Source organism: Dermochelys coriacea, chromosome 12 (genome assembly GCF_009764565.3).
Source record: "Dermochelys coriacea isolate rDerCor1 chromosome 12, rDerCor1.pri.v4, whole genome shotgun sequence".
NCBI lineage: Eukaryota > Metazoa > Chordata > Testudines > Dermochelyidae > Dermochelys > Dermochelys coriacea.
The window spans coordinates 43,579,743-43,649,828 of record NC_050079.1 but is presented as its reverse complement, the minus strand read 5'-3'; the positions used below and the strand labels follow the sequence as shown (position 1 = coordinate 43,649,828).

Here is a 70,086-nt window from a genome sequence, read left to right as displayed (position 1 = left end):
GAACCGGCCCAGCGCCCTGCCCCCCCCCAGCAACACGGACAGAACCGGCCCAGCGCCCTGCCCCCCCCCCCAGCATCACGGACAGAACCGGCCCATCGCCCTGCCCCCCCCAGCAACAGGGACAGAACCGGCCCAGCGCCCTGCCCCCCCCGCCAGCGACCCAAATGGAACCGGTCCCGCGCCCCCCCGGACAGAACCGGCCCAGCGCCCTGCCCCCCCCGCCAGCGACCCAAATGGAACCGGTCCCGCCCCCCCCCGGACAGAACCGGCCCAGCGCCCTCCCCCCCCAGCAACAGGGACAGAACCGGCCCAGCGCCCTGCCTCCCCCCCAGCAAAAGGGACAGAACCGGCCCAGCGCCCTGCCCCCCCCAGCAACAGGGACAGAACCGGCCCAGCGCTCTCCCCCCCCCAGCAACAGGGACAGAACCGGCCCAGCGCCATCCCGCCCCCCCAGCAACACGGACAGAACCGGCCGAGCGCCATCCCACCCCCCCCAGGAACAGGGACAGAACCGGTCCAGCGCCCTGCCCCCCCCCGCCAGCGACCCAAATGGAACCGGTCCCGCGCCCCCCCGGACAGAACCGGCCCATCGCCCTGCCCCCCCCAGCAACAGGGACAGAACCGGCCCAGCGCCCTGCCCCCCCCAGCAACAGGGACAGAACCGGCCCAGCGCCCTCCCCCCCCCAGCAACAGGGACAGAACCGGCCCAGCGCCATCCCGCCCCCCCCAGCAACAGGGACAGAACCGGCCCAGCGCCCTGCCCCCCCCCAGCAACAGGGACAGAACCGGCCCAGCGCCCTGCCCCCCCCCCAGCAACAGGGACAGAACCGGCCCAGCGCCCTGCCCCCCCCGCCAGCGACCCAAATGGAACCGGTCCCGCGCCCCCCCGGACAGAACCGGCCCAGCGCCCTGCGGCCCCCGGGACAGGCCCCCCAACAGCCGGGCCGGGCTCTTACCGGCTCCTCCGCTGGGCCGGGCGGGGCTGCGGACAGACAAAGGGGCCGGCCGGACAGACAGACGGAGCGAAGATGGCGGCGGCGCGGGAGCGCGCCGCTAGTGCACGGGGGTCCGGGGGCGCGCGGGGCCAAGAGCGTCAGCAGCACCCTTCCTTCCCCTCCCCTCGCCTCGCCCCCCGGGGCACCCCCACGGACCCCGCCCCTTCCCAGCCCCACCTGGGCACTCCCTGCCCCCACGGGCCCCGCCCTCCTGTACACTCACCCAGGGACTCCCCGTCCGGGTACCCCCACCCCTTCATAGCCCCCCATGTATCCCCTGCTGTCCCCCACCACTTCACCCCAACCTTACCCAGCCCTGTATCCGCCCTTCGTACCCCCACCCCTGCGCCCCCATGGACTCCCGCCCAGACCCTCCTCCCTTCATAGCCCCACCTTGGGACTCCCCGCCCATGTGCCCCCCACCCATGTAGCCTCACCCTTCATAGCCCCCCCGTATCCCCTTATGTCCCCCACCTTCTCACCCCACCACATACCCCCATCTGTGGATTCCTTGCCCATGTACCCCCCATCCCACCCATGTACCCTCCCCGCACCCCGTCATAGCCCCCCATGTATCCCTTATGTCCCCAACCTCTCATCCCACCATTTGTAGCCTCCACCCCTTCATAATCCCACCACCCATGTACCTCCCACTGCCTCACACCCAGCCCTGCCACTCCCAACGCGTCCTCACGCATTGCCGCTGCCTCATCCATCCCCATGTTCGCCATCCATCCACCAATCCAAATCCCTGCACCCCACCATCCAGGCCTCTCACATCCCTTCCTGATAACCCCTCACAACACATCACCATTCCCCCATCACCTCCACACTGCATACCCTTCTTCTCACCCTTTCCTGCCAAACCTCCCTCACCCATCCCCTATGCATCCACCATCCCCTCACCCTGATCCCCCACCCGAACCCAGCCATTCGCCCATCATCCCTTATGCTTTCTTTCACAGCCATCATCCCTTAACACCAAAACCTCCCATTCATCCACCATACTCCAAAGCACCCCTTGCTCCTATTAAGTCACATACTCACTAAACTTGACTACTCCATCATCACCCTATCACCTAAGCATTACTTCCATCCCCTCACCAACTCCCTATAGGCCTGTTCTTCAGATCCTCCCAGCCCTCTCTCTTCTTCCTCCCCATCTTCATGCTTCCAAACTACCCATCTTTACCTCACCATTATTTCCCCACCCCATCACACCTCTCAAAACCATTATCAACCATCTCAGTACACAGAAGTTTGCAGGGAGTGTCCAAGGCATAGCAGTGCAAGGACCATGAATCAGCCAAAGATAAAATATATGTGACAGTTGTCATTGAGGGCTTCACACTGAGATTGCTCAATCAGGGCAAACTGCAAAGAATGTGGCAGACAGGCAATCCCCAAAACTGGTGGTTATTCTAATAATTAGATTTACCAATCCAGTGACAAAACATCTTTTACAATACCTTCCTGGCTACCCAGAAGCCAAAACCACAGCTCCCTTAAATCAATCCAACCTTGGGCTCCCACCCAGGCAGCCAAGTCAAATATGATGAGGATTACTGAACATTTCAAGAGATCAGACACCTATCCACCAGATCAATTAATATTTCAGATCTTAACTTAATATACATTTACAGCCAATTCTTATTAACTAAACTAAAATTTATTAAAAAAGAAAAAAGAGTATTGTGGTTAAAAGATCATTATACATACAGATATGAATGGAGTTCTTAGGTCAGTTTCATAGTAGAGATGGTGAGCTGCAAAAAGTTCTTTCCAGAATCAGTTCATCAGGTTATAGTCCAAAATAGGCAGTTCGTGTCCAATATCAGGGTGATCCACACTGGAGCTGGAGACCTCAGTCTTGCTACTCAAGGTTCCCCTGACCAAGTTTAAGCAGATCTGAGATGATAGGATCAGGTCTGGAGTTCTTTTATAGATCTCTGGCAGGCTACTATAGCCTCTTGACAGCATGATAACACAACAGGCCTTCCTTGAATGAAGAATAGGTAATGCACATAGTTGCTTTGAAGTAAAATTCTCTATTTCCTATTCTAGTAGTATTAATGAACATAAGGCAATTATCCATTCAAACTATCAAGGCATTCCATTATTGCACAGACAATTTAAATGGAAGACAATGTAAGTAATATTATTTCCTGCAATATCTTACATCTTTGATCTTAAAGTTAACTGAACCATCCACAAACATGATATAATGTAATTAAGACATCAAAGTGAATTAGCATCCACAAACTAATCTGGTTGCATGGTTACATCTGACAAGATATAGGTAAACACACATACAATTAGTATTTACCTCTAATTCTCTAACAATACAAGTTTGAATTTCAAAGCTCTACTCTATCTAACATGCTTTGTTAGCTATTGATAAGGAATGGCTCTAATAATCATTTATATACTTTCCTAATATGTCTTTAAAGGTTGAATTGGGGTCACTTAGCCTGCTAGCTACTTAGCCCTTTCTGGTTCAGTGTCATACCAGTCAAACTAACTGGATCATTGGCCCTACCTGGCTCCAAGTTACACATTCTCTGCTGCAGCCTCACCGGACAAACCGGAAGCAGTTTCCTTTACAGGGCTGATGCTAATACTTGGCCTTTTAGCAATCTACCTTGAGCCAATCTCCTTCAGGGGTGATAGAGCGGCTTCGGAAATGGACAGGACTACTCCGGTGCCTCTCCCTTCGAGGGAGAGCGCCGGTGCTTAATCAACTAGTCCTGTCCATGCTCTGGTACCGGCTCAACACCCTGGTCCCAGCCCCAGGTTTCCTGGCTGACCTCCGGACATCGATTCTGGAGTTCTTTTGGTCAGGACTGCACTGGGTCCCTGCAGGGGTTCTCCATCTACGCCTGGAGGAGGGAGGGCAGAGCCTGAAATGTCTGCTTACTCAGGTCCATGTCTTCCACCTCCAGGCCCTACAGAGGCTCCTTTATGATGCAGGCAGTCCGGCGTGGAGCATACTGGCGCACGCCTTCCTGCACCGCTTCCGAGGGCTCCGATACGACTGGCAGCTCCTTTATCTCCATCCGAGAGGTCTTCCGCAAGACCTCTCCGGGCTGCCAGGCTTCTACCAGGACCTCCTCCGGACCTGGAAACTGTTTTCAATGACCAGGTCTGTGGCGGCCACCAAGGGGGCAGATCTCCTTGTGGAGCCCCTGCTACACAATCCCCAGCTCCGTGTGCAGGTGGCGGAGTCCCGCTCGGTGCGCCAGAGGTTGGTCCTGGCAGAAGTCACAAGAGTCAGAGATCTCCTGGACTATGACTGGGGAGACTGGCCGGATCCCCTGATAGTCGCTCAGCGAAAGGGGCTCTCCAGACCTCGTACTCCCCGGCGCATACTTAGAATCATAGAATCATAGAATATCAGGGTTGGAAGGGACCCCAGAAGGTCATCTAGTCCAACCCCCTGCTCAAAGCAGGACCAAGTCCCAGTTAAATCATCCTAGCCAGGGCTTTGTCAAGCCTGACCTTAAAAACCTCTAAGGAAGGAGATTCTACCACCTCCCTAGGTAACGCATTCCAGTGTTTCACCACCCTCTTAGTGAAAAAGTTTTCCTAATATCCAATCTAAACCTCCCCCATTGCAACTTGAGACCATTACTCCTCGTTCTGTCATCTGCTACCATTGAGAACAGTCTAGAGCCATCCTCTTTGAAACCCCCTTTCAGGTAGTTGAAAGCAGCTATCAAATCCCCCCTCATTCTTCTCTTCTGCAGACCTAAACAATCCCAGCTCCCTCAGCCTCTCCTCGTAAGTCATGTGCTCTAGACCCCTAATCATTTTTGTTGCCCTTCGCTGTACTCTTTCCAATTTATCCACATCCTTCTTGTAGTGTGGGGCCCAAAACTGGACACAGTACTCCAGATGAGGCCTCACCAGTGTCGAATAGAGGGGAACGATCACGTCCCTCGATCTGCTCGCTATGCCCCTACTTATACATCCCAAAATGCCATTGGCCTTCTTGGCAACAAGGGCACACTGCTGACTCATATCCAGCTTCTCGTCAACTGTCACCCCTAGGTCCTTTTCCGCAGAACTGCTGCCGAGCCATTCGGTCCCTAGTCTGTAGCGGTGCATTGGATTCTTCCATCCTAAGTGCAGGACCCTGCACTTATCCTTATTGAACCTCATTAGATTTCTTTTGGCCCAATCTTCCAATTTGTCTAGGTCCTTCTGTATCCTATCCCTCCCCTCCAGCGTATCTACCACTCCTCCCAGTTTAGTATCATCCGCAAATTTGCTGAGAGTGCAATCCACACCATCCTCCAGATCATTTATGAAGATATTGAACAAAACGGGCCCCAGGACCGACCCCTGGGGCACTCCACTTGACACCGGCTGCCAACTAGACATGGAGCCATTGATCACTACCCGTTGAGCCCGACAATCTAGCCAGCTTTCTACCCACCTTATAGTGCATTCATCCAGCCCATACTTCCTTAACTTGCTGACAAGAATGCTGTGGGAGACCGTGTCAAAAGCTTTGCTAAAGTCAAGAAACAATACATCCACTGCTTTCCCTTCATCCACAGAACCAGTAATCTCATCATAAAAGGCGATTAGATTAGTCAGGCATGACCTTCCCTTGGTGAATCCTTGCTGACTGTTCCTGATCACTTTCCTCTCCTCTAAGTGCTTCAGGATTGATTCTTTGAGGACCTGCTCCATGATTTTTCCAGGGACTGAGGTGAGGCTGACCGGCCTGTAGTTCCCAGGATCCTCCTTCTTCCCTTTTTTAAAGATGGCACTACATTAGCCTTTTTCCAGTCATCCGGGACTTCCCCCGTTCGCCACGAGTTTTCAAAGATAATGGCCAAGGGCTCTGCAATCACAGCCGCCAATTCCCTCAGCACTCTCGGATGCAATTCGTCCGGCCCCATGGACTTGTGCACGTCCAGCTTTTCTAAATAGTCCCTAACCACCTCTATCTCTACAGAGGGCTGGCCATCTCTTCCCCATTTTGTGATGCCCAGCACAGCAGTCTGGGAGCTGACCTTGTTAGTGAAAACAGAGGCAAAAAAGCATTGAGTACATTAGCTTTTTCCACATCCTCTGTCACTAGCTTGCCTCCCTCATTCAGTAAGGGGCCCACACTTTCCTTGGCTTTTTTCTTGTTGCCAACATACCTGAAGAAACCCTTCTTGTTACTCTTGACATCTCTTGCTAGCTGCAGCTCCAGGTGCGATTTGGCCCTCCTGATATCTTTCCTACATGCCCGAGCAATATTTTATACTCTTCCCTGGTCATATGTCCAACCTTCCACTTCTTGTAAGCTTCTTTTTTATGTTTAAGATCCGCTAAGATTTCACCATTAAGCCAAGCTGGTCGCCTGCCATATTACTATTCTTTCGACTCATCGGGATGGTTTGTCCCTGTAACCTCAACAGGGATTCCTTGAAATACAGCCAGCTCTCCTGGACTCCCTTCCCTTTCATGTTAGTCCCCCAGGGGATCCTGGCCATCTGTTCCCTGAGGGAGTCAAAGTCTGCTTTCCTGAAGTCCAGGGTCCGTATCATGCTGCTTACCTTTCTTCCCTGCGTCAGGATCCTGAACTCAACCAACTCATGGTCACTGCCTCCCAGATTCCCATCCACTTTTGCTTCCCCCACTAATTCTACCCGGTTTGTGAGCAGCAGGTCAAGAAAAGCGCTCCCCCTAGTTGGCTCCCCTAGCACTTGCACCAGGAAATTGTCCCCTACGCTTTCCAAAAACTTCCTGGATTGTCTATGCACCGCTGTATTGCTCTCCCAGCAGATATCAGGAAAATTAAAGTCACCCATGAGAATCAGGGCATGCGATCTAGTAGCTTCCGTGAGTTGCCGGAAGAAAGCCTCATCCACCTCATCCCCCTGGTCCGGTGGTCTATAGCAGACTCCCACCATGACATCACTCTTGTTGCACACACTTCTAAACTTAATCCAGAGGTGATTAGGAGGTGAAGGAGGTGAAGGCCGCTTTGCTGCCCGCTGCTCGGGTTTATCTCGACCGGGTCCTGCACGAGGGCGCACCCCGCCCACCCTCTACCCCAGGCCCGCCAGACCTTTTAATTGGGCCCCTACCCCGTGGACCCAACTAACCCCCTCAGCCCTTCACCGTGAGCCGGCTGCACGAGATGCAGCCGGTCTCCAAACTGCGCTAAGGAAACATCTATACACGCTCGTGCTCCACACCCTTCACGCCCTTACCCTCGTGTCCCGCCCCGATACAAAATGGCGGGACCTCCTGCCACCTTGGAGGGTGAGGAGCCCCGGTGGGCCAGCCTATGTTCCACCTTGGTCCCGAGGCCCGCCGGGGATGTCAGTTGGCTGCTCCTTCATGGAGCCGTGAGCACGGGCGTGTTCTTGGCGCGGTTCACCTCAATCCCAGACACCTGCCCCTTTTGCGGCGTGAGGGATACCCTGGCACACACGTACCTGGAGTGTGCCAGGCTGCAGCCCCTATTCCGGCTCCTCACCAATATTTTATTACGTTTTTGGTTGCACTTCTCCCCTCACCTTCTCATTTATGCACTCCCTATCCGTGGCCCCACAAAGTCACGGGATCTCCTGGTCAACCTCCTCCTGGCCCTAGCTAAAATGGCCATCTACAAAACCAGAGTGAGGAGGTTGGCCGATGGAGTCTCCTGTGACTGTGGGGCCTATTTCCGATCCTCGGTCCGTTCACGTATCCGGGCAGAGTTCCTCTGGGCGGCGTCCTCTGACTCCCTTGATGCCTTTGAGGAGCAGTGGGCGCTGTCCGGGGTTCTCTGCTCGGTGTCCCCGTCCGGTTCCCTTCGTTTGACCCTTTGACCGCACTCCTGTCCCTGTTATTTCATTACTTGTCCCCCGGAATCATTTGCTATCCAGGTCCTGTGGACCCCCCTTTTAGGCTGAGGGGGATCCTTTAGCAGTGGAGGGGCCTCGCTCGCCCACTTCCCGGATCCCAATAGGATGTTGATAGGTTCTAGACCCGCCCATGTTTCTAACGCAACCCTCCCCCCACAACTCCAGCTGCAGTACGAGGGCGGGGCCAGGGGCTGCACGGGGCTGGGGGCGGGGCCAGGGGCTGCACGGGGCTGAGGAGGGGCCAGGGGCTGCACGGGGCTGGGGGCGGGGCCAGGGGCTGCACGGGGCTGAGGAGGGGGCAGGGGCTGCACGGGGGCGGGGCCACGGGCTGCACGGGGCTGAGGAGGGGGCAGGGGCTGCACGGGGGCGGGGCCAGGGGCTGCACGGGGCTGAGGAGGGGCCAGGGGCTGCACGGGGCTGGGGGCGGGGCCAGGGGCTGCACGGGGGCGGGGCCACGGGCTGCACGGGGCTGAGGAGGGGGCAGGGGCTGCACGGGGCGGGGCCAGGGGCTGCACGGGGCTGAGGAGGGGGCAGGGGCTGCACGGGGGCGGGGCCAGGGGCTGCACGGGGCTGGGGGCGGGGCCAGGGGCTGCACGGGGCTGAGGAGGGGGCAGGGGCTGCACGGGGCTGGGGGCGGGGCCAGGGGCTGCACGGGGCTGAGGAGGGGGCAGGGGCTGCACGGGGCTGGGGGGCGGGCTGGCTGCACGGGGCTGAGGAGGGGCCAGGGGCTGCACGGGGCTGAGGAGGGGGCTGGGCTGCACGGGGGCGGGGCCAGGGGCTGCACGGGGCTGAGGAGGGGGCAGGGGCTGCACGGGGCTGGGGGCGGGGCCAGGGGCTGCACGGGGCTGAGGAGGGGGCAGGGGCTGCACGGGGGCGGGGCCAGGGGCTGCACGGGGCTGAGGAGGGGGCAGGGGCTGCACGGGGGCGGGGCCAGGGGCTGCACGGGGCTGAGGAGGGGGCAGGGGCTGCACGGGGCTGGGGGCGGGGCCAGGGGCTGCACGGGGCTGAGGAGGGGGCAGGGCTGCACGGGGCTGGGGGCGGGGCCAGGGGCTGCACGGGGCTGAGGAGGGGGCAGGGGCTGCACGGGGCTGGGGGCGGGGCCAGGGGCTGCACGGGGCTGAGGAGGGGGCTGGGGCTGCCCGGGGCGGGGGGCGGGGCCGGGGGCTGCACGGGGCTGAGGAGGGGCCAGGGGCTGCACGGGGCTGAGGAGGGGGCTGGGCTGCATGGGGGCGGGGCCAGGGGCTGCACGGGGCTGAGGAGGGGGCAGGGGCTGCACGGGGGCGGGGCCAGGGGCTGCACGGGGCTGAGGAGGGGGCAGGGGCTGCACGGGGCTGGGGGCGGGGCCAGGGGCTGCACGGGGCTGAGGAGGGGGCAGGGGCTGCACGGGCTGGGGGCGGGGCCAGGGGCTGCACGGGGCTGAGGAGGGGGCAGGGGCTGCCCGGGATGGGGGCGGGGCCAGGGGCTGCACGGGGCTGAGGAGGGGGGCTGGGCTGCACGGGGCTGAGGAGGGGGCAGGGGCTGCACGGGGCTGGGGGCGGGGCCAGGGGCTGCACGGGGCTGAGGATGGGGCAGGGGCTGCACGGGGCTGGGGGCGGGGCCAGGGCTGCACGGGGCTGAGGAGGGGCCAGGGGCTGCACGGGGCTGAGGAGGGGGCTGGGCTGCACGGGGGCGGGGCCAGGGGCTGCACGGGGCTGAGGAGGGGGCAGGGGCTGCACGGGGGCGGGGCCAGGGGCTGCACGGGGCTGAGGAGGGGGCAGGGGCTGCCGGGCTGGGGGCGGGGCCAGGGGCTGCACGGGGCTGAGGAGGGGGCAGGGCTGCACGGGGCTGGGGGCGGGGCCAGGGGCTGCACGGGGCTGAGGAGGGGGCAGGGGCTGCACGGGGCTGGGGGCGGGGCCAGGGGCTGCACGGGGCTGAGGAGGGGGCAGGGGCTGCACGGGGCTGAGGAGGGGGCAGGGGCTGCACGGGGCTGGGGGCGGGGCCAGGGGCTGCACGGGGCTGAGGAGGGGGCAGGGGCTGCACGGGGCTGGGGGCGGGGCCAGGGGCTGCACGGGGGCTGAGGAGGGGCCAGGGGCTGCACGGGGCTGAGGAGGGGGCTGGGCTGCACGGGGGCGGGGCCAGGGGCTGCACGGGGCTGAGGAGGGGGCAGGGGGCTGCACGGGGCTGGGGGCGGGGCCAGGGGCTGCACGGGGCTGAGGAGGGGGCAGGGGCTGCACGGGGCTGGGGGCGGGGCCAGGGGCTGCACGGGGCTGAGGAGGGGGCAGGGGCTTCACGGGGGCGGGGCCAGGGGCTGCACGGGGCTGAGGAGGGGGCAGGGGCTGCACGGGGCTGGGGGCGGGGCCAGGGGCTGCACGGGGCTGAGGAGGGGGCAGGGGCTGCACGGGGGCGGGGCCACGGGCTGCACGGGGCTGAGGAGGGGGCAGGGGCTGCACGGGGCTGGGGGCGGGGCCAGGGGCTGCACGGGGCTGAGGAGGGTGCAGGGGCTGCACGGGGCTGGGGGCGGGGCCAGGGGCTGCACGGGGCTGAGGAGGGGCCAGGGGCTGCACGGGGCTGAGGAGGGGGCTGGGCTGCACGGGGGCGGGGCCAGGGGCTGCACGGGGCTGATGGGGGCAGGGGCTGCACGGGGCTGGGGGAGGGGCCAGGGGCTGCACGGGGCGAGGAGGGGGCAGGGGCTGCACGGGGGCGGGGCCAGGGGCTGCACGGGGCTGAGGAGGGGGCAGGGCTGCACGGGGGCGGGGCCAGGGGCTGCACGGGGCTGAGGAGGGGGCAGGGGCTGCACGGGGCTGGGGGCGGGGCCAGGGGCTGCACGGGGCTGAGGAGGGGGCAGGGGCTGCACGGGGCTGGGGGCGGGGCCAGGGGCTGCACGGGGCTGAGGAGGGGGCAGGGGCTGCACGGGGCTGGGGGCGGGGCCAGGGGCTGCACGGGGCTGAGGAGGGGGCAGGGGCTGCACGGGGCTGGGGGCGGGGCCAGGGGCTGCACGGGGCTGAGGAGGGGCCAGGGGCTGCACGGGGCTGAGGAGGGGGCTGGGCTGCACGGGGGCGGGGCAGGGGCTGCACGGGGCTGAGGAGGGGGCATGGGCTGCACGGGGGCGGGGCCAGGGGCTGCACGGGGCTGAGGAGGGGGCAGGGGCTGCACGGGGCTGTGGGCGGGGCCAGGGGCTGCACGGGGCTGAGGAGGGGGCAGGGGCTGCACGGGCTGGGGGCGGGGCCAGGGGCTGCACGGGGCTGAGGAGGGGGCAGGGGCTGCACGGGGCTGGGCGGGGCCAGGGGCTGCACGGGGCTGAGGGGGCAGGGGCTGCACGGGGCTGGGGGCGGGGCCAGGGGCTGCACGGGGCTGAGGAGGGGGCAGGGGCGGCACGGGGCTGGGGGCGGGGCCAGGGGCTGCACGGGGCTGAGGAGGGGCCAGGGGCTGCACGGGGCTGAGGAGGGGGCTGGGGCTGCACGGGGCTGGGGGCGGGGCCAGGGGCTGCACGGGGCTGAGGAGGGGGCAGGGGCTGCACGGGGGCGGGGCCAGGGGCTGCACGGGGCTGAGGAGGGGGCAGGGGCTGCACGGGGCTGAGGAGGGGGCAGGGGGCTGCACGGGGCTGGGGGCGGGGCCAGGGGCTGCACGGGGCTGAGGAGGGGCCAGGGGCTGCACGGGGCTGAGGAGGGGGCAGGGCTCGACGGGGGCGGGGCCAGGGCTGCACGGGGCTGAGGAGGGGGCAGGGCTGCACGGGGCTGGGGGCGGGCCAGGGGCTGCACGGGGCTGAGGAGGGGGCAGGGGCTGCACGGGGCTGGGGCGGGGCCAGGGGCTGCACGGGGCTGAGGAGGGGGCAGGGGCTGCACGGGGCTGGGGCGGGGCCATGGCTGCACGGGGGAGGAGGGGCAGGGGCTGCACGGGGCTGGGGGGGCGGGCCAGGGCGCACGGGGCTGAGGGGGGGTGGGCTGCACGGGGGCGGGGCCAGGGCTGCACGGGCTGAGGGGGGGGCAGGGGCTGCACGGGGGCGGGGCCAGGGCTGCACGGGGCTGAGGAGGGGGCTGGGGCTGCCGGGGGGGGGGCGGGGCCAGGGGCTGCACGGGGCTGAGGAGGGGCAGGGGCGCACGGGGCTGGGGGCGGGGCCAGGGGCTGCACGGGGCTGAGGAGGGGGCAGGGGCTGCACGGGGCTGAGGAGGGGGCGGGGCTGCACGGGGCGGGGCCAGGGGCTGCACGGGGCTGAGGAGGGGGCAGGGGCTGCACGGGGGCGGGGCCAGGGGCTGCACGGGGCTGAGGAGGGGGCAGGGGCTGCACGGGGCTGGGGAGGGGCCAGGGGCTGCACGGGGCTGAGGAGGGGGCAGGGGCTGCACGGGGCTGGGGGCGGGGCAGGGGCTGCACGGGGCTGAGGAGGGGGCAGGGGCTGCACGGGGCTGGGGGCGGGCCAGGGGCTGCCCGGGGCTGAGGAGGGGGCAGGGGCTGCACGGGGCTGGGGGCGGGGCCAGGGGCTGCACGGGGCTGAGGAGGGGGCAGGGGCTGCACGGGGCTGGGGGCGGGGCCAGGGGCTGCACGGGGCTGAGGAGGGGGCAGGGGCTGCACGGGGCTGGGGGCGGGGCCAGGGGCTGCACGGGGCTGAGGAGGGGGCAGGGGCTGCACGGGGCTGGGGGCGGGGCCAGGGGCTGCACGGGGCTGAGGAGGGGGCTGGGCTGCACGGGGGCGGGGCCAGGGGCTGCACGGGGCTGAGGAGGGGGCAGGGGCTGCACGGGGGCGGGGCCAGGGGCTGCACGGCTGGAGAGGGGGCAGGGGCTGCACGGGCTGGGGGCGGGCCAGGGCTGCAACGGCTGAGGAGGGGGCAGGCTGCACGGGGCTGGGGGGGGCCAGGGGCTGCACTGGGGCTGAGGAGGGGCAGGGGCTGCACGGGGCTGGGGCGGGGCCAGGGGCTGCACGGGGCTGAGGAGGGGGCATGGGCTGCACGGGGCTGGGGGCGGGCCAGGGGCTGCACGGGGCTGAGGAGGGGCCAGGGGCTGCACGGGCTGAGAGGGGGCTGGGCTGCATGGGGGCGGGCCAGGGGCTGCACGGGCGAGGAGGGGGGCAGGGGCTGCACGGGGTCGGGGCCAGGGCTGCACGGGGCTGAGGAGGGGGCAGGGGCTGCACGGGCTGGGGGCGGGGCCAGGGCTGCACGGGCTGAGGAGGGGGCAGGGGCTGCACGGCTGGGGGCGTGGGCCAGGGCTGCACGGGCTAGGGGGGGCAGGGGCTGCACGGGGCTGGGGGCGGGGCCAGGGGCTGCACGGGGCTGAGGAGGGGCAGGGGCTGCACGGGGCTGAGGAGGGGCAGGGGCTGCACGGGGCTGGGGGCGGGGCCAGGGGCTGCACGGGGCTGAGGAGGGGGCAGGGGCTGCACGGGGCTGGGGGCGGGGCCGGGCTGCACGGGGCTGGGGAGGGGCCAGGGGCTGCACGGGGCTGAGGAGGGGGCTGGGCTGCACGGGGGCGGGGCCAGGGGCTGCACTGGGCTGAGGAGGGGCAGGGGCTGCACGGGGCGGGGCCAGGGGCTGCACGGGGCTGAGGAGGGGGCAGGGGCTGCACGGGGCTGGGCGGGGCCAGGGGCTGCACGGGGCTGAGGAGGGGGCAGGGGCTGCACGGGGCGGGGGGGGGCCAGGGCTGCACGGGGCTGAGGAGGGGGCAGGGGCTGCACGGGGCTGGGGGCGGGGCCAGGGGCTGCACGGGGCTGAGGAGGGGGCAGGGGCTGCACGGGGCTGAGGAGGGGGCAGGGGCTGCACGGGGCTGGGGGCGGGGCCCGGGGCTGCACGGGGCTGAGGAGGGGGCAGGGGCTGCACGGGGCTGGGGGCGGGGCAGGGGCTGCACGGGGCTGAGGAGGGGCCAGGGGCTGCACGGGGCTGAGGAGGGGGCTGGGCTGCACGGGGGCGGGGCCAGGGGCTGCACGGGGCTGAGGAGGGGGCAGGGGCTGCACGGGGCTGGGGCGGGGCCAGGGGCTGCACGGGGCTGAGGAGGGGGCAGGGCTGCACGGGCTGGGGGCGGGCCGGGGCTGCCGGGCTGAGGGGGGGGCAGGGGCTGCACGGGGGCGGGGCCAGGGGCTGCACGGGCTGAGGAGGGGGCAGGGGCTGCACGGGGCTGGGGCGGGGCCAGGGGCTGCACGGGCTGAGGAGGGGGCAGGGGCTGCACGGGGGCGGGGCCACGGGCGCACGGGGCTGAGGAGGGGGCAGGGGCTGCACGGGCTGGGGGCGGGGCCAGGGGCTGCACGGGGCTGAGGAGGGGGCAGGGGCTGCACGGGGCTGGGGCGGGGCCAGGTGCCACGGGATGAGGAGGGGCCAGGGGCTGCACGGGGCTGAGGAGGGGGCTGGGCTGCACCGGGGGCGGGGCCGGGGCTGCACGGGGCTGAGGAGGGGCAGGGGCTGCACGGGGCTGGGGGCGGGGCCAGGGCTGCACGGGGCTGAGGGAGGGGGCAGGGGCTGCACGGGGCGGGGCCAGGGGCTGCACGGGGCTGAGGAGTGGGCAGGGGCTGCACGGGGCGGGGCAGGGGCTGCACGGGGCTGAGGAGGGGGCAGGGGCTGCACGGGGCTGGGGGCGGGGCCAGGGGCTGCACGGGGCTGAGGAGGGGGCAGGGGCTGCACGGGGCGGGGGGCGGGGCAGGGGCTGCACGGGCTGAGGAGGGGCAGGGGCTGCACGGGCTGGGCGGGGCCAGGGCTGCACGGGGCTGAGGAGGGGGCAGGGGCTGCACGGGCTGGTCGTGGCCAGCAGGGGCTGCCGGGGCTGAGGAGGGGCCAGGGGCTGCACGGGGCGAGGAGGGGCTGGGCTGCACGGGGGCGGGCCGGGCTGCACGGGGCTGACGGGCTCAGGGGGCAGGGGGCTGCAACGGGGGCGGGCCCGGGCTGCACGGGGCCTGAGGAGGGGGGCAGGGGATGCACGGGGGGGGCGGGGCCAGGGCTGCACAGGCTGAGGGGGGCGGGGGCAGGGGCTGCACGGGGCTGGGGGGGGCCAGGGGCTGCACGGGGCTGAGGAGGGGGCAGGGGCTGCACGGGGCTGGGGGCGGGGCCAGGGGCTGCACGGGGCGGAGGAGGGGGCAGGGGCTGCACGGGGCTGGGGGCGGGGCCAGGGGCTGCACGGGGCTGAGGAGGGGGCAGGGGCTGCACGGGGGCTGGGGGCGGGGCCAGGGGCTGCACGGGGCTGAGGAGGGGCCAGGGGCTGCACGGGGCTGAGGAGGGGGCAGGGGCTGCACGGGGCGGGGGGCGGGCCAGGGGCTGCACGGGGCTGAGGAGGGGGCAGGGGCTGCACGGGGGCGGGGCCAGGGGCTGCACGGGGCTGAGGAGGGGGCAGGGGCTGCACGGGGCTGAGGAGGGGGCAGGGGCTGCACGGGGCTGGGGGCGGGGCCAGGGGCTGCACGGGGCTGAGGAGGGGCCAGGGGCTGCACGGGGCTGAGGAGGGGGCTGGGCTGCACGGGGGCGGGGCCAGGGGCTGCACGGGGCTGAGGAGGGGGCAGGGGCTGCACGGGGCTGGGGGCGGGGCCAGGGGCTGCACGGGGCTGAGGAGGGGGCAGGGGCTGCACGGGGCTGGGGGCGGGGCCAGGGGCTGCACGGGGCTGAGGAGGGGGGCAGGGGCTGCACGGGGCTGGGGGCGGGGCCAGGGGCTGCACGGGGCTGAGGAGGGGGCAGGGGCTGCACGGGGCTGGGGGCGGGGCCAGGGGCTGCACGGGGCTGAGGAGGGGGCTGGGCGGCACGGGGGCGGGGCCAGGGGCTGCACGGGGCTGAGGAGGGGGCAGGGGCTGCACGGGGGCGGGGCCAGGGGCTGCACGGGGCTGAGGAGGGGGCAGGGGCTGCACGGGGCTGGGGGCGGGGCCAGGGGCTGCACGGGGCTGAGGAGGGGGCAGGGGCTGCACGGGGCTGGGGGCGGGGCCAGGGGCTGCACGGGGCTGAGGAGGGGGCAGGGGCTGCACGGGGCTGAGGAGGGGGCTGGGCTGCACGGGGGCGGGGCCAGGGGCTGCACGGGGCTGAGGAGGGGGCAGGGGCTGCACGGGGGGGGGGCCAGGGGCTGCACGGGGCTGAGGAGGGGGGCAGGGGCTGCACGGGGCTGGGGGCGGGGCCAGGGGCTGCACGGGGCTGAGGAGGGGGCAGGGGCTGCACGGGGCTGGGGGCGGGGCCAGGGGCTGCACGGGGCTGAGGAGGGGGCAGGGGCTGCACGGGGCTGGGGGCGGGGCCAGGGGCTGCACGGGGCTGAGGAGGGGGCAGGGGCTGCACGGGGCTGGGGGCGGGGCCAGGGGCTGCACGGGGCTGAGGAGGGGGCAGGGGCTGCACGGGGCTGGGGGCGGGGCCAGGGGCTGCACGGGGCTGAGGAGGGGGCAGGGGCTGCACGGGGCGGGGGCGGGGCCAGGGGCTGCACGGGGCTGAGGAGGGGGCAGGGGCTGCACGGGGCTGGGCGGGGCCAGGGGCTGCACGGGGCTGAGGAGGGGGCTGGGCTGCACGGGGGCGGGGCCAGGGCTGCACGGGGCTGAGGAGGGGGCAGGGGCTGCACGGGGGCGGGGCCAGGGGCTGCACGGGGCTGAGGAGGGGGCAGGGGCTGCACGGGGCTGGGGGCGGGGCCAGGGGCTGCACGGGGCTGGGGGCGGGGCCAGGGGCTGCACGGGGCTGAGGAGGGGGCTGGGCTGCACGGGGGCGGGGCCAGGGGCTGCACGGGGCTGGGAGGGGGCAGGGGCTGCACGGGGGCGGGGCCAGGGGCTGCACGGGGCTGAGGAGGGGGCAGGGGCTGCACGGGGCTGGGGGCGGGGCCAGGGGCTGCACGGGGCTGAGGAGGGGGCAGGGGCTGCACGGGGCTGGGGGCGGGGCCAGGGGCTGCACGGGGCTGAGGAGGGGGCAGGGGCTGCACGGGGCTGGGGGCGGGGCCAGGGGCTGCACGGGGCTGAGGAGGGGGCAGGGGCTGCACGGGGGGGGGCGGGGCCAGGGGCTGCACGGGGCTGAGGAGGGGGCAGGGGCTGCACGGGGCTGGGGGCGGGGCCAGGGGCTGCACGGGGCTGAGGAGGGGGCAGGGGCTGCACGGGGCTGGGGCGGGGCCAGGGGCTGCACGGGGCTGAGGAGGGGGCTGGGCTGCACGGGGGCGGGGCCAGGGGCTGCACGGGGCTGAGGAGGGGGCAGGGGCTGCACGGGGGCGGGGCCAGGGGCTGCACGGGGCTGAGGAGGGGGCAGGGGCTGCACGGGGCTGGGGGCGGGGCCAGGGGCTGCACGGGGCTGGGGGCGGGGCCAGGGGCTGCACGGGGCTGAGGAGGGGGCTGGGCTGCACGGGGGCGGGGCCAGGGGCTGCACGGGGCTGAGGAGGGGGCAGGGGCTGCACGGGGGGGGGGCCAGGGGCTGCACGGGGCTGAGGAGGGGGCAGGGGCTGCACGGGGGCTGGGGGCGGGGCCAGGGGCTGCACGGGGCTGAGGAGGGGGCTGGGCTGCACGGGGGCGGGGCCAGGGGCTGCACGGGGCTGAGGAGGGGGCAGGGGCTGCACGGGGGCGGGGCAAGGGGCTGCACGGGGCTGAGGAGGGGGCAGGGGCTGCACGGGGCTGGGGGCGGGGCCAGGGGCTGCACGGGGCTGAGGAGGGGGCAGTCAGGCCAACCTCCCCCCAGACCCCGCCCCTCAACCTCGACGCCGGCCGGTGAAGCGGGGCTCGGGGGGCGGAGCGCCGAGGGGCGGGGCGGGCGGCGGAGTGAGTCAGAGCCGTGTGACTCCACGCACGGTCGGCCCGGGCAGCTCGGATCCCTCCCCCAGGTAAAGTAGTGCCTGAGGACCCCCCCCGCCCGGCTCACGGGTCCTGCAGCCCCAGCGCCGGCCGATGCGATAGGGCGGCGGCCGCGTCCCGCTCCTGCGGACCGCTCCGCCGCCGGCGGTGCTGAGGCGGCGCCGCCGCCATTTTGGCGGCTGGCTCCTGCCGCGGGGACCGGCGGGTGAGTGGGGGCCGCGGGCGGTTGCGCCGCCAGGGCTCGGATCGCGTCCTCCGGGTCCGTCTGACAGAGACCCCGGCTCGGCCCCCCTTTGCCGCCCCTGCCCTGCCGGCTGGGTCCGGCGCCGGTCCGGGGATGGGAAACGTGTCAAAGGCCTGCGGGCCAAGAGAGGCCGCCCGCCCGCCCCTTGGCCGAGTCCTGGCGCTGGAGGTCTGGGCCAGGGCGCTGTGTTTGTACCGCGCCTAGCACCGGGGGCCTTGGGATCGCCGCAGCAGCAAGGGCAGGGCTCCTACTGAGGGCGCACAGGCTGCGTTTGGGTCGTGGAGGTCGCCGACCTTCCCCTGCCCGCGCCCAGCCACGGGTCTGTAGTGCTCGCGCTCCGCCGAAGGTTGTCGGGCAAGAGGCTGAGCGGGGTCCGCGTTCCTCCGAGTAATGACTGTTCTGTGTGTTCCCGGCCCGAGCAGCACCACTGCTCTCTTCCCTGTTTGGCAAAAGAAAAGGAGGACTTGTGGCACCTGAGAGACTAACAAATTTATTAGAGCATAAGCTTTCGTGGGCTACAGCCCACTTCATCGGATGCATTTGGTGGAAAATACAGAGGGGAGATTGATATACACAATCTCGTATCAATCTCTTATCAATCTCCCTTCTGTATTTTTCACCAAATGCATCCGATGAAGTGAGCTGTAGCTCACGAAAGCTTATGCTCTAATAAACTTGTTAGTCTCTAAGGTGCCACCAGTCCTCCTTTTCTTTTTGCGAATACAGACTAACACGGCTGCTACTCTGTTCCCTGTTTGGCTTTCCCTGCTCTCTTACCTTCCAGCTGCTAAAGTCGGGTTCATGCATCAGATGATTTAGTTGCATAATGTTAAACTAAGCTAGTAAAACCAGAACGGTAGAATATTCTTGTACTAGTAGGGAATAATATTTCAGATTTTTTTGAGATCACTCCAAGATTGGTTAAGCAGATGACTTTACACTCTTAGCCATCTTTTCTACTTGTTTATCACTTAAAATTTTTGTTTTAATTTACATTTTAAGATATTCAAGGTAGGGTCTCATCTTCATTTGTATGTAAAGCGCATGCATACTACTTATGAAACTCTAGATAAGTCTTAAACATTTTACATATATTAACCTTCCATTGAATACATCTGCATCTGGGATGGAACATGCCTGCAGTTTTGCATCACCTACACAAGAGTTTTAAATGTGATTAATTGTTGGACACTTCATTACCAAAAGCTATTGACAGATTTGAGAGACTGTAGAGAAGAGCGTAAAAGTAAAGGAGATGAAGTGATTTGAGGAAATGCGGAATGAGCTACATGTGTGTATGTTGGCTAATTGATAAGTAAGTAGTGGGAGGGAACATGAGTCTACAAGCATGTGGCAAGGGTAAACATCAAGGAGGAAATGAAATTATTTAAAGAGGTGAAAAGGGATTCATGAGTGATGTAATGAAACTGAGAAAAAAAATTGTTGACTGTGTATTGTATTGTATTGACAATAACATTAAGATATGTTAGATTGTGGAATAGTCTAATAGGTAGAAGCCTAATTTTCCCATATTTTAATCTGAAATGGACAATTAATCCAGACTACATAAATGTAGGGACCAATCTTTAACAAATTGAGGGATGGATAAAATGACTTACAGTAACTAACCAATGCTTATTCCTAGCAATCCATAATGTCTAGAGACCCTGTCAACTGAAACACAGCATCTGTCTGAACACTTTTACTACTATTAGTGTAAGTAACATTAAAATAATATAACTCAAGGATTCCCAAACTTTAATAGCAGGAATCACCCACTCTCATTTGCAACCCTATAAAATTGTTTACATGTAAAAGTAATATTAGAAAGGTATTGTAGTCTAGCCATCTTCTAATACAGTGTAGCATCTGGAAATGAGGCATCTAGCACCATGTGACCAGCCAGCTCTCTGGGTCATCAGCAACCTCTGTTATAACTGAAAAAGATTAAAGGGGAAAAATTAATTTTACTTTGTGTGTTTAATAGTCACTTTCACTCTTGCCCTTGTTTTTGTGGGCTTTTCACATGCAGTAGGGAAGAGGAAAAATATCTTTAGGGGTAGGAAAATGTGTCTGCAAAATGACAAAATTTGGATGCCTATGACCTGAGCCTCCTTTTAACTGTTTTTTAAATTGGCTAGATTTCAATTTGATATTGTCCATGTGTCAAGGTTCCTTCTCCACTCTGAACTCTAGGGTACAGAAGTGGGGACCTGCATGAAAGACCCCCTAAGCTTATTCTTACCAGCTTAGGTTAAAAACTTCCCCAAGGTACGAACTTTGCCTTGTCCTTGAACCCTATGCTGCCCCCCCGAAGCGTGTTAAAGAACACGAAAAGAGCCCACTTGGAGACGTCTTTCCCCCAAGCCCTACACCCCCTTTCCTGGGGAAGGCTTGATAAAAATCCTCACCAATTTGTACAGGTGAACACAGACCCAAACCCTTGGGTCTTAAGAACAATGAAAAATCAATCAGGTTCTTAAAAGAAGAATTTTAATTAAAGAAAAGGTAAAAGAATCACCTCTGTAAAACCAGGATGGTAAACACCTTACAGGGTAATCAGATTCAAAACATAGAGAATCCCTCTAGGCAAAACCTTAAGTTACAAAAAGACACAAAAACAGGAATATACAGTCCATTCAGTACAGCTTATTTTACCAGCCATTAAACAAAAGGAAATCTAATGCATTTCTAGCTAGATTACTTACTAACTAACAGTCTTCAGAGTAGCAGCTGTTAGTTAAATTAACAAATAAATTTGTTAGTCTCTAAGGTGCCACAAGTACTCCTTAACTAACAGTTGTAAGGCTGCATTCCTGATCTGTTCCCAGCAAAAGCATCACACAGATGGACCCTTTGTTTCCCCCCTTCCAGCTTTGAAGTATCTTGTTTCCTCATTGGTCATTTTGGTCAGGTGTCAGCGAGGTTATCTTAGCTTCTTAACCCTTTACAGATGAAAGAGTTTTTCCTCAGGCCAGGAGGAATTTTATATCACTGTATACAGAAAGTGGTTACCTTCCCTTTATTTTTATGATACCGTGTAATAAGCCATTGCTGCTTACATAGTGTAATGTCTTACTGTGGTGACAATGGAAGAAACTGATTTAACATATTACACTGAAAAGGATCCATGGTTAAAATTGTCAAAAGTGCCTAAGAGACCGAGGAGCCAGATCAATGGCATTTAAGCACCTAAATATTGTAGTTTAGTTTTTGAAAAATTTACTCATCATTTAATCTGTCTATTTTAAGGTTTTATAGTATAGCTGGTTGTTACAGTAACTGAGCACCTTCCATATAATATAAATAGCAAAGTTCCTAGTGGACTGGTTCCTCCTCCCTATTGGAGGTAAAGCCTGCTTGCGGTGCTTTTTTTTTTTTATTTGTCTGTTAAGAGTCAGGCTTGCTATGGTGCAAAGGTTTTTTTCAAAGAGGAGATTTTGCAGCATCTCCTAAAGATGGTCAGACTGAATTGCCTAGTTCATCTAAATAATAAAACGGTTTGGGCACTTTGCTTGTAAAGCAGATGGCAGTACGTTCAACTGTAAGTTTAAAACAAGTGTAAACTTAATTTTACATTTGATATTTTTAATTTATTTTACAATATTGGTTTGTATCCATTGTGGGAGTTGCACCTAGTGGGATAATAGGCAGGTGCTAAAACAGGAGGAATTACCCTTTGAGCTGCAGAGACAGTTTATTGCCTTGTTCCTTGAAATCTGACCCATGCCGTGCTTTTAAAAAAGTTCAGAATTTGAAACTTTGGCAGTTGGGAAACTATGCAAATCTTCTAAGTATGTATACCACCTCATCACTATTGGACAAGAGGTTTCTGTTAAAATATCAGAAGCTTGAGTTCAGGTCTTAATGGAATAATCAGTGTGAGAAACTAGAAAATGTGTAAATCCCTCTACATACTTAGGGGAAAGAGCAGTAAAAGCCATGAATCCCCTTTACAGCATTATAAATGATGCAGGCCTTTAAGCTTGGCCTTGTGTGAGAAAGGAAGGAGTAAGAACAGCAAAATAAGGATAATGGACTTGAAAAAAGCAGACTTTAACAAACAAAGGGATCTGGCAGAAAAAATTCCATGGGAGGAAAATCCAAGGAGTTTAGTTTTTTTTTTTTTTTCCTCCTGCTGATAATAGCCTCTTACTCCACCTTTTCATGTTCTCTCTGTGTGTGTGTGTGTGTGTGTGTGTGTATCTTCTTACTATATGTTCCATTCTGTGCATCCAATGAAGTGGGCTGTAGCCCACGAAAGCTTATGCTCAAATAAATTTGTTAGCCTCTGAGGTGCCACAAGTACTCCTGTTCTTTTTGCGATACAGACTAACACGGCTGCTACTCTGAAATAAGGAGTTTAGGAGAGCTTTCAGTTTATCAAGAAGATCATATTAAAGGCACAACTGGAAATTATCTCGGTGCAAAAGAAAGACAGGAAGGTAGTAAGAGGCCAAATATTGCTCCATCAGGAGCTCTTTAATGACCTGAAATCAAAAAGGAATCCTACAAAAAGTGGAAATGTGAACCAAAAAGGGCTGTTGTAAAGAGAACAGTGATCCATGTCCACTGAAGGCAGGTCAAGGAGTTGTGGGCTGTGTTCCCTCTAAGCTGTGCAATCGAATGGCTGCCCAGGAGTGATTCAAGTGCTGTGCACTTGATTAGCAGAGCTGCACATATCCGGCAGCATGTGTTCAGCTGCTCTCCCCCTGCTGTTTTGCTGCAATGTTGCTCTGCCTTCTGCTTTGGAGCCCCTGGCCAGCTGCTCCTGGGACCCTCCTGCTGGCTGTGCTGAGTGGGGGGGGGAAAGGGTGTGTGGATGTCAAGGTGTCCCACTCCCCCTGCCCCGTACCCTATCTCTGTAGAGCAGGGGAGAGGGGACAGGGGCTCTGGAACAATTTTTATAGTGGAGGTGCTGAGAGCCATTGAACCAAACTCTAAACCCTGTATATAATAGAAACCATTTCAAGTCAGGGAGTGCTGCAGCACCCCCCACACCCTTAGTTCCAGCACCTATGGTCAGGGCTCAGGAGTCGAAGCAGGAGAGAGCTGCTGCAGTCTGAGGTCTGAACAAGCCTTCTGGGCAGTGAGTGAGGGCCTTAGAGACAACACACACCATATCTCTCACTGGCTCCCCCTACCCATGTACCCCGTCTCTGCAAAGCGGGGGGGGGGGGGGGACAGGGCTCAAGAGCAGGAGAACTTTCAGCGAGAGTGCCTTAAAGAGACTGTGCACGGCATCTCTCAGAAACTTCCCCAGCAGCCAGCGTGTGCGTGCGCGCTCTCTCTCTCTTTCACTAACACACACGCATACTTGTATTGTTACATCTTAGTACTTCCTGCAATGTGCGTATATTCTCTGAAATTTTAGTCTTTCAAAGTGTGTTTTAGGTTTTTTGACTGGTCTATGCATTTCTCATAGATATTAATATTATTATTATTAAGGTCAGAAGGGACCATTATGATCATCTAGTCTGATCTCCTGCACAATGGAGGCCACAGAATCTCACCCACCCACTCCTGCAATAAACCTCTCACCTATGTCTGAGCTACTGAAGTTCTCAAATCAAATTCTCTCTTACAATTACATTTAATTCTTTCAGTAGTGAGTTCTAAAATGCCTAACCTCTCCTGGCTGGAGTAATTATCCCTATGGTTACTTTTTAAAAATATATATTCTGTCTAGGTTTTTTGTTTCTACTGGTGGCGCACCTCCACACATTACCTCGGTAAACAGAACAAAATTTATTCCACACATGGATGTCATGGGCGTAATTTGCAGCGAGAGAAATATAGGAAAATCTTTCTAACAGTTGGGGTAATTAAGCTCTGGAACAGGCTTCCAAGGGAGGCTGTAGAATCCCCTTCACTGGAGGTTTTTAAGAGCAGGAGTGGCCTAGGTTTACTTGGTCCTGCCTCAGCACAGGCAGCTTCCAGCCCTACATTTCTATGATTCTGTGACCTGTTCCCTTCCTCACAAAGATGCTGTGGAGAGTGTGAGGTGCTCAGATGCTGCAGGGATGGGGGGTATATAAGATAGATAAAGATTGTTGTGGACCTGGCATCATAATGTAATACTTTCCTTAAAGAAAGGAATATCTATTTGATTGTTTGCCTATTCCTGAGGTAAGAGTGCTCTCTGCTCCCTCAAACATCTTACACTTTATAGGTGCTAGTGCTGTGAATATGAAATATATTTGTATTACAGTAGTGCTTGGTGGCCTCATTGTACTTGACACTGTACAAACATGGAGTACGAGAAGACCCTGTCCAAAGGGTTTACAACAGAAGTGGGCAAACTATGGCCTGCGGGCCACATCTGGCCCGTGGGACTGTCCTTCCCCTGCCCCTGAGCTTCTGTCCGGGAGGCTTGCCCCTGGCCCCTCCCCTACTGTTTCCCCTCCCCTGTAGCCATGCTCAGAGTGGCATGGTAAGGGGGCTACGGCGCACGTGCAGTGGTGAAGAGGTTGAGTAGGGGGTCCTAGGAGGGGGTGGTTAGGGGTGGGGAGTCCTGGGGGGGCAGGGGATGGTTGGATGGGGAGGTCAGCGGTTGGGGAACAGGGGGAGTTGGATAGGGGGTGGGGTCCTGCGGGGCCTGTCAGGGGGTGGGGGCGTGGATAGGTCTGGGCAGTCGGGACAGGGAGCAGGGGGGTTGACTGTCTCCCTTAGAACCCCCAACCCATCCAACAGGTGGGAAGGGGGTGGGGGCAGGGCTGTTTTTGGGGTACAGCCTTCCCTACCTGGCCCTCCATACAGCTTCACACCCAGATTGGCCAAAAAGTTTTCTCATCCCTGGTTTACAATCTACATAGATAAAATAAAGGGTGGAAGAGAGAAATCACTGGACGGTACCTTTGTTCTTAGGACTTCCTTATTTTTTTATTTCTTTAGCCTCGTGTGTGCAGCATTTTATAGGCAACAAGAAAGGCAAGTCCCTGGGCAGTTTACACTCTAAATTAGATGTGATATAGCAAGGGGTTGTGTTAAACCAGTGTTGAAGAATAGGATGGGAGTGCAAGGCTTGTAAGCTGTCTGGTTTGTATTGCCTTAGTCTCTGTCCCTGCTTTGGAATATGGCTAGTTGGAATCCTAGCTGAGTAGAGCACAGAGATGCTATTGTGACAGGATGGCAAGGCTTCCTGGCACTTATGCTACTTGCTGTTTATTTGACTTCCATTAAATGCAAAACCGTACGTTAAAAAAACATTGCTGCCCCTTTCTTCTCCACCCTGCATTGTTTTCAGTGATGAGGGCTCCTCCCTTCCCTACAGGAAAAGGAGCAGCAGCCCTAGTGCTGCTCTACTTCTCCTGCAAGGGAACTGGCCAGGGGTATAGGTGTAGTATGTATAAAACCAAGCTGATCCACTTGCCTGTCAAGAGTTTTCATGCCATCTGTGCTTGTACAAATCTCACCCATAATGTTGCTGTTTTTATTAAAATTTTCTGGTTTGAAAAAGCAAAATGAGTGATCAAAACCTGTTCACTGTTCATGGTTCCAATAAAGTGAGCTGTAGCTCACGAAAGCTTATGCTCAAATAAATTTGTTAGGCTCTAAGGTGCCACAAGTACTCCTTTTCTTTTTTGTTCACTCACTGACATCTTTACTTGAATGTATTTGGATAGCTGCACCCAATGTGGTTCTTACATCAGGAAGATAAATAGTGTTTGCTTTGTTCTGGACACTGTTTTTGCTTGTCAGTAAACTCATTTTGCAACCATTTTTTTCCCCTGTGTGGCAAAGCCATATTCTTCATAGCCTGAAGGGGCAGGCAAACTTTGAACCTTTTTAAAATAACTTTGTTATCCAAGTGCAAAAAAAAAGTTGAAATGTCTTGTGTGAAAACTGATTCCCAACCTGACCACCTAAATAACAGCAAAAAAGATGCTGTACCAACTCTTTTGAACAAACTCCCTTCTGCCCTGAGACACAGCATAAGAAGTCTCAGCCCAAAGAGTAGTTTTTCTGGCAAGTTGTTTGCCTGAAAATAGGGGCTTAGACTTTAAGTTCTTCCTAATGTTTAACTTCTCACACTTGCATTATTGTTCCCATCCAAAAACACGTCATATGAAAGTTATGGTTATGTAACTAAGTACAAACACTATGAAGAATTTTACCATGATTAAAAATCTGTACGTAAAAGAATGGATATAAGAGAATGTATGAACTTCAAGGGATTTGGTCTTAAAGATGTCAGTTTTTATTATATTTAATTTCGTACCTGACTTTCACATCTATGCTTGTGAAAATTCTCATTAGACATTCCAGAAACAACCTGTACTGACATAATTACCAATCAACAAACATCACCCTTAGGTTTTTTTAGTTACTTACATTTGTAATCCATGCCACACCCATGGCCATAAAGTCAGAGTGCCTCAATTTAAAAAAAAAAAAAAAAAAAAGTGAAACTCAAAAAAATATACAAGGAAAGAGCAAAATATGTCGCTTAGCAAAGGCAGTGCTCTGACAAAGGGGGAACAAAACTGTACTCATGTTTTGGGGATACTTCGATATGGTTAGGGTTAGAGTTGGCTGCAAGAGTGGTCTTTTGTACAGATCTCACTGTACTTTATATTGAAATATGTTTGTATATATTGCTAATATCTGCAGTAACTATAACTACATATGACAGGTTTCAGAGTAGCAGTCGTGTTAGTCTGTATTCGCAAAAAGAAAAGAAGTACTTGTGGCACCTTAGAGACTAACAAATTTATTAGAGCATAAGCTTTCGTGAGCTACAGCTGAATAAACCGAAATGAAGAAAATACTCTCTGAAGCTGCAGCAGAGGCTACTGCTGTCAAAAGCTGGTTTATCGCTTCAGCAAACTGATTCCAGGTGCTTAGTCAGTCACCAGTTTCAGTGGTTTGATTTTCCTTAAAACTTAGCAGCACACATACTGGTGGAATTTTTTAATTTAAATTTATTTAATAGATTATAGTACGGTTGGGTCTTAGCATAGGCAGTCATAATTTGAAACAGGTTTATATTTAAAAACAAATGTATTTAACTAAAAAAATCAGATTTTGTTTTTAATCCATTTTTATCCACCCGTTATTGTACAATTATATTCTAACTACAAAAGGTGAACATTTCTGATATGTAACTGTTTATAGTACCATAATTACCTTGTACAAATACATTTCAGTAGTATACTAAAGTTTGTTCAATGTGTTAACAAGTGGTCAGTTATTACAAATACAATAAAGAAAAGGAGTACTTATGGCACCTTAGAGACTAACAAATTTATTTGAGCATAAGCTTTCCGTGAGCTACAGCTCACTTCATCGGATGCATTCAGTGGAAAATACAGTGGGGAGATTTATATACACACACAGAGAACATGAAACAATGGGTTTTATCATACACACTGTAAGGAGAGTGAACATCTGAGGAACAGTGGGGGGTGGGGTGGGGGGAGAAATAACATGGGGAAATAGTTTTACTTTATGTAATGACCCATCCATTCCCAGTCTCTATTCAAGCCTAAGTTAATTGTATCCAGTTTGCAAATTAATTCCAATTCAGCAGTCTCTTGTTGGAGTCTGTTTTTGAAGTTTTTTTGTTGAAGGATAGCCAGGTCTCTAATCGTGTGACCGGAGAGATTGAAGTGTTCTCCGACTGGTTTTTGACTGTTATAATTCTTGACGTCTGATTTGTGTCCATTTATTCTTTTACGTAGAGACTGTCCCGTTTGATCAATGTACATGGCAGAGGGCATATATCACATTGGTAGATGCGTAGGTGAACGAGCCTCTGATCGTGTGGCTGATGTGATTAGGCCCTGTGATGGTGTCCCCGAATAGATATGTGGACAGAGTTGGCAACGGGCTTTGTTGCAAGGATAGGTTCCTGGGTTAGTGGTTCTGGTGTGTGGTTGCTGGTGAGTATTTGCTTCAGGTTGGGAGGCTGTCTGTAAGCAAGGACTGGCCTGTCTCCCAAGATCTGTGAGAGTGATGGGTCGTCCTTCAGGATAGGTTGTAGATCCTTGATGATACGTTGGAGAGGTTTCAGTTGGGCGCTGAAGGTGATGGCTAGTGGCGTTTTGTTATTTTCTTTGTTGGCCTGTCCTGTAGTAGGTGACTTCTGGATACTCTTCTGGCTCTGTCAGTCTGTTTCTTCACTTCAGCAGGTGGGTATTGTAGTTGTAGGAATGCATGATAGAGATCTTGTAGGTGTTTGTCTCTGTCTGAGGGGTTGGAGCAAATGCGGTTATATCGTAGAGCTTGGCTGTAGACAATGGATCGTGTGGTGTGATCTGGATGAAAGCTAGAGGCATGTAGGTAGGAATAGCGGTCAGTAGGTTTCCAATATCGGGTGGTGTTTGTGACCATCGCTTATTAGCACCGTAGTGTCCAGGAAGTGGATCTCTTATGTGGACTGGTCCAAGCTGAGGTTGATGGTGGGATGAGAATTGTTGAAATCCTGGTGGAATTCCTCAAGGGCTTCTTTTCCATGGGTCCAGATGATGAAGATGTCATCAATGTAGCGCAAGTAGAGTAGGGGCATTAGGGGACGAGAGCTGAGGAAGCGTTGTTCTAAGTCAGCCATAAAAATGTTGGCATACTGTGGGGCCATGAGGGTACCCATGGTAGTGCCGCTGATTTGAAGGTATACATTGTCCCCAAATGTGAAATAGTTATATGAAGTGAGCTGTAGCTCACGAAAGCTTATGCTCTAATAAATTTGTTACTCTAAGGTGCCACAAGTACTCCTTTTCTTTTTGCGAATACAGACTAACACGGCTGCTACTCTGAAACCTGACATACTATAGTATAGTAAATACTATACTATAGTAAATACTATGTTCAATGTGATTTTTTTCACATCATTTTAAAACAGAGAATGTTTGATCTGCACTGGGAATATAGCTTTTAGCAGCCCTGGGCTTCTCAAACACTTTCTACACGTGGACCGCAATTGATGTAACAATGGTTGTGGACACCTTTGTGTGGTACCATTTTGGATCACACAACATCCTGTGGCTATAGCACCTTTTTATAGGGAGAAGTGATCGTTGGAAAGTATTTTTAAATGTCTAATGAAAATTCAGTATCTCCTTTTGGTCTTCATTCGATCTGGGCTCTGGCACATTCTCTTCCAGTCCCTTACACGCACTTGTAGGCACATGCTTGTAGGCCCTTCTGCATGTTCTTCTCTCTGGTTTCCCCAGGGTGCCCCGCCTCGAATCCTCCTGTTTAGTTATCTGGGTCTGTTCTCTGGACATTCCTCTACCACTTTTGGCGGGCAGCTCATATATCTGTGAATGGTTCCTATTTCTTCTCTTCTTCCTCTTCTGTTGCTGTGACCCCTAGTGGGTGTTACCATACACACTGTAACAAGAGTGGTCAGGTAAGGTGAGCTATTACCAGCAGGAGAGCGGGGTGGGGAGGGAACCTTTTGTAGTGGTAATCAAGGTGGGCCATTTCCAGCAGTTGACAAGAACATCTGAGGAACAGTGGGGGGTGGAATAAACATGGGGAAATAGTTTTACTTTGTGTAATGACCCATCCACTCCCAGTTTTTATTCAAGTCTAAGTTAATGGTATCCAGTTTGCAAATTAATTCCAATTCAGCAATCTCTCTGAGTCTGTTTTTGAAGTTTTTTTGTTGAAGAATTGCAACTTTTAGGTCTGTAATCGAGTGACCAAAGAGATTGAAGTGTTCTCCGACTGGTTTTTGAATGTTAAAATTCTTGACGTCTGATTTGTGTCCATTTATTCTTTTACGTAGAGACTGTCCAGTTTGACCAATGTACATGGCAGAGGAGCATTGCTGGCACATATATGGTAACACCCATTGTTTCGTGTTCTCTATGTATATAAATCTCCCCACTGTATTTTCCACTGAATGCATCCGATGAAGTGAGCTGTAGCTCATGAAAGCTTATGCTCAGATAAATTTGTTAGTCTCTAAGGTGCCACAAATCCTCATTTTCTTTTTGCAGATACAGACTAACACGGCTGCTACTCGGAAACCTGTCTCTATGGAGTTAGTAAGGCCAGCCAAAGATTTGATGAGTGTAATTGTATAACCCTCTGAATTTCGGGAGGTGGGGGGAGCCCAAAACTAACCCTAGTCTATGTACAAGACTTTGTTCAGCTTTTCATTCAACTTCCATTTCAAGTGCTAAAACATTTTAATTAGGAAGGGCATTCTTAAGTGAGAGTAATTAACCCCTGGAACAATTTACCAATGGATTCTCCATTACTGATCATTTTACAATCAAGATTGGATGCTTTTCTCAGAAATCTGCTCAAGGGGCAAGTCTCTGGCCTGTGGCTATGCAGGAGGTCAGACTAGATGACCACCGTGCTCTTCTCTGGCCTTGGAAGCAGAGTCAGTCACAAAAGTCATTCATTGTGGTGTGATTTTGATTGATAAACATTTGTTTTAAACTGGGATTTTCATAGGGCCTAAGGGAGTGAGGTGCCTAGCTTCCATTGAATTTTAACATGAGTTGGGCACCTGACAACCGTAAATACTTCTGAAAACTTTACCCTTAATCCCTAACAAAGTAACTGAAACCTCATTTAACCAAACAACTCAAGGCAACCTTACCTGCTGCTAATGATGGCTTCATAATGAAAATGGCCAAGGCTTGTGCAGAGAGGCTTTTCCTTTCATCCCACTGATTGGCAGGACAGCATGTGTCTGACCAGTCACAAAGTGGTGGAACTCTAAGGTACCTCTTATCGTCTATCTAAGTGGAGTTTAATCATCACTGTTTGCTTTGTTTACAGAAAAAATAGAGGTCTTACAATCCTTTTAGATGCCAGGTGATTGGCAGTGACTTGGATGGGAAGGAGCTAAACCAGGGTGTTTACCAATAGGTTTTTAAAATAAATATATTTTTAAACATTAAATACATTTTTCTTAAATCAATTTTGAAATTTAAATTTGAAATTGACAGCCTATAAAGTTTAAACTAGGTTCAAAGGGGGAAAGTGACAAAAGCCTAAGGGTAAATATGAGGAAAGGTGAGTGACAGAGGGTAGGAAGTTGGGGTGTGAGTAAGATTACAATAGGGTCATAAGGAGCAACAAGGGAAAGGGGGAATCTGCTCAATATTTTAGCTGTCTATACACACATGAAGAAAAGGAGTACTTGTGGCACCTTAGAGACTAACAAATGTATATGAGCATAAGCTTTCATGCAATGAGTATGGGGAATAAACAGGAAGAACTGGAAGCCTTAGTACACAAGCTAAATTATTAATTGGCAACACAAAGACTTTGTGGAATAAATCTTATGACTGGAATATTGTGTAGAGGGCCGTGGTCTTGTTCAGGAAGAACAGGTGGGGGAAGAAAGGTGATACTGCATTATACATTTGTTCTGAGGTCCAGAAGGAGGTGAGAGGTAGACCAGATGAAAGTTTCTGGATGAAGATAAAAGGGGGTAAAACAGTGATGATCTCATGGTAGGAGTTATCTACAGACCGAATCAGAAGGAGGAACTGGATGAGTCATTTGTAGAACAAATAACAGAAATATCCAAAACACTTGGTAGTAATGGGGGACTTTTAATTATCCAGATATCTGCTGGAAAAGTCATATGGCAAAACACACAATGTCCAGTAAGTTTTTGGAGTGAGGTGGGAACAACTTCTTGTCTCAGAAGATAGAGGAAGTAACCAGTGAGGCAGCCATTTTATACTTACATGACTAATGCGGGGGAATTGGTTGCAAATCTGAAGGTGGAAGGGAACTTGGGGAGAATTCTAAGGAAAGGAAGGAGTGAGAGCAGCAGAATAAGGACAATGGACATAAGAAAAGCAAACTGTAACAAATTCAGAACTGGTAGGTGGGTCCATTGGGAAGAAAATCTGAGGGGGAAAAAAGATTTTAGGAGAGCTGGCTGTTTCTCAGAGACTGTGTCAAAGGCACAGCCGCAAACATCCCACTGCAAAGAAGAAATAGGAAAAATAGCAAGAGGCCAATATGGCTCCATCAGAAGCTCTCTAATGACCTGAAATCAAAAAGGTGCACAACTGGTTGAAAGTTATCAGTTGTTTTCCTGTCAAACTAGGAGGATGTATCTACTGGGGTCCCTCAGGGGTCAGTCTTGGGTCCAGCACTAGTCCATATTTTCATTAATTACTTGGATAATGGAATGGAGCGTGTGCTTTTAAAATTTGCGGATGACGTGAAGCTGGGAGGGGTTGCAAGCACTTCACAGGACAGGATTGGAATTCAAAATGACCTTGACAAATTGGAGAACCAGCCTGAAATCAACAAAATGAAATTCAATAAAGACAAGTGCGAAGGAAGAATAAAATGCACAAATACAAAATGGAGAATAACAGGGTAGGTGGTAGTACTGCAGAAAAGGATTTGGGAGTTGTAGTGGGGCAAATATTGAATGAGTTAACAATGTGATGGGGTTGTGAAAAAGGCTAATTGTCCTGCTTTGCTTGGCCCTGGCAAGACCTCAGCTGGAGCATTGTGTCTAGTGTTGGATGCCACACTTTAGGAAAGATGGGGACAAACTGGAGAGAGTCCAGAGGAGAGCAACAAAAATTATAAAAGGTTCAGAAAACTTGACTATAAGGAAAGGTTAAAAAAAGTGGGCTTGGTTTAGTTTTGAGAGAAGAAGACTGAGGGGGGACCTGATAACAATCCTCAAATACATTAAAGGCTTTTATAAAAAAGGTGGTGATCAATTGTTCTCTGTGTCCACTGAAGGAAGGACAAAAAGCAATGGGCTTAATCTGCAGCAAAGGAGATTTAGGTAAGATATTAGGGAAAACTTCCTAACTATGAAGATGGATAGAAACTGGAATAGGTTACCAATGGAGGTAGTAGAATCCCCATCATAGGAGGTGCTTAAGAACACCTCTCAGGGATGGTCTAGGTTTATTTTGCCCTGTATCAGCATTGGGGGATGGACTCAATGACCTCTTGAGGTCCCTTCCAGCCCTACAGTTCTATGCTACTATGGCCTAAACTTACTATAATCTATTAAAATAAAAAAAACTATTCAAGCAGTGCATGTTTGCTGTAGAAATTTTAAAGAAAGCCAAACCACTGAACTGGTGGAGGTAACTGGATAAGCACATGCAATGAGAGTGAGTGCTAAGCCAGCTTTCAGCAGCGGGACTCTCTTCCACAGCTGCAGAGAGAATATTATCTTTATCCGAATCCTGCATCTTGGCAGGGGTTAGACCAATGGCTGTCAACCTTTCCTGACGACTGTACCCCTTTCAAGAGTCTGATTTGTCTTGCATACCCTCAAGTTACACCTCACTTAAAAACTACTTGCTTACAAAATCAGACATAAAAATACAAAGTGTCACAGTACACTGATGAAAAATTGCTTACTTTCTCATTTTTACCATATGATGAAAATAAATCGGAATATAAATATCGCACTCAAGTGAGCTGTAGCTCATGAAAGCTTATGCTCAAATAAATTTGTTAGTCTCTAAGGTGCCACAAGGAATCCTTTTCTTTTTTGCGAATACAGACTAACACGGCTGCTACTCTGAAAACTGGCATTTCAGTGTATAGTATACAGAGCAGTATAAATAATTGTCTGTGAAATTTTAGTTTGTACTGACTTCACTAGTGCTTTTTTGTACTCTGTTTGTTTGTAAAACTAAACAAATATCTAGATGAGTTGATGTACCCTATGGAAGACCTCTGTGTACCCCCAGGGGTATGCATACCCCTGGTTGAGAACCACTGGGTTAGACTAGCTGACCCTTGCCGTCCCTTCTAACCTTATAATTTTAGAATTTCAGTTCAGCTTGTTCTGCTCAATGACTAGCTCGTTGAAAATTGAGAAACAGATGGGGAGTTGAAAACGCAGGAAATCTTGTTTTCCTCTTCCAATCTATGAATAAAAACAAGGTGTGAGAAATGAGATTTACTAGTGCTAAAATCTTGAAGGACATGGTAAAAAGAAACAATTAGTTCATTCACTAACTGCAGATAATACTTCCTTTGATAAATAAATCATTTAGTTTTAAATACAAGACATGTTCTGATAAATATGTTGGGTATAAGCTAGTTACTGAAAACCCAGTTTTTAAAAATGCTGGCTATGTGCAATTTTGATTGAATCCCAGTTTCCATCTAAAAAAAGCTTGACCCATCACAAAGAGAAAATTAATCTAGTAAATAAGAAAAGTGTCATTCACCATTTTCTAATATAAAGTAAAAACATGAATCTGAATATGTGAAGCTATATAATTACTTAAAAATGTGTATCAATATAGCTTGTCCTCTTGGCTAGCAAAAATTATCACCAAATTGAGTTGTAAAACATCATGTTTTAATGGGTACCAAATAATGAGTCAGCTTTTCCTTTGGAAAATAACTAAGTACAAATACAAAACAAGATTAAAGGTATTATTTAAATCATTTTCCTGCTTATGGATTCATGATTAAGGCCCTACTTCATTTGCAATATTGCAGAAATTGCTGATCCTGCAGTATTAGGCTTCCACTGCAATTTTTATTGGCTTGCTTTGAACAGTCCACAATTTTGCATACATTTTGAGGTTTGCAACACACGCTTTTCTTCCCCATTAGTATTTCCCACCTTAACTTAGGTAGTTTTTGGCAATGCAGTATGCTCTGGGTATAATGCTCTTCACGATAGCGAACCTTGGACTATACCGAACCCCATCCCTGGATCCTACCTGGAATGGGCAAGGGCACAGAGCTGCTCCAGTCCCAGGGCTGCGAATGCTCAGAATGCCAAACCACTGATGTAAACCATTAAATCTTTGGAGATGTGTTCTCTTTCTATCCATCAATCGCCCAGCACTGTAATGGATTTGATTTACTGAGCAGACTCCAATGCAAAAGAAAAGCATAGCGAGGATGCAGAGCAGAATGGATTTTTTTCAAGGAGTGTTCAAGGAAACAGCAGACAAACTGAAGGAACAGGACTGCAACACTGAGGAGTGGGTTGCCAGACCTGCTCAGCAAGGACCAAGGTTCACGCAGCCCGCACTGTCCTTTATAACAGCAGTTTGGGTATTTGATGTGAAACAAGTGAATGTGTTAATCGGTGCAGGGGCTCCCTCTGGAGGCAATCCCTATGTTTGGCCATGAAGCTAAAGCACAGCTTTCCTCATACACATTTTTAAATGATCTTGGAAAGTTTTAAGATTTAGCTGCAGTTCTGCAGTGTTTTCCAGAGTTAGCAGAGATAGCAAAGCTACCACTTGCATAATTCTGTGGATGCCAAGTGTGCAGTATCTCGGTCCGGACAGGTCTTCCCAAAGCAAAGACAGGGCATGATGGAGACTACTGTAGCGGGGTGTACTGCATTAAAATTCAGTCCCTGTAAATGTAAAAGACTAAAGGGACTGAGCTCTGTTTCTACAGCAGTTGCGTTAAGACTTATGTCTTCTGAATTTTATATTGTACTGGTCACTTTTTTTGGCTGTAATATAGTTGAAGCAAAATGTCTGGTTATCAAAACAATTCAAAGGCATAACATAATACTTGAGTGTTTATATTGTTCCAGGAAATTTTTTGTAAACAAATATATTTACTCCAGCTTTTCCAAATTACCACAATTAAAGGTCCATTATCACTTTTCTGTGATTTTTTTCCATGTTTTGTCCGCAGCTCAACTGCAATTATTTAACAGTCATCCCGCAATTCAAGTAGGGCCTTATTCATGATTGAAATGGGTGATTTAAGCTAGTGCACTCAGAAGGAACTCCTGTTCCCAGGTCTGTGGAGCAGGATTATTCCACTTGAGGTGGAGTGTGGGAGGTCCCTGAAGAGGGAGGTTGGTTGCTCCAGGGAGCTGTAGCACAAACAGCAGAACAGAGGCTTTTGTTCCATTCATGCCTTTCAGGCATCTAAGAGTTCGCGGCTGGTATCCGTGTGTTTGGCGAATTGGGCAGCTCTCCAGCTGGAGGAGGTGATGCTAAACTGGCGGGGACACTTGAGGGCTGCAGGAGGCCCAATGACCCTCCTTTCTTCTTCTTGCAGGAACTGGACATCATGCTGGGATCCGGATTCAAGGCCGAGCGTTTGCGAGTCAACCTGCGCCTGGTTATCAATCGCCTCAAATTGCTGGAGAAAAAGAAAAGTGGGTATCTGGTTTGGTAGTTGCAGGTCCAACTCTACCGTGCTCTCTGCCTGACCCCAGCACTCGCTGCTCTTGCTAGGTGGGCCCAGCTGATTGTGCCAGCCCTGCCCTCCCAGTTGGTGTTTCCATTTTGTAAAACTTCCAGTGCTTGAGAGGCTGAGAACTGGGGCAGGGAAGATGCAGGCAGCTGTAGAACCATGTATCTGGAGTCCTCTGCTTTCCCTGGAAACAGAATTGACTCAGGGCTTAAAATATGCCCTGTTCCTGGGGGGCCCTAGAACAGAAGTTCTCAAACTGGGGGTTGGTACCCCTCAGGGGGTCACAAGTTTATTACCTGGGGGGTCCCGAGGTGTCAACGTCCACTCCAAACCCTGCTCTGCCTCCAGCATTTATAATGGTGTTAAATTTATTAAAAAGTGTTTTTAATTTATAAGGGAGTTGCACTCAGAGACATGCTATGTGAATGGGGTCACCAGTAAAAAAAAAAAAAATTTGAGAGCCATGCTCTAGAACATAAGAATGGCCATATTGGGTCAGACCAAAGGTATTAGGTAATAGCCCACTGTATTGTCGTCTGATAATGGCCAATGCCAGGTGCCCCAGAGGTAACGAATAGAACTGGTAATCAACTGAATCATGCCCTGTCACCCATTCCCAGCTTCTGGCAAACAGAGGCTAGGGACACCATCCCTGCCCATCCTGGCTAATATCCATTGATGAACCTATCCTCCATGAACTTATCTAGGTCTTTTTTGAATCTGTTATAGTCTTGGCCTTCACAACATCCTTTGGCAAGGAGTTCCACAGGTTGACTGTGTTTTGTGAAGAAATACTTCCTTTTGTTTGTTTTAAACCTGTTGCCTATTAATTTTATTTGGTGACCCCTAGTTCTTGAGTTATGAGAAGGCTTAAATAACACTTATTTACTTTCTCCACACCAGTCATAATTTTATAGACCTCAATCATATGCCCCCTTAGTCATCTCTTTTCCAAGCTGAAAAGTCACAGTTGTCTTAATCTCTCCTCATACGGTAGCTATTCCATACCCCTAATCATTTTTGTTGCCCTTTTCTCCACCTTTTCCAATTCCAATATATCTTTTTTGAGATGGGGTGACAAAATCTAGAAGGTGCAGATTGTCCTAGGGTCTCCCCACTAATTATTTCTGGCATGTGGCCAATAAGACAGGCCCTTGAGCTGAAGAGATGCAGGGGTCTGGCACTTTGGTGGCTTCAGTAAAGCTGTAGCTGAAGCAAGCTCAAGGGCTACGTGAATGATCTTTCCTCTCTTGGCACAATGGCCTTTAACCCACAGCCTGGGGTTTGTAGTGCAGGGGGCAGCTTCTGTGACCATGCTCTTCCTCCCTAGACATTCGGGCAGAGGGATCCCCATGTCTGGATGCCCAGTGCCCCCATTTTTATTATTGCCCACACCCAAAGGTGTTCCAGCGCCTCCCAGAAAGCCTAGAATCCCTGGCCCCTGCCCAAATGCACTGGTGCTCTTGAGCATAACAGTAGGGAGGCCTCGGGTAAGGGCGGGAGAGGGCTCTACAAAGCCATGGCCAGAGGAGAACAAGAAGCTAGTGAATAAGATGAGTTCCAGTGATGGTGGTAGCAGGGCAGCTCTTGGCCACTGGGTAACCAGCGCTCACGCCTTGTCCTGTAGCTGAGCTAGCCCAGAAGGCAAGGAAGGAGATTGCAGATTACCTGGCATCAGGGAAGGATGAACGAGCACGAATCCGTGTGGAGCACATCATCCGAGAAGATTACTTAGTGGAGGCCATGGAGATCCTGGAGCTGTACTGTGACCTGCTCTTAGCTCGCTTCGGCTTGATTCAGTCTATGAAGTAAGATCTTGAATACAAGGTTACCTGTGGGGAGTGGGGGCGAAGGACCTGCTGGGACCTGGGGAGGAGTTATCTATAGAACAAGAGTTTGGCATGGGCTTCCCATAGTTTGGAGGGGGGCTGCGTGTGTGTGTCAGTCTGCTGAGCCCTCTGAGGGTCTGTCTACACTGCGCTTAGACCCCTGTGGCTGGTCCATGCCAGCTGGTTTGGGCTAAGGGGCTGTTTAATTGCAGTGTAGATGGGCAGGCTTGGGGGGAGCCTGGGCTCTGGGACCCTCCCCCTCTGCAGGATCCCAGAGCCTGAGCTCCATCCTGAGCCTGTGTAACAGTTAAACAGGCCCTTAGCCTGATCCAGCTGGCAGTGTAGCACAGTGTAGACACCCCTAAAGATCTGCCCTGGCTCAGGTAGACTGGCAGCTTCACTAGAGAAGATGGGGTGTCTCAGGCCTGGCAGTTCTTGAGCTGCACACACAAGCGGCAGAGCTAGGGTGGGTAACCTACGGATTCGTATCTCTGTAGGGATCTGGACACGGGCCTGGCAGAAGCCGTCTCTACGCTAATCTGGGCTGCCCCACGACTACAGTCTGAAGTGGCCGAGCTGAAAATTGTGAGTAAAGCTATGTCTGCAGTGCTGGTTGTGGGGCAACCTCCCTGGCCTTTGGGGACTGCTGACTGCGGCAGAGGTTTATATTCCCAGCCTGGGCTTTGTGGAACGAGAGATGGGTGAATCTCTTTGGAGAGGACGGCACCCTTGGGGTCACTGTGGGGTGGTTGATTGGGGCACCCAGGGCATGGAAATGAGAGCGCATCAGTGCAAAAGTCACCTGGACAGGAGTTGAGGTGTGTGTGGAATTGTGGGGAGAAAGTTTTGTATGTATTTCTTTTGATGCACTGGGGGTTGGCCGCAGCTGGAGAGAGGACAGCCTGGGAGTCCACCGAGGTCGTGCAGAGAATCTCATTCCTTGAATGGTGTTTCTTGTTCATATGCTCCAGGCCAGCTGATCACCAGATTTGGAGTTGGGAAGGAATTTTCTTCCATTTCCAATTGGCAGGGACCTTTGGGGGCTTTTGCCTTCCTATGCAGTATGGGGTGCGTATCACCTGCTGGAATCATCTGGGTATATTGCATCTAATCAATTCTCTGCCCCTGCAGAGGCTTCTGGCATTGGTGCACCTCAGTCTCTTCTATTTTCGGTGGCACATAAGAGCTTTGTCTCCTGAGAGTTGAAATGACTCAGTGTGACTACTGGGCTCAATACAGCAGTATCTGGGGAAATGTCATGGCCTGTAATAGACGGGAAGTCAGATGATGAGCTGGTACTAAACTCTATGAAACTATGTTGTTCTGCTCAGATTCTCCAGAATTTCTTTTCCACTGCAGGTTGCTGACCAGCTGTGTGCAAAGTACAGCAAGGAGTATGGCAAGCTATGCAGGACAAACCAGATCGGGACAGTCAATGACAGGGTAACAGCCTAGCAGGGAAGGCTAAGTGACAGGGTGGGGGCTGCATGTCACATACAGACACACATGCGGCTTCAGGTAAGACATCACGTGGGTTGTTCCTGGGATGCATGTCACGTTGGGGAGTGCTCAGAGCTGAGATAGCCCAAGCAGTCCCCCTTACTGAGACGTTGCCTGGGGCAGTTCTGGGGCACAGACTTGCAGAGGCATGAAGTACACAGCAGGGCCGGCACTTACTGTTGAGCTGGCAGCAGCAGGAGGAGCAAGGCCACTGAGCAGAGTCTTCTTCCAGCGGTCCTGTCCTAATGAGCTGCCTCATTCTGGAGGCCTTGCACCTAGCTGCTCAACAGCTGCGTGTCCGCCCCAGGGATGCTAGCTCCTGGCCTCTGCCATGCTGGCTGATGGCTCTGTCCCTGTGTTCCAGCTGATGCACAAGCTGAGCGTGGAGGCTCCCCCCAAAATTCTGGTGGAGAGGTATCTGATTGAGATTGCGAAGAACTACAACGTTCCCTATGAACCTGACTCGGTGGTGATGGTGAGTGGGGCAGAGCTGGAGACCTCTGAGCTGGCATCTTCCCCTGCATCTCTTCTGACAGCTAAACCATCTCCCTTATTCCTCTGGCACTGCCATGAGCTTTGCAGCAGCCCACACCCTGGGCTCCTCAGTGGGGTGGCTGAGGTGGCATTGAGGTGGCTGTGAGCTCTGTCCTCTCACCTGCTCCATATAAACTCCTCTTGCAGGCGTTGGAATAGCCAGGAACCCTGCCTCTTGTTCCCCCCTTCCCATACGCTGCTGTAGCAGGCATGAGTGTCTCCCCTAGTGAGGAGGGGCCTCCTTGACACTGCAGAGGCAGCCATTGGCTCTCTGGATTAGCGACACGAGCCCTTTCTCCCCCCTCAGGCTGAAGCCCCAACTGGCGTTGAGGCGGATCTGATTGACGTGGGGTTCATAGACGACACGAAGAAAGGTGGACGTGGAGGAGGGGGCGGTGGGTTCACGACCCCACTGGTTGGTCCTGTTGGAGTAGTGCCAATGCCCTTGACCATTCCATCGCCTTATCCACCTATAAAGGGATCGGTGAGTGAGTGTGTCTGGCCTTGGGAAGCAGTTGAATGGGAGCCTACGTGCGGACTAAAGGGGAGGTGCAAATAGCAGGGGGCAGACAGCTAGCTGGCGAGTTTGAAGGATGTACCTGGGACTGAAGACCTTGCCAGTGTGGCTGATGTTGCCCACTGCCTCTCCCATGGGCTCTGACAACTTTCCTCTGTCTTAAAAGAATGAGAATCCTATGGGAAGAGAGGGTTCTCCCTCCTCTGACTGTAGCATGCTCTCACCGTGGCAGAAGCTGCTTGCAGCCCTAAGCCAAGACAGGACGAAGAACTTGAGTAAGTTCTGTTAGGTGGCGAACACTGAGAAGAACTGGCGGGAACTCTTTGCGAGTCAGTGAGAGGAGGGGGAAAGGATCAGAGGTCTTCAGGGGAAACTCCTTCTCGCCAGGCCTGTAGGAATGGAAAGACAGCTGGGGGAAGGTTCTGCCTCTGACTGTGGAGCCTGATGAGCTCTCTGCAGGGCAGGCGAGCTGTGAGGCAGTCCAGCCACTTAGCAGCAGGATCACGTTGCCAGCAAACGCTCTGTTGCGCTTGTGTGTGTTCTGCCCGGAAAGCCTGGGCAGTGTCCAGGTTTTGAGCTGAACTGTCTCGGGACAGTAAACCTCTGGCCATTCAGTAAAAGCCTGGAAGGGTCTTTGCCCAGGTTCCCGGCGAGAGTTCTGCACCATGCTATGGCCCCTGCATGTAGGTGGAATGCTCCAGGAGCTGGGGCCATGGCATTCTCTCCTCTTGGTCGGACTGCTGTGTGCACTGGAATGTTCAGGTTTTAGTACCAGGAGGCACTTGATGGCATTTGATCTGGTGAGTAAAACCATTTCTGGTACGCTGAGGCTGGACTTGCCACTGCAGTGTCAGTGTCTGAGGCATATTTGAGATGTTTTCTTGGCCAATGTACATCCTTCAATACGTTTCCAGACATGACGGTGATCACGGATGGTACAGTGAAACCCAAAGCTGCTGCGCCGTCCCACCGGCTCCCCCCTGGCTCTGCTGACTTTCCTCTCCCTGCTTACAGGAGATCTTCAATGGAGTACCTGTGGGGACTTACCAGCCTTTTGCCAACCTACATCCACCTCCGATCCCAGCAGCTCCCCCAATGTATGAGTCTGTAAGTGCCCGAGCCTTCTTTATAAGCAGCAGCAGAAGTCTTGAGAAGAGGGCAGAACAGTAGCCAGAGGGAAGGCAAACTTTCCCCATTGAACGCTACTTCTTCCCAAACACTGCTCGTTTCTGAGAGGCTGGTTCTGGCGCTGGTTGCATTGCAAACTCTGTGACGTGTGCAGCTCTTGAGGGTTCCCAACTTAGCCCCGCTGCACAGGCTGGGGCGGAGAGCTGGCCTCTAAACACTGAGCATATGTTACTTTATGGCCTTGATGATGATGAAACTGTAGCAGACTCTCCTGAGCTGCCATGTATTTAACAGGCAGACTAAAGGGTCTGCCTCTTTCCATGTAACAGGTTTGCCATCTGCAGCCTTCTTTGGTGTTTGACTTATCCCTTTTGGATCAATTTAATATTTAACCTTAAATGAGAATTTTGGCTGACACCAGCTGATATGATTTATACAGAACAAACTCTTCTCTGCCCCCTCACTGAGTCGTTGAGGGGACAGGGAGGGAAATTTCAGCTTGGCCTTTCAGTGCATGCAGGTGTGTGTGGCTACTGTGGGCCCATCATGGCTTGTCTTCTGTACTGTGACTAGCATCCGTGTATCTGCCCTCAGACTGTGCTGAGAAGGATGGATGGGTGGCCCAGTGCCCCTTGTCACAGAAATGCAATAGCTGCTGCTTGGAGCTTTGTGTGCAAGTTCCTTTGGCTTGGTTGGATGGGGCATTATCTAGAGTTGGTTCTCTCTGCACTCCTGGCCACTGCATGCCCTGCGGGACCTCTGCCCCACATCAGGTGGGAACAAAGGAGGGATGATTTCATTCCTCCATGTGGAAATCCAGAATTTTCTTGCTGCACGTGGCATAGCTTCTTATCCTTGCTTGTGAGGGAAGAGGAACAGGTTTGGGGCTTGTCTTCTCTTTCCTCACCTGATGATAAATATTTCAGTTCTGCATTTGGATAAATCCTAGTTATCGTGTCCCCTGAGGACAGCTGCTTTGTGATCTGGGCTGGAGAACATGCCCCTTGTCTCAGGAAGGGAAGAGAAATGTATGGGGCATATCTATGCATGGTGCTGGGGCTTACATGTGACTGCTGCTCATCTGAGCAAGGCAGAGGGGAGCTGCCAGTCTCCACATGGTGCGGGTGCTGTGCTCGGTGAGGTGCACTTGGAGGACAGCCCCAAGCATCACTTGCTTGGAGTCACATCTGGGTGTGTAGCGACTGTCTGTCTGTTTCAGGTTGATGACCTTAGTACTGACAAGGATGTGTCTTCTGCACAGGTGGCTGGTGAGTATGGTAGGGAGGCACTGGGGACCATTGACCGCTTGGGGCATGGGTTCCTGGTGTCACCAAGAGGAAGCTTTTATCAGAAGGGAACAATGTGTCTGCTTGGAAACATCCATCCAGAAATGGAGCGGGATGTGAGTCCAGACTGGAAGCACTAACACACTGGGATGATTCGGAGTGGGGTGGCTGAAAGGAGCAGGGGCTTCCCCAGGGAGGAATTAAAAGCCCAAGACTATCCAGTTCCCAGTGGAGAAGAATAAGGTGATGAGAGTTGTAAAAGGAAAGGAGTGGGGTAGATATATAATGTAGTCACTGATACAGGAGAGGGCCCTGCGTGCTTCTGGCCTCTTCTCTACGCCTGGAAGTAAGGTGTAAATTTTTAGTGGTGAGAGTAATTAACCATTGGAACACTTGGCCAAGGGCTCTGATGGACTCTGCATCACTGACAATTTTTAAATCGAGAGCCGGTTGTTCTGAAAGCTCTGCTCTAGGAATTATCCTGGGACAGGTCTCTGGCCAGTGGTGCACAGGAGGTCAGACTAGATCACAGTGCTCCCTTCTGAATCAAATAGGAACAAGGGGGCACAGAGTGATATTAAAAGGCAACAGTTTTTAAACTGATGCCAGGAACCATGGTTAATTATGTCATTTACAAAGTATTCTGGTGCAGAAAAGAGAGGAAATGGCACAGGGAGCTTTAGGAGAGAATGGGATGTTTCTGAGAACACCAGCTATGATACTGGCTTCTGTCAGAAGATGAGGAGCAATGGCAAAGCTTTGCTACTGACCACAAATCCACATTCTGTAAAGGCTACTGAGCTGCCCACATGCTTCAGAATAAAAGCTCGTCAGCAATTCCCCACTGATGAACAATTAGATGCTCAGTGCATTTCTGAAGCACCCTCCATCATAGTGGTGTCTGGACACTCAGCAGGGGCATTGACTGTCGGCAGAGATGGGATTCCAGATTAAATGGGTCCCTTGTCTGCTCCAGCCTGCGGCTTCCAACAATGTGGTGGAGCTTTCTGTGCTGAGGAGGATAGTCCAAATAGTTGGTGATAAATGCTGATGTGTGGGTTGGGCCCACAGGAGCTCTGGGGTGGGCTCATATGCCCCTACCCACTTGGCATTCGAGAGTTAATTAAGTTGGACATGAAGCGTACTCTGGAGAATGTGGTGTTTGTCTCCTTGGGCTGGCAGAAGGGATGGGCTTCTGGAATTCAGAAACTCGTTGGCCTGGGACTTGCATAAGAACGGCCTTGCTGGGTCAGACCAAAGGTTCATTTAGCCTAGTATCCTGTCTGCTGGCAGTGGCCAATGCCAGGACTTATCATTATTGTTCAGGGCAGCTGGACCTGCAGAACTAACTACACTAGTGCCTTGTAGCAGGGAGCTCTACCTCCTAATATGTCAGCGGTTGGCTAGAGACTGACTCACCTCCACTTGGCTCAGCACACCCATGACCAGGAGTGTTCTGCCATAGAATGCAGCTTCCTTCAAGTGTCTTCTATGATCTATGGAATCATCCCCAACAGGTCTCGGTGAGATTCCCCAGGGTATCTGAATGCAGTCTGGAACCATGTGGCTCAGCTGAGTGCCAGATGCTGAGCTGCACCGTGCTAGCTTTCTGGTGCCAGGAGTCTCAGTGCTAAGCATGCTCTTTAAAAATGTAGGAGTTCTGCAGCCTTTCTGATAGGTATCTTGGTTTGTTTGGCCTTAGCTTTCCCTGGAGTGGGGGGCCAGGATATGGGCGCTTGTCCATAGCTTGTAACTCTGGGTTTCTCATCATAAATAGGTCCTGGACCTAAGCCAGAAGCCTCTACAAAGCCGGGAACTGGCGCTCCAGATATCTATGATAACTTTGTGCTGCCCGAATTACCATCTGTGCCCGATACACTGCCAATGGCATCTGCTGGTGCCAACACCTCTGCATCTGAAGATATTGATTTCGATGATCTTTCTCGGAGATTTGAGGAGCTAAAGAAGAAAACCTAAGACTGACTCGGCTGTAACACCAGTGTGTGGTCTAGGAGCTGGGACCATGCTGCTTCTCTTTGAAACTGACTCCCATAGAAATCAGTTTCCTGTATTAACCTAAAATGAATGCTCTTTCTCTTGACCTCTCTTCCTGCTGTACTTGTACCAAATGCTGCTGCTGTCCTGGTATCTGCTGCTCCAGGAGGGGAACTGTGGGCGATCCGATAAGACTGGAACGGGGAACAGCTCTCTGTTGGTAATTCCACAAGAAAACCTTGTTCTGCCTTCTGGGTTTGACTCCTGGTTCTCTCCATGGCTCTTGTAGTGTCATCCACAGGGATGGGAGAGGGAGGGAGGATGAAGAATGACAAGTGTGTCTCCTTATGAAGGTGGGCCCAAGTGGAGAGTCACCACAGGGTACCCACCCCACACATAGGGCACAAAGTGCTGAGGGTGACAGAAATCCCTTTCGAAAGGGTCACTGAGCCTGCTGCTCAGGCTGAGATGGGGAATATCATGGCAAGTAGAAACACGGCCTTCCTAGAGGTTTTTCCGCACCTTATACTGCCCAATTCTCCTGGCTCCACAGTGGATCCAGTTGCAGAGTTTATCTAGGAAGCTGATGGATTTGTTTAGTCCCACTGGATTCTCAGGGAGCCCTTCGTGGCCTTTACTGCTTTATTTGGGTGGGAGGGTTTGTTTCCCTTTCACAGGAGGGCAGTGCTGTACAGTCTCTCCTGTTCATCTTCAGCCTGGATCTGTTGGGAGTGCACACTGGCAGAGCAGCGGATAAAGAGCAGGGTTCTAGTTGGGTGCTTGGCAGCAGCATTACTGGTGCCACTGGACTCAGCACAGCTGAAGATGCTTGTGGCCAGACCAGAGATAAGTAGGCAGAGCTGCATCATTCTCCATCCACCCCATCGCTAGCCAGTGCTGCTCTTGCTCACTGGAAAGGCCTTTAGAAGATGACTGTTTCTCTCTTCTGTGTAATGTATCTGTACATAACATTTTCAAACAGCTTTTCTTTAATGGTTTCTGATTGATTTGTATCTTGTAGATTAGTTCCTAATAAAGTCCAGGACCGTAAGTGACTGTGTCCAAAAGGCTGAGTGTCGTCAGGGGCTGGGGGGCACTGAGTGAAGCCACTCACCACTGCCTGCTCACCTGGGGAAAGGGTATTTGTATGGCAGCTCTGTGTGAAGCTGAAGTGGTGGCTCTCACAGCTCTCTGGGAAAGTGATTGATTGATTAACTGTGTCAGTCGTTGCTTCAGGTCGTAACACTAGCTCTGCAGAGGAGCGTGCAGGCCAGCCAGCAACAGGCCGGCTTGTCGTTTATGGGCACGTTGTGGTTAGCCCTTCCTGCTCCTGCCTTACTGTAGTGGATGCTCTTAGCAAAACATAAAAACATGGCACTGGAACTGACCACCTGGGTCATCAAGTCCAGACCCTGTAATTGCAGGCAATCCTGGCATATTGTATCCCATTGACAAATATATCAAACTAGTTAGTGTAGTGATGCTCAGACCTCCGTGGTTCAGGAACCAAATTAACGATCAGCATCACCCAAAAGAGCCACAGTTGTGTGAATTAATTGTGTCATTTACTCTAGGGCAGTGGTCACCACTGGTTGATTGACTGGTCAATCCTAGAGACACTCCCAATCTATCTCCGGTGGTGCTGCAGGGCTGCCCCAGCCCCATGCTGCTCCCAGAAATGGCCAGAACACCTTCTGCGTGCTGATCCTGCCTGCAACCACTACCCCCACAGCTCCCATTGGCCGGGAACAGGGAGCTGTGGCCAATGGGAGATGTAAGGGTGGCGCTTGCAGGCAGGAACAGTGTGCGGAGCCTTGTGCCCCCTTCCCCCAGGGGCCAAATTGACCCCTTCCGGGAGCAGCGTGGGGCCAAGGCAGGCAGGGAGCCTGCCTTAGCCTCACTGCGCTGCTGTCCGGGAGCCAACCAAGGTAAGTGCTGCCTGGTGGGAGGCTGTATCCCAGCCCTGAGCCCCCTCCCAAAGCCAGCACCCCATACCCTTCCTGTACCCTGAACTCCGGTCCCAGTCCTGAGCCCCTGCCCCAGAGCCAACACCTCAAACCCCCTCCTGCACCCAAGCCCCAGCCCTGACCCCTCTCCCAGAGCCAGCACCCCATTCCCTCTCCTGTACCCTGAACCCCCTCCTGCACCCCAACCCCCTGTCCCAGCCCTGAGCCCTCTTCCAAAGCCAATACCCCATTCCCTCTCCTGCACCCCACCCCCCTGCCGCAGCCCTGACCCCTCTCCCAGAGCCAAAACCCCATTCCCCCTCCTGTACCCTGACCCCCCTCTGAACCAGAAGAACCCTGCACTCCCTCTAGCACCCCAACACTCTGCCCAAGCCTGTAACCCCCTCCTGTACCCCAACACCCTCCCGGCACGTTCCCCCCTCATCCTCTCCTGCACCCCCAATCCCCTGTCCCAGGCTCAGCCCAGAGTCCCCTCCCACACTGCAAACCCCTTGGTCCCTGCCCTAGTCCAGTGAGGGTGGGAATAGAGTGAGCAGGGTGGGGCCGTGGGGAAGGAGCAGGGTAGATCCTGGATTGCCCTTAAATACAAAGTGATCTTGGGTGTAAAAAGGTTGGAGACTGCTGCTCTAGGGCTATAGATTGATGTTTAAACAGTAGGATGGGAAATATTTAATTACATATTATATTCTCACAGTAAAATGACCATGTATTACTATCTTATCAGCTACAATTGGTTAATAACACCTTAAAAGCATCCTGATTGGTTAATAGTCAGTGTTTTAATATCCTGTGCTGCCAAGAGCTACAGGAGACGCATTAAATTACTTCTGGGGGAATTCTGTGTCAAAACATGCAAAATTCTGCATATTTTATTTGCTGAAATAACACACGATAATCATGCCAGTTTCAATTATTTTGGTAATTGATTTCAAAATATGTCAGCAAGTATGTCTAACGGTACAGACCAAAACCAAAAAGATTCTGGTAATTTTTTTTAATACATAGATTCCTTACTGGGCATATTAACACAGAACTTTGAGTAATTCATTTAAACTACAGAACTGTATTTCCTGCACCTGTCAGAAACAGTGCAAAGACTTGGGAGTGTCGGGATAAGGGAGGAGCTGAGGGAGAGGGAAGGAGCCTGGAGTGAATTTGGAGGGTTGTTGGGTGTGGGTGGGAGAAGTATGGAACAGGGTTTTTTTGGGGGGAGGGTCCCTCATGCAGACCCTGACTGATCCCAAGCCTCTCCCATTCAGTCAGGCACATCTGCCCGTTCCTGCGCCCCCCCCATCCGGATGGGTCCCTGCAGCCCCCTCCCACATTCCCAAGTGGCTATGTACCCTCACTGCCATTCAGTCCCTGGCTCAAAGTCACCCCACTAGCTCCTCAGCCCGTGCGCCAGTCTGCCCCCCCCACTAGCCATTCTGAGCCCCCGTCTTTAACACACCCCCCCCAACAGCCCCATGTGCCCCACTCTGCCGTAACCTGACTCCATGGGCCAGGTGCTGTGATGAACTTCTCGGGGAATTCTGTGCCGCTGCCTGCACAGATCCCCTCCCGGAAAATCCATTCTGCCCAGAAGTGCTGCAGTTCTGCTTTTTGCCCACCAGAGGCCGCTGTGGCACCAGAACAGCCTGCTGCATTCAGAGGGCTGCCTGTTCTGGCACCACAGTGACTTCTGGTGGGTGAAAGGTGGAACTGCAGCACTTCTGGGGCAGAATGTATTTTCTGCATTAAAAAATTATGCGGGACACATGAATTCTGCGCATATGCAGGAGTAACATTAAAGAGCAACTGCTGGCACGCAAGCTGCACCCAGAGTATCCCTGGGTTAGGGTGTTTGCACCCACTCCTGCTTCTGGAGGCTGTCCCAGCACTGGGATCCTCTCATGGTTAGAAACCTTCTAATTTCCAGCCTAACTGTATTAGTGGCCATCTTGTACCCTTTTGTTCTTGTGCCAACTCTGTCCTGTAGTTTAAATAGCTCTTCACCCTCCCTGGTGTTTAGAGAGCAATCAGATCCTCTTGCACCTGGGGTTTTGCCGGGCTAAACAAATCAAGCTCTTACTCTCCTCTTGTAAGATCGGCCTTCCATTCCCCAATTGTCCTTGCAGCCCTTCTGTGCACCTGCTCCAGGTCAAATTCATCTTTCTTGAACATAGATGACCAGAACTCCACAGTGTTCCAGATGAGGCCTGGCCAGAGGCCGGGCCAGTGCCCTGTCCAATAGCATTAACACATCCCTGTTTCTACAGGAAATGTCTCACCTGATGCATCCTAGGATCACCTTTGTCTTTTTCACAGCCACATCACATGGGTGTCTACAACTATAGTAATTCTGTGATGGACTGATACGCAAGTCTTTCTCCTCAGCTTCCAGTTAGTGAGCCCCCCAGCTTAGACCAGACATTCTTATAACGCCCTAAATCCATGACTTGCACTTTGTACTATTAAATTCATCCTATTTCTTTTACTCCAGTTCTCAAGGTCATCCAGTCCTCCCTGGGCAGTACTCTGAGCCTCCTATGGACCAACCATGCTCCCAGCTTTGAGGTATCAAATTTCATTAGCATGCCTACTTTTTGTGCCAAGGTCATGAATTAAAATAATAAATTCAGTCCCAAGTCAGCTCTTTGAGGCACTCCCCTGCTAACCTCCCTCCAGCTGAATAGTTCTCCTTTCAGCACAGCCTGTTGTCATCTCCCCTTTAGCCAGTTCCTTAGCCACCCTACAAATCTTGTGCTGATCCCCATATTCTCCAGCTTCACTCATTTCCCATGTGGCATCATATTAAATGCTTTACTGAAATCCAAATCAATCTGTTTTCCTTGCTGAGAGAATGTTATTGTCTCAAAGAAAGCTCAGGTTAGTCTGGCATGATCCGTTTTTGGCAAACCCTTGGTGCCTTTATCTCCTTTACTTCATTCATTTAATTATATTTTTCTTCAAAATTTGTTCTGAAGTTTGCACACTATGAAGGGAGACCAATGCGTCTGTAGTTGCCTGGATCACTTTTTTTCCCTTTCTTAAATATAGGTGGTTCTTTGAGTGATTGTTCACATCCATTCCAATTAGATATGTGTGCGCGCCACATGCACGGATGTCGGAAACTTTTTCCCTTAGCAGCTCTCATCGGGACGGTGGGGAGCCCGCTAGAGCAGTGCCCTCATGGTGGTGTATATATTACCCTGCCAGCCCGACCCCTCCCTTCAGTTCTTTCTTACCGTCCATGGCGGCATTGGAACGTTCTCTCTCGCTTGCTTGCTCATGAGTCATCCCTTAGACTTTCATATGTAGTTATCAGTAGTTAGAAATCCATTGTCTCCGGTGTATGGAAGCTACTTCCAGCACCAGCCTTGGGCTGCGGGGCATACCGCAAACCCAGGGTTTTAAAGCTTGCGCCATGTGCTGCAAGTCTGTGCCCAACAGCAACCCCACGACTCCTGTCTATGGTGTCTGGGAGAGTCTCATCGTGCAGAGTGCTGCAAGATCTGCAAGGCCTTTAAGCCATGCACCAAGAAATAAAGAGACTTTTGCCTTAAGCAATTGCTCATGGAGGCCGCGTTACAACCTCTAACCGACCGGCACCAGCCCTGGTGTCCTTGGTGTGAAGTGCCCCGGCATCTGTGTGTGACCCGGCACCGCCTAGGCACCGCAAATCATTGGCACCGAGAAGGGACGACAAACTTAGGCACCGGTAGACTTCTCCAGCACCATCTAAGTTGCACAAGCAAGGGGAAAGAGGGCGCTCTCCCCAAAGAGCTACTAAGCCGCTCAAAGACGCTCCCGGTATGCAAAGACACATTGTGGGTCCAAGCCAAGAACCGGCACCATCGACTCCTGCGCTACAGGCCCTGTTGAGTCTAGTACCCAGTGAATTTAGTGCTGACGAAGGGCTGGAGGAGATCCTCGAACACCCTCCACACCCGACACTTTTGAGGCAGCAAAAGACCTCCCTTGAGTTGTTGGGGCTGAGCCCCCTCCGGCATCACCTAGAAGAGTGCCATCCAGAGGGAAGCCGGCAATTTAAGGTCACCGTCTTGGCACCGCTCCCGGTCGAGTTCTCCTGTCTCTCCACCCTTTCTAAGGAGTGTGATTGCCCCTAGCCAGCAGGTCAGACACTTTCAGGCCAAGAGCATAAACAACCACTCTGCTAGAAAGTGATGGGATGTAATAACCCTCTAGTGCTCCCTGCCAGCACTGCCTGGTGCCCTGCTGATGCTAATGGGAATAGGGGATGATAGCGCTTTGCCATCTGGGAGAGACAGACACTAACAGTCTATCTACTGGGCTAGTGCCACATCTGAAGTGGAAACATTTTGTCACCGGGGTGTTCCTAAGGTTTCCTTAGCAACAGAACTAAGAGCTGAGACTCTTCACTTGTGCTGTAGGCAGTGTGGACTGGAGACATGAAGCTAAGGATGGGGGTGTCACGGAGTGTGGGGGAGTCTGGGGCCTGCACCCCTCTTCCTGGGATTCATTGTGACTCTCAGCCAGCCAGTAAAATGGAAGATATATTGGACAATAGGAACACAGTCTAAAACAGAGCTTGTGGGTACAACCAGGACGCTTCAGTCAAGTCCTTCTGGGGGAGCAGGGAGCTTAGACCCCAGCCTTGGGGTTCCCTGCGTTCCACCACCCAGCACCAAACTGAAACTAACCCCCCCCCAGCCTTTTTCCACATTCCCAGGGCAGAGGTGTTACCTCCCCCTCCCCCTCCCAGCTCAGGTGACAGGCTCTCAGGTCTCCCATCCCTAGCGAAACTCCCCTGCCACATTCCCAGGTCAACACTCCCCCCTCCCTGCTGCATCACATCTCTCCCCCTTCGAGACTGAACTGAGGGGGGTCACTCTGACCAGTGACCAGGGGACGTTCAGGGCCCCCTCTCTGGGACAACACAATGCTCTCCCTTCACATAGACCACATCCCTGTCATAGTCCTGTAGGAGCAGGCTTCACCTCAGGAGTTTGGCGTTGGCTCCTTTCATCTGGTGCAGCCAGGTCAGGGGAGAGTGATCGGTGTACACGGTGAAGTGTCGCCGGAAGAGATATGGCTCTAGTTTATTGAGGGCCCACACCATGGCCAGGCACTCCTTCTCGATGGCCGCGTAGTGTTGCTCCCGGGGTAACAACTTCTTGCTGAGGTACATGATGGGGTGTCTCTCCCCCTTTTCATCCTCCTACATTAACACCGCCCCCAGTCCCATATCTGAGGTATCGGTGAACACCATAAAGGGCTTGTCAAAGTCTGGATTTGCCAGAACTGGGCCACTGGCCAGAGCCTCCTTCAGCGCCTGGAAAGCCTCTGGCACTGCTCGGTCCAGACCCCCTTGTCTGGCTTCCCCTTCTTGCATAGCTCGGTGATGGAGGTGGCTATGGCGCTAAAGCGGGGCACAAACCTTCGGTAGTATCCTGCCAACCCAATAAAGGCTTGGACCTGCTTTTTGGTGTCGGGAGTGGGCCAGTCTCTGTTCACCTCCACCTTAGCTGGTTCCGGCTTTAGGCGGCCACTCCCCACCCGATGGCCCAGGTAAGATACTTCAGCCATCCCCACCTTGCACTTCTCATCTTTTACAGTCAGCCCAGCCTCCTGGAGTCGGTCCAGCACTTGTCTAACCTCCCAGGTCTGGCTAAAGACACAGGTGTCATCAATATACGCCACGGCAAAACTCTCCACCCCCCTCGGTAGCTGATCCACCAGGCGCTGGAAGGTGGCCGGCGCTCCCTTGAGGCCGAAAGGCAGGGTCAGGAACTCATAGAGCCCCAGAGGGGTGATAAAGGCCAATTTCAGCCGGGCATCTGCATCCAGCGGCACTTGCCAGTAGCCCTTTGTAAGGTCCATGGTGGTAAGGTATCGAGCTCCTCCCAATTTGTCTTGGAGCTCGTCAGGCCTGGGCATGGGGTAGGCATCAGATACAGTGATGGCCTTGAGCTTCCGATAGTCCACACAGAACCGGATTGACCTGTCCTTTTTGGGGACCAGCACCACCAGCGAGGCCCAAGGGCTGGCAGATGGCTGGATCGCCCCCAAAGCCAGCATGTCCCTGACCTCTCTTTCCAGGTCCTGAGCAGTTTTCCCTGTGACTCGGAAGGGGGAGCATCTAATCGGCGGGTGCGATCATATCTGCACCCGGTGGACAGTCAGATTAGTGCGTCCAGGCTGGTTGGAAAACAGCTGTCGGTACGGATGCAGCACCCCTCTGATCTCAGCTTGCTGGGCAGGGTTTAGCTGATCCGAGAGGGGAATTGTTTCCAGGGGTGAACCAGCTCTGGTCCCAGGGAATAGATCTACTAAAGGGTCATCTCCCTGCTCCTCCCAATGTCCACACACGGCCAGCACCACATTCCCCCTGGCATAATATGGCTTCATCATATTCACATGGTACATCCAGCGGTGGTTGGCTCGGTTTGACAGCTCCACCACATCGTTTACCTCATTTAGCTGCTTGACAACCTTGAAAGGGCCCTCCCAGGCGGCCTGAAGTTTGTTCTTTCTCACGGGGATGAGAACCATCACCGGATCCCCGGTGGCGTAGGTGCGGGCCCGCACCGTGTGGTCATACCAGACCTTCTGCTTCTTCTGGGCTCTGGCCAGATTCTCCCTGGCCAGGCCCATGAGTTCAGCAAGTCTCTCTCGGAAGATCAGGACATACTCCACCACTGACTCTCCAGCGGGAGTGGCCTTCCCCTCCCATTCATCTCTCATCAGGTCCAGGGGACCCCTTACCCTCCTTCCATATATCAATTCGAAAGGTGAAAATCCGGTAGACTCCTGGGGTACCTCCCAGTACGTGAACAGCAGGTGAGGTAAGTACTTGTCCCAATCCTGCGGGTTCGTAAAGGTTTTCAGCATCATCGTCAGCATCCCATTGAACCTCTCCCCCAGCCCATTGGACTGAGGGTGATACGCTGAGGCCCAGTTGTGCCGGACCCCACATTTCTCCCACAAGTACTGGATCCGACATGAAGTTGGATCCTTGGTCTGTCAAGACTTCCTGGGGGAACCCCACTTGGCTGAAAATGGTCAGCAGCGCATCTGCCACGGTGTCTGCTTCAATGGAAGCTAAGGGCACTGCCTCTGGGTACCGGGTGGCAAAATCTACCACCACCAGAATGTAATTCTTCCCCGACCGGATCGTCTTGCTGAGAGGTCCCACTATGTCCATGGCCACCTTCTGGAAAGGTTCCTCTATGATGGGCAAAGGTCTCAAAGCCACTTTCCCCTTGTCCCGGGCCTTCCCCACCCTCTGACAGGGGTCACAGGATCGGCAATACTTCTGGACAGTGGTAAAGACCCCAGGCCCGTAAAAGTTCTGCAGCAGCCTCTGCTGGGTGCACTGGATTCCCTGTTGCCCTGAGACGGGGATGTTATGGGCCAGGTACAGTAGTTTGCAGTGATACTTCTGGGGTACCACCAGCTGCCTCCTAATCCCACAGGACTCCACTTCCCCTGGGGGAGCCCATTCCTCTTCTCCCACAGGCACCTCTCCTGGCAACCTCTCCTCATGGTCCATACCACGCTGAGGTCGGCCAGGTCCCTGAGCTTTCACAAGGAGGGATCTTTCTGCAACTCGGCCTGGAACTCAGCGGCTGGAAAAGGAATGGGGCCTGGTTCCCTTTCGCTGGCCGGGTCTGAGGCCACAGCCTTTCTGAGCCGTGCCCCTCAGCGCTCCCTCCACACTAGGGTAGGGTCCTGCGCCTCCAGTGTGGTACCCTCCCCAAGGTCAGGGCGCAGTGCCCCTCGCCAGCTCTAGTTACGGGTCACAACCAGGGCGTTCTGGGGGTTGTCTGGCCAGTCCTCTAGGTCCCCCCCCCATCAAAACCTCAGTGGGCAAATGGTGGTGCATCCCCTCATCCTTCAGGCCCTCCTTGGCCCCCCATTTCAGGTGTACCCTTGTCACGGGCACCTTGAATGGGGTCCCACCCACCACTGTCAGGGTAGGTGTTGGGCACCACCTGATCTGGGGCCACCATCTCGGGCCAGGCCAGCGTCACTTCCGTGCCCGTATCCCAGTATCCATTGACCTTCCTCCCATCCACTTCCAGGGGAACAAGGCACTCTCTCTGGAGGGACAGCCCCGTGCCCACCCTGTAAACCGAGAACCCTGAGTCCAGAGCCTCCAGCCCTCTGGCAGACCTGGCCAGGGGTACTCTTCCCTCCTGAGCAGGGGGTAAGCTGACAGCCCCCCTTGCCTGGGTCATCTGCCCCTCGTCCAGCTGGGTCCCTACCCAGTTAATCCTGGGTAGGTTGGGTCTGCTCAGTCTGTTCCTGAGCCTGTGGCACTGGGTCCATACGTGGCCTCTCTGGCCATAGTGATAGCAGCTCAGGTCAAGTTGGTCCCCTCTAGCGGGTTGGAGGGTCCTGACGCTAGGTGTTCCCCTTGGGAGGTGGTTCTCCATATTTCCCTGCTGGGAGGTCCCATGGTGACTCTCTCTCTGCATCGTGGGGGGCCTGTTCTTTTGGGACTCCTCCCTGCTACTCCCGGACCGACTGTTCACAAACTCATCGGCCAGCTGCCCTGCATGCTGTGGGTTCTCTAGCTTTTTGTCCACCAACCATAGCCTCAGGTCGGAAGGGCACTGTTCATACAGTTGCTCCAGTACAATTAGGTCAAGCAGGTCCTCTTTAGCTTGGGCCTCAGCTGTCCGCTTGTGGGCATATCCCTGCATTCGGTTGACTAGTTGTAGGTATGTGACCTCAGGCATTTTACGCTGACTCCAGAACCTTTTCCGGTACATCTCGGGGGCCAGCCCAAACTCACGGAGCAGGGCCTTTTTGAACAGTTCATAGTCCCCTGCCTCCGCCCCTTTCATTTGGCTGTACACCTCCAAAGCTTTGGGGTCCAGTAAAGGGGTGAGAAACTGGAGCCTGTCTGCAGGGTCAACCCTTTGCATCTCGCAGGCATTCTCAAAGGCCATCAGGAAGTTATCTATGTCCTCCCCCTCCTTACACTGGGCCAGGAAGCACTTACCAAGGCTCCTTGCAGTCTTGGGTCCCCCCTCACTCACCGCAGCTGGGGCCCTACTGCTCCTCAGCCTGCCCAGCTCCAGCTCATGCTGTCTCTGCTTCTCTTCATGCTGCCTCTATTTCTTCTTCTCTTCCCATTCATGCTGACGCTGCTTTTCGTGATCCTCCAGCTCCCTCATTTTCATCTCCCTCTCCCATTCCAGCCGCGTCCGCTCCAGGGATGGGGAGCTCCGCTGGGAGGATCCCCTGCTGGCTGCTGGGGTCAGGGTGCCCTCAGTATTCACTGGGCTTCCCCTAACCCCTCCCCCAGGCATAGGTAGGAAAGGTCTCGGGATGTCCTCGGCAGCAATCTGACCCCTCCCAGCCCAGTCAGGCCCCAGGGCCCATGCTGCATCCGAGCGGCTTCCCTCAGGGATCGGATCATCCAAGCGATCCCTCCCCTCCAACTGGGCAATCAGCTGTTCCTTGGTGGACCTCCCAATGCACAGCCCCCTCTGCCTGCACAGCTCCCCCAGGTCGCTCTTAACGCGTTTAGCAAACATCTTCCTGCTGGCCACTCGCAGGCCTGGGCAGCTTTCCACAGTTTCCAGGGAGAGCCCCTAGGGTGCCAGCCCTTCTTGAGGTCACCGCCTCTTTGCCAGGGTTGAGCTGCAGACTCCTCCGCCCCTGGGACCGCTCGCTGCAATCCCCCAGGGGACCCTGTTACTGTAAAAGTCTCTCTCTCTGGTCACACACTCCCAGAGGTTAAACCACCCCCTGAAACCATCTCTCTCTGAATCTTCAGCACACCTGGTCCCCGTCAATCCCCCTTTGTTTTACTGTTCCCCAGTCACTTACTGCAGGAAGCGCCGTTCACAGGGTGCAGTAGATTCCACCTCTACCACCAGTTGTCACGGAGTGTGGGGGAGTCCGGGGCCTGCACCCCTCTTCCTGGGATTCATTGTGACTCTCAGCCAGCCAGTAAAGCAGAAGAATTATTGGACAACAGGAACACAGTCTAAAACAGAGCTTGAGGGTACAACCAGGACCTCTCAGTCAAGTCCTTCTGGAGGAGCAGGGAGCTTAGACCCCAGCCCTGGGGTTCCCTGTGTTCCACCACCCAGCACTAAACTGAAACTAACCCCCCCCAGCAGGCTCCCTCCTGCAGCCTTTTGTCCACACTCCCAGGGCAGAGGTGTTACCTCCCCCTCCCCCTCCTGGCTCAGGTTACAGGCTCTCAGGTCTCCCTTCCCCAGTGAAACTCCCCTGCCACATTCCCAGGTTAACACTCCCCACCCCCTGCTGCGTCACAGGGGGTTGGGTAGTCCTTGGGCTGATCTCTTCATCTTTGTCTAAAATGTGACTAGTGCTTACCCAGCTAGCTGGGAGGGCAGGGAAGGGTTATTTTGGGTTAGTTTGGCTGTATGGTGCTGTGAATAGCCAGGAACTTTGCGACTGCCAAGTGTTAAATTGACTGTCTCGCTAAAGATCGTAAGAACATAAGACTGGCCATACTGGGTCAGACCAAAGGTCCATCCAGCCCAGTATCCTGTCTACCAACAGTGGCCAATGCCAGGTGCCTGAGAGGGAGTGAACCTAATGGGTAATGATCAGTGATCTCTCTTCTGCCACCCTCTGACAAACAGAGGCTAGGGACACCATTCCTTACCCACCCTGGCTAATATCCATTAATGGACTTAACCTCCATGAATTTATCCAGTTCTCTTTTAAACCCTGTTATAGTCCTAGCCTTCACAACCTCCTCAGGCAAGGAGTTCCACAGGTTGACTGTGCGCTGAGTGAAGAAGAACTTCCTTTTATTTGTTTTAAACCTGCTACCCATTAATTTCATTTGGTGGCTCCTAGTTCTTATATTATGGGAACAAATAAATAACTTTTCCTTATTCACTTTCTCCACACCACTCATGATTTTATAGACCTCTATCATATCCCCCCTTAGTCTCCTCTTTTCCAAGCTGAAAAGTCCTAGCCTCTTTAATCTCTCCTCATATGGGACCCGTTCCAAACCTGTAATTGTAAAGTTCAATATTCAACCAACTGGGCAAGATGAGGCTCGACCTGTCTGGCCAGGGCCTCTCTCTCCATTGCCCTTGTTCTCTGGGCGCCAGGTGGCCATTTCTTATAATAGGGGATCCTAGGCTGAGCTGCTGAGTGGCAGAGCTGAGCCCCCCGAAGGGAAATCTGGTGACTGGGGTTGTAGGCATTTAACTTTTACACTATTTATTGGAAATGTAACTGTCCTGCTCCTTCATTACTCCCTATGGGCATGCGCAGGGAGGGAGCAAATGATTAATCAAGACAACACATCTCTGGGGGATGGAGATGATGGCTGTGGGCTCGTGCTTCAGACAGGTACCGCCTTCTTGACTGCTCCAGCCAGCCTGGTCTGCTGCAGGGTCTGCTGCTTAATTCCTAACAGGCCCGAGAACTTTAGGAGCATCACTTCCATCATGGACTCATCCTTGTTTGCCTGGAAAGGAGGGAGGAAAATAATAAAGGCTAATCCCCAGCTTGTCAGCAGAGCAAGTGGAGGCAGGGCCAAGCGACAGTCCTCGCTGAACACTGGGCTGGGTGCTGAGAGTCAGCTGAATTGAATGCTGAATGTAAACCTTGCACCTGCTTCACAGCCAAGCATACCTGTTTCTGAGTGAGGGTGCCTTTTGCCCACCAGCCACAAGTCTAGGGGGGAGCTTGGGCACAGAGCCAGAGATGTGTACCTACTGTGGCAGATGCTCGCTCCTCACTGAAGGCTGTCAGCAGGCCAGAGACCAACAGGTTAATGGCCATGTTCAGCATGGATTTGACACTGGTGGTGATCAGCAAGGACCCCAAGACTGGGTCTAAATTGATAACCTAGAAGGCAGCAGCACAGAGCCCAGGATGAAGGGGGCACAAGTACAGAGTCGTGCTTTCAGCTGGGCCACCCCTTAGATACACCTGGAAGCCTGCACAAACAGCTGCTCCCAGGGCCTTTTACAGAGGCCGTGTTTAACTCTGGGGCACGTGCAAATGTTTCCAAACTCTTCAAATCTGCACAAGTGTCTGTGCCTATAGCACATGGCCCTGCGAAGAGTGCATGTCCCAGTGCAGGCTGAGAGCTTCCTGTGGGGGGCTGAGCTGCATGCTCGCTCCCCGGAGAGTGTGCAGTTTTGTATTGGCTACAGCCCTGGGTGAGGAAGTGCCTAGTACCAAACCTGGGGTGAGTAACTGCACAGTTCCACTTCTGTGGTCCCCACCCCCTTGTTTCTCCTGCTACACTGGGATTACCTGGGGCTGCTTAGAACGGCAGCAGCAGGTCCTTGATTGCACTGAGCCCTGTTCTGGAGAAAACAAAATGGTACCAGGCTTGGGGTTCTCACAGTGGCATAGTTAAAAATCCCAATCAGGAGCCCAACCATGGTCTCAGATGAGGTGAAGAAAGTGAAGAGGTGAAGTAGTTCATGATGCTCCAGCCAAACAGGAGGTTACACTGGTCAGCAATGAAGGCAAAGGAGGGGGAGGGAGGGAGGGAGGATGGAAAGAGGACCATGCAGTGTGAACATAAGAATGGCCCTACGGGGTCAGACCAAAGGTCCATCCAGTCCAGTATCCTGTCTACCAACAGCGGCCAGAGCCAGGAGCCCCAGAGGGAATGAACAGACCAGGTAATCATCAAGTGATCCATCCCCTGTCGCCCATTCCCAGTTTCTGGCTAATAGAGGACACCATCCCTGCCCATCCCAGCTAATAGCCACTGATGGCCCTATCCCCCAGAAATGTAGCTAGTTCTGTTTTGACCTCTGGTACACTGTGCAATTCATGGCCCTGGCTGCATCTGCCCAGTGGAACATGCTCTAAGCCCATGCTTCTCTGGGCTCCCCCACCGCAGGACCACACCAGGGCCGGTGCTAGCCCCTGCAGAGCAAGTTACCGTCATGGCGTAGCCCACCAGCAGGGAGCCCAGCACCTCCTGCCCGGCTCGGTGCAGCGTGCTGCTGATCAGGTGCATTCTGGGACTGAGGCGCAGAAGGTTCCACAGCTTGCCCATGGCCAGGGCGACCAGGAAGGCCAACAGGCAAGTGAGAGCTTGCACTGTCTCGTAGAAACTGACAAACCTGCCTCAAAGAGGAGTGGAGCCCGTCTGCACATGCCCCCAAGCACGTCCCAGCACCCCGCAGCCCCTGGCTCATCCAGCAGCAGAGATGGGGCCCCGTAGGCCCAGCAACAGGGGTTGCGTTCCCCACCCGCCCCGGGGGTGGTGTCGTGCCGGTTCCCCCAAGCTGGTGGTTCCTCCCGGAGCAAGTGGATGGTAACTCATGGGAAGTAGAGGCTCAGCACAGGGTCTGGGAGTCGAAATACCTGCTCTCTATTCCTCGCTCTGCCATGGACCCCGTGAGCTGGCTAAGTCACCTCACCTCTCTGTGCCTTCAGATGTCTGCCCAGGAGCTGGAGGTGTGGGGTCTCACCAGGGCTCTGAGCATTCTACAGAGGGGTAGCTGTCGCAGTGCAAGGGTGTCCCTAGGGTCGCCGATGGGATTGTGCTCGGGCAGCTGCCTGCGCACGCCGCTGGGGTTGGATGTCTGTTATAGCACGCTAGCCTGATCCAAGTCAGCGCAGCTACATCTGCCAGAGCTGGCACCCTCCCACCCAGCTCCTGGGGGGTGCACCCTCTGTTTCCCTCTCAGCGCAGGGGGCTCGGGCTGTGGGGAGTTGGGAAGGTTCAGTAAGGAAATGTCTGTAATATGCCAGGAGAGTCTCTCGATCCAGGGGCTATAGCAACTCACACTCCAAGGTCAGAAGGGACCATTGTGATGTTAGTCTGACGTCGTGTACAGCATGGGCCAGCAACTTTCCCTCTAGAAATGCCTGTTGGAACTAGACTGTGTCTCCAGTCACGATTTAAAAACTGCCAGTGATGGGAATTGACCACAACCCCTGGTAAGATGTTCAAATGGTGAATTCCCTTGTTAAACTTTTACACCTTATTTTTAGTCTGAATTTGCCAGCTTCAACTTCCAGCCATTGGATCATGTTAGCTCTTTGTCTGCTACATTGGCCCTCTGTTTTCAAACCTCTGTTCCCCTGTAGACACTTAAAAACTGGAATCAAGTCAGCCCTTAACCTTCTCTTTTCTAAGCTAAATACAGTGTGCTCTTTGAGTCTCTGACTGTAAGGCAAGTTTTCTGATGCTTTACTCATTCTCCTGGCTCTTCTCTGAACCCTCTCCATTTTATCAACATCCTGCTTGAACCGGACACAGTATTCCAGTGCTGGCTGCAGCACTGCCAAATACTGTACAGAGGTAAAATAACTTCCAAGACTTGTATTAGTGCTTGTGGCTACAGCTTCACACCGGGAGCCCATGTTCAGACCGCAAGTCTTTTTCAGAGTCCCTGCTTCCCAGGGTAGAGTCCCCGATCCTGTAGGTATGGCCTGCTTTCTGTGTTCCTGAGTGTACTACCTTACATTTAGCTGTACTGAAACACACAAAGTTTGCTTGCACCCAGCCTACCAAGCAATCCAAATTGCTCTGAATCAGTGATCTGTCCTCTTCATTATTTACCACTCCCCCAATTTTGTGTCACCTGCCAACTTTATCAGTCATGCGTTTGTTTTCTTCCAGGTCACTGATAAAAATATTAAATAGCTTCGGGCCAAGACCCCTGAAGGACCTCACAGGAACATTCTTGCTCAGTGGGGATTCCCGTTCACAGTTACATTTGAGAACTGTCAGGTGGGGAGTGTCTCATCCATTTACTGTCTGCCATGTTGATCACGTATCGCTCTAGCTTTTTAATAACACTGTCATGCAGTACCATGTCAAAGGTTTTACGGACCCTATTACATCAGCATCATGAATTACCTTTATCAACCAAACCTATAATGTTGTGCAAAAAGAAAAGCTAGTTTGACAGGCTCTGTCTTCCATCAACTCCTGTTTCTGCAAAGCATGTTCTCTGCTCCTTCTCCCCAGGCCAAGGCTGGCAGAGACGGTGGGGGATTATGGGATGGTCCCTGCAGCCCTGCTTGTCTGGTAAGATGTCATCAGCAGGGGGAGAGATGTAGCTGCAGGCCTGCTCTGACCTGTCCTGGGGCCCCATTTTCACAGCTCCAGGGCAGAATACGGGGCAAATTCCAGTTGAAACTCACTCAGAAAGGATTTCAATAGCCTCTGTCACCCGCCTCTGTCCATAGGTGCTGGAACTAGGGATGGTGCAGCACCCCCTGGCTTGAAGTGGTTTCCATTATATACAGGGTTTAGTTTGGTTCAGTGGTTCTCAGGACCCCACTATACACATCGTTCCAACTCCCTTGCTTCTGTCTTCGAGAGGGAGAGAGCAGCGTCTCTCAGCCAGTCAGGGCTTGTCTGGCTGCCCAATAGTGACTCACATGAAAACATGACTTCTTTGCAAGGAGGCTGACTGGCCAAAGGGATGAGAGGGGGATGAGACCTGCCAGAGGAGGTGAGCCTCCACTATTAGGTTAGAGCATGTTCCTCAGAGCACAACCCCGGCACAGTGTCCCAGGACCCCCTCGCAGCCTGACTTTGTAAGTGGCGTGGGACATTGGAGGCCTGAGAGCCTATTGGTGAATGAGCGCCCTGCTCCACAGCAAAGGGCCAGCTGCTCAGGGGCCTGCCGCTCAACCAAGCCCTGCTCAGCGGAAGGAAAACACCTTTCTTGCGTGGACCCGTAAGTTCAAGGGCAGGCTCTGGGTATGGAAGAGACTTGTCTGGCTTTACGCTACTGCCAGCTTGGACGTGGCAGCATGTCTGCCCTGCAGTAGCTCCTGGTCCCACCCTTCTCTCTGGGTCTTGCTCCCTGCTGGCTCACTTGCTGTGGTCCTGGTGATATTTCTCCATCCTCTCTTGACCCCAAATGCTGCAAGGCTGATGAGAATTATACTTATGTCCAGCCCGTTTCTCTGGCAGCTGAAGTATCTCCACTTCTGCTGCTTCAGCTGCTGGCCCTGGACATAGGGGACCTCCATGGTCAGGGCATGCCCTGTGAATCCCTTACTCAGCTGGTGCGATGGGCACAGTGCAAGGGGCTCCACTCAGAGCAGAGCAAGAGGGGGAGGAGGCTACCTGGCACACCTGGGAATACAGAGGGACAGCTGCCCACACATGGGCTTTTCCCCCAGGCTCTCTGCACCGTATTTCACCCAGATGCTGTCCTGTGGCCCCCTGCTCTAGCCAGGGGGACTCCAGCCAGGCCCATAGCCCCCTGCGTCCTGCTGGCGGCAGGAGCAGAGCTGGTGCTGCGGCTGGGGCTGGGGCCGGAGCTGCCGCAGTCGCACGCTGCTGAGGAGGAGGGAGTTTCCCTCTGAGATGAACCCTGTGGCACAAGGGGTAAGTGCCATGGAAAGGGTCTTTGAGTAGAAGGCACAGGGGCATGGAGTGCCCGCTGCAGGCAGGGGGGTGCTGGGACACTGCACCCCACTACCTGCCATGGGCCCCGTCGTCTGAGTCTCTCAGGCAGCCCCCCCACCCCCCTTCGAGCCTGTGCTGCAGATGCATCATTTCAGAAAAACGGTGTGTGTGGGGGGGGTACTTCAGGTGCATCAGCCTGGCGCTAGGGCTACCACCTTTGAACTGCAAACTGATTGGCCCCCCTGCCCCAAGGCCACTCCACACCCCCCTTCAGCAGCCATTTACAGTATCCAGTGAGGTAACGCGTGTCGCTAAGATCAAGAACCTTGCACGGCTCCTCGCACGCATGCCTCAAGCCTCTCACACGCGCAGCGCTGGCATGGTGGTGGGCAGACAGCTGCTGCATTTTCAACTCTGGTCTGTTATGACTTAAACTGGGAAGTGGGAACACTGCAGCAGCTGTAGCTGGACGCAGAAACTTTTACCATTCGCTACCTCAGTGTATTGTGATGATCAAGCAAAGCTTTAGACCCAGGTAAAACCCTGGCGCAGATTAAATGAGTTTTCTGGCAACTGGCAAATACATAAATAACCAGCCAGGCCAGTCAAATCCCAGCCGGGTGGGAACCCTCTCCAGCCCTGTGTTGTTTAATGTTCTATCATTGTAGACCTGTGAAAATGTATGCCTGGGGGCATGGCCCCCTTTGGAAATCACAGACAGTCCATGGAGCCCCAGCTGAAAGCCACTGCTCTAGAACAGCATCAAAGTGGAGACCTCAATGGAACCTGTAGAGCCCTGAAGAGCCTGGGGGCAAACGGTGCCCGGCTTTGCTGCTCTCTGGGAGTCCAGCCCTATGGGCGTCGCTGCCTCTGCCAGGGCAGGTCCGCAGAGGTGAGCAGCAGGGGATGCACCACTCTGGGGGGCAATGATGGGGAGCAGCCCCTCCCCTCAACCATGCCCTCGCTCTTCCACAGCAAGTTCAACTGTCCGGGTGGGCGAGGCACTCCCTGCTCCCCGCTCTGCCCATGTCTGTGTCTGCCCCGGGGGAGGGAAGGGTCCTGATGGGTCCCTGTGGCACGGGCAAAGGGTGGAGTCTCTCACCTGGGTGTGGCCCGTTGAAGCTGGGCAGGAGCGTGCCGCGGGCCCAGCGATAGAAGTCCCCCAGGCCACGGATGTGGTAGAAGTTGCGTGTGATGCTCTTGCGAATGGCCTCGTTGAAGCACAGCTCATGGCGGCTCCGCTCCGTGTAGCACATGACTATCAGTGAGGCCAGGAGAACAAGCTGCACGGCCGGGCAGACAGAGGATGGCCGCTCGGAGCCTGCCTGAGCTGGGCTGTCCTTAGGATTTATGGGGCCCTACGCAGTATTATTGAACTGGTGCCCCTACGCTGGCACAGCTGGTGCCCCTACGCCAGTGCCTTTGGCTCTGTGAATACGGCCCCTGCCTTCTGCCTAGTAAGGAGACTGCAGCACACGCTGGCTGTGCGGGAACCAACTGCTCTTACCTGCTGCCGGGTCAGAGGCGCGGACTCCGTGGGTGGGTGCTCTGGGGCTGGAGCGCCCATGGAGAAAATTGAGGGGGTGCGGCACCAAGCTGCCCCCCCGCTTCTCACAGGTCGGCCGCCCCGCTCTTACTAACTCCTCCCCCACCCTTCCGGTGCTTCCGGCGCACCACGAACAGCTGATTTGTGGCATTCAAGCTCCAGGAGGTAATGGGAGGAGCGGGGATGGGGCGTGCTTGGGGGGGAGTCAGGGAAGAGGCGGGGCATGGAGCAGAGTGGGGGGATCAAGCACTCCCCAGCAAGATGAGAAGTCAGTGCCTATGGTCCCCGTGATGCCCCAAATTTTCGGACGCCGCATATGCTGCGTATGCTAAGGACGGCCCTGTGCCCGACAGACGCCAGGCCCGCCCTGGCCTGCTGGCGTAGAGCAGGCGCATTCGCTGGGGCAACAGGCACCTCCAGAGCCTGCAGAGGCGTGCCACCCCCTCTGCCTTTAGCATCCTGATGGCAGCCTGACCCAGCCCTAGCCCAGCTGGCAGGGGAAGAACCCAGCCCCCATGGGCTCTGGTGGTCTGTAGCCCCCTGGTTCCAGCCCTGTCAGACATGCTGGTGTCCCCCAAAGGCCCAGTCCTGCCAGCAGGCTAATTCGGGGCACTCCCCATTGCTGCACATCCCAGCCCAGCCCCTAATCTGCAGCTCTCCGACCCTGCTGGCTCCCTTTCCCATGTCCCTTTCCTTGTGCAGCTCTGCTCCGGCCCAGGCCTTCCCCTCCAGCCCACTGCCAGCCCTGCCTCAGGCACCCCCAAGCATCCTGCTCCATGAAACTGGCCCGTGCTACCCTGCACCCAGCTCACCGCACAGTGCCAGCTCACTGCCCTCGTTCCATGCTTTCTGCACCTGGTCTGAGTGCTGAGCTGCCAGGGGCAGGGGCTGGGGGGGCTGGGCCCGGTCACCTGTGGGGAGAGACACAGGCTGCGTCAGCGCCAGGGCCTACAGCGAGCAGGGGCCTCCACTGGGGGGCGCCAGCGCAAGGGTTTGTTGGGCGAACAGGGCCCACAACTTCACCCGACCCGCCAGCATCACTGTCCGGGTCACACAAGGTCACAGTAGCCTACGCCACCGGCTAGCGGGAGAAGCTACGCAAGGCAGACAGAGACTGGCGGGTTCCCTGCGAGCCGCAAGGGCTACATTCGTGCAGAGCTGGTAACCAGGAGCAGAGCCAAGCTTGGGCTATCCAGAAGCAGGGCTAATTGGTGGCCAGTACAATAAGGGGATGGCTAGTCTGCCCATCACCTCTCTTTTGAGGTCCTGAAAGAAAGAGCCTTTGGAGGAAACCAGTGGCTACTGGAGCAGCTTCACCAGCCTGGCTGCCACCCCACCCTCTCCTGGGGCCCTGGGTCTTCATCATCCTGCTCCTGAGAGACCAGCCTGGGCCAGTGAGCGGGACCCAGGGAACAGCACCACCTGCACTGGCTGAATCCTGAATGCCAGCTGGGAAAAGGAGCTCTGGCTGGGCTGGCTTTCACCGGTTCAGAGGTTACTGGACTATAAAAAGAACCCCGTCGTTACAGTTTGGTTCAATGGCTCTCTGCACCTCCACGTTAGGGTGATCAGATGTCCTGATTTTTATAGGGACAGTCCTGATCTTTGGGTCTTTTTATTATGTAGGCTCCTATTACCTCCCACCCCCGTCCCGATTTTTCACCCTTGCTGTCAAATGCATCCGATGAAGTGAGCTGTAGCTCACGAAAGCTTATGCTCAAATAAATTTGTTCGTCTCTAAGGTGCCACAAGTACTCCTGTTCTTCCTACCCCCCATACACATTGTTCTAGGCCCCTGGATACAAGCCAACACAGCTCTTGTACCTCTGAGAAAGGAGACCCTTTCGGGGGCTGAGGTTGCTGGGGACTGACTGTAGGTGACAGAGTGTATCTTGCTGAAGTTAAGGTTTAGTCTTCTAAGTGTATTTTCACTTTTGTTGCTTGCCCTTGCAAGCGTTACGCCTTGTACCTGCACCACGTGAAACCCTCTCACGTCGGCACTGAATATGCTGGTTTGACTTGCTCTCTGAACCAGCTCCATGCTCTGACTCAGCTAAGAGACAGTTTATGCCAGTTGAGAACAAGCTACTGTGATGAAAGACATGTTCCTAAATCCCATGTGTGCAGGTGAGTATGGGTGACATGTTCCCACATCCCAAAGGAGTGACGCGTTCCCAGATCCCGGGGTGTATGTGTGTGGTGGGGGAGGGGGCGGATTTGGCATGTTCCCAGATCCTGGGGGTAGGGTGTGAGATGTGTTCCTGGATCCCATGGAGGAGGGGTGATGTGTTGCCGGATTCCATGTGTATGTGAGTGTGGGGTGACGTGTTCCCAGATCCTGGGGGTGGTGTGTGATGGGGGAGGGGTGATGAGTTCCCAGATTCTGGGGGTTGGGTGTGAGATGCGTTCCCGGATCTCACGAGGGGTGTGATACGTTCCTAGATCGCATGATGCCAGATGACATGTTTCCAACTTCCAGGGCAGGGGAGTGGCAGACTCTGAACTCTAGATACTGCCTGGGGTGTAACCTGCCTTCTGGCAGATGCCCCATTGCTCCTGCCACTACCAGCCATGGAGCCTCCAGGACCCATGGGCTGAATTTCCTCTCTGGGCTGGTGCAGCTCCAGGCCTCAGCGAGTCATCCCATGCACAGCGGGAGCCCCTGCATTGCTGTGTGCTTCTCTCTCCAAAGCCACTGATGTGTAGCCACCTCTGGGCTGGAACATGGACGGTTTTTAACAGCAACTCAACAGCAGTTTAAGCTAGGAAGTGAGGCAGGATCCTGGATCCGATCACAAATGTGGAGGGAACTGCAGGAGGCCTGTAGGATGGGCTGGGCTGGGCTGGGGACTGTGTCGTGCCTGTGGCTGGGCTGTGGCTGGGGCCCGTGGCTCTGCTGTGGCTGGGGGCCATGGCTATGCTGTGGCTGTGGCTGGGGCCCCTGGCTAGGCTGTGGCTGGGCCGTGGCTATGCTGGGCCCATGGCTCTGCTATGGCTGGGGTCCCAGGCTATGCCATGGCTGTGGCTGGGGCCCGTGGCTCTGCTGTGGCTGGGGGACCTGCCTATGCCATGGCTGTGGCTGGGGCCTGTGGCTCTGCTGTGGCTGGGGGCCCTGGCTCTGCCGTGGCTGTGGCTGGGGCCCGTGGCTCTGCCGTGGCTGTGACTGGGGCCCGTGGCTCTGCTATGGCTGAGGTTTGACTGTGGCTTGGGCCCCGGCTAGGCCGTGGCTGTGCTGGGCCCATGGCTCTGCTGTGGCTGGGGCCCATGGCTCTGCTGTGGCTGGGCTGTGACTGTGCCGAGGCTGGGCCGGGCCTGTGGCTGGGCTGGACTGGCGCTAAGCTCTTTACCTTCAGTGGCTGCATTATGAAGATGCTCTGGTGGAGAGAGAGCAGTATGGAGACGACCCAGCTGGTGGCTGGGTGCCCTGGCTATGCTGTGACTGTGGCTGGGCTGTGGCTGGGGCCCGTGGCTCTGCTGTGGCTGGGGGCCCTGGCTAGGACATGGCTGTGGCTGGGCTGTAGTTGGGGCCCGTGGCTCTGCTGTGGCTTGGTGCCTTGGCTAGGACGTGGCTGTGGCTGGGGCCCTGGCTATGCCGTAGCTGTGGCTGGGCTGTGGCTGGAGCACTGGCTATTATGTGGCTGCGGCTGGGGCCCATGGCTCTGCTGTGGCTGGGGGCCCTGGCTATGCCGTGGCTGTGGCTGGGGGCCCTGGCTATGCCATGGCTGTGGCTGGGGCCCATGGCTCTGCTGTGGCTGGGGGCCCTGGCTATGTTGTGGCTGTGGCCTGTGGGTATGCCGTGGCTGTAGCTGGGCTGTGGCTGGGGCACGTGGCTTTGCTGTGGCTGGGGGCCCTGGCTATGCCGTGGCTGTGGCTGGGCTGTAGCTGGGGCCCATGGCTCTACTGTGGCTGGGCTGTGACTGTGCCGAGGCTGGGCCGGGCCCGTGGCTGGGCTGGACTGGCGCTAAGCTCTTTACCTTCAGTGGCTGCATTATGAAGATGCTCTGGTGGAGAGAGAGCAGTATGGAGACGACCCAGCTGGTGGCTGGGTGCCCTGGCTATGCTGTGACTGTGGCTGGGCTGTGGCTGGGGCCCGTGGCTCTGCTGTGGCTGGGGGCCCTGGCTAGGACGTGGCTGTGGCTGGGCTGTAGTTGGGGCCCATGGCTCTGCAGTGGCTTGGTGCCTTGGCTAGGACGTGGCTGTGGCTGGGCTGTGGCTGGAGCACTGGCTATGCTGTGGCTGCGGCTGTGGCTCCGGCAGAGGTTGGTGGCCTTCTGCATCTGGGGCTCCAAGATGGGGAAGCTCCTCCCACCCCTGGAAAGAGGAGGGGCAGTTAGGCGTAAGTCACACTCGCCGACAGCTGAGGGAGAGCAGCAGGTTGGTTTGTGGCTACCTGGCCAGTCCAGGCTCCTGCCGTGGGCCTGGCTGCTCCAGCAGGCTCTGGAGCTGGCTGGCCGCCTGGAGGTAGTCATAGGGATTGCAGAGCTTGCTCAGGTCCAGGGCTCGGAGCTGGACCTGCAATGGCCCTAGCATGTGGCTTAGGTGGCTGCTGAGATGGCAATAACTCTCTGAAAGAGCAGGTGCAACAGCGTTAGTCCTGTCTGCCCCAGGCCAGCCCCCTGCGCTCATAATGCCCATCGCAGGCTATACAGCTCAGGGCCTGCCCCAAACCCGGGAGCCCCCTGGGGTGAGAGGGCTCATGGCTACAATCCTGGGGGGAGCTGGATTCCATCCCGCCCCAGGCCTCCATGCCCTGCTGTGCCCTGGCGATGCCAGTTCCCTGCCTGCCAGGGGCTGGGACGGATTTGGAGCTGGTCTGCGCCGATCTTGACTCCTCTTTGTTGGCTTGGTTGCAGAAGTGTCTGCAGTGCACTGGAGGGGGCCTGCGGGGGTGGGGGTGGAGGGGGTCTGTGGCGCAAGTGCATTGGGTGAGCGCCGGGGGGTGAGCGCACTGTGGGGATCTGCAGCACGAGTGCACTGGGGGGCTGTGATGTTATTAACATAATCTGGAACCGTATAGAACATGGTTGCAACCAAGGTCCCGTAGTCGCATCAAATCTTGTATAAAGGGGGTCAAATAAGGTGTCTAAGACAATGTTATGGTTTGCTGGTTCTGATTATGTGATCTGTATGCATGTATCATTTTTTAATTTAAAGTTATAAGTATTGGTTCTATACTGTCTGTATTTCAAAAGTATGCTATGCTTTTGGGTTACATCCCAGACAAGTTGGTGTCAGCTCTGCTTAGCCTGCTTGATGGCCCATTGAGGACCATCAGCTATACAAGTCTCCCATTGAGAGAAGGCAGACATGCCTTGTGACTCAGCAAGGCATGCGGGGACATGCCTATGGACAGAACTCTGAGGTGTTTCCAGGCCATGTGCTGGACAGCTTGTCTTTGGAACAAAGACAGCAGAGACCACATGGCAGGAGACTATAAAAAGCTGCTGCAGCTCCTCCATCTTGTCTTCAATCCTGCTTCTTACCCCTGGAGGGTATGATGAAGCGGGACTGTTCTTAATGTTTCCTCTGAATATTGTGGGGGTGCCTCAGTTTCCCCTACGCAGTTCTTAAGTATCTAGGGGGTGGGACAATGGTGTAT

The 70,086-nt window shown here is 55.0% G+C and overlaps 1 protein-coding gene across 6 annotated transcripts; it reads left to right on the top strand.

Annotated features, from left to right (window-relative positions):
- Window positions 1-17,399: 17,399 nt before the first annotated feature.
- IST1 (IST1 factor associated with ESCRT-III) lies at window positions 17,400-45,704 on the top strand. 6 transcript variants are annotated; one of them, XM_038368397.2, is made up of 11 exons: window positions 17,458-17,550; window positions 29,500-29,555; window positions 35,727-35,826; window positions 37,492-37,672; window positions 38,191-38,278; window positions 39,053-39,136; window positions 39,558-39,668; window positions 40,035-40,211; window positions 41,259-41,351; window positions 42,592-42,640; window positions 44,436-45,704. In XM_038368397.2, the coding sequence occupies exons 2-11, from the start codon at window positions 29,553-29,555 to the stop codon at window positions 44,633-44,635; spliced, it is 1,086 nt and encodes a 361-aa protein (XP_038224325.1). In that variant the 5' UTR covers window positions 17,458-17,550; window positions 29,500-29,552; the 3' UTR covers window positions 44,636-45,704. The 6 variants fall into 6 exon arrangements, with proteins under 6 accessions (XP_038224328.1, XP_038224325.1, XP_043350678.1 ...); XM_038368399.1 differs by lacking the exon at window positions 17,458-17,550 and adding an exon at window positions 19,415-19,481; XM_038368400.2 differs by lacking the exon at window positions 29,500-29,555 and having other exon boundaries at window positions 17,400-17,550.
- The last annotated feature ends 24,382 nt before the right edge of the window (window positions 45,705-70,086 follow it).

Coding starts and splice junctions, on each gene's coding strand:
- IST1 (XM_038368397.2), top strand. Junction 39,137..39,557: donor TCGGGACAGTCAATGACAGG/GTAACAGCCTAG, acceptor CCTGTGTTCCAG/CTGATGCACAAGCTGAGCGT. Junction 41,352..42,591: donor CTCCCCCAATGTATGAGTCT/GTAAGTGCCCGA, acceptor TGTCTGTTTCAG/GTTGATGACCTTAGTACTGA.